The 72,089-nt window shown below is 35.6% G+C and overlaps 1 long non-coding RNA gene across 1 annotated transcript; it reads right to left on the bottom strand.

Moving 5' to 3' along the window:
* Nucleotides 1-700: 700 nt before the first annotated feature.
* LOC109248539 (uncharacterized) lies at nt 701-55,482 on the bottom strand. Its single transcript, XR_002072106.2, has 4 exons — nt 55,247-55,482; nt 34,681-34,759; nt 2,286-2,404; nt 701-826 (listed from the first exon to the last, which is right to left on the bottom strand). It is a non-coding gene; the product is annotated as an uncharacterized LOC109248539 (long non-coding RNA).
* Nucleotides 55,483-72,089: the final 16,607 nt, after the last annotated feature.

A 72,089-nucleotide genomic window follows, 5' to 3' on the forward strand; every position in this document is an offset into this window, starting at 1 on the left:
ACTCAGTCTAGGGTTTGCCATATACATCTTAATTTTTCATAATTTACCTTCAGATAGAGTTTTTTCTGTGCGTCTGTTTTACCTTTTATGTTATCCTTGGCATACATTTTGCTTCTATGTATAATATAAATCCTACAGGGGCGCCTGAGTGGCTCAGTCAGTTAAGTGTCTGACTCTTGATTTCAGCTCAGGTCATGATCTCACAGTGGTGGAATCTAGCCCCGCATCTGGTCTGCACTCTCTCTCTCAGATCTCTCTCTCTCTCTCTCTCTCTCTCTCTCTCTCTCCGCCCCTCCTGCCCTCTCTCTCAAAATAAATAAATAAACAAAAAAATCCCATAATACATTATTACTATTTTTGGTTTGGACAGTCCTGTATTATTTATTTATATATTTATATTTGAGAGAGAGGGTGCAAGTGAGCAAAAGGCAGAGAGAGAAGAGAGAGAGGTGGTGCTCACTGGAAGCAGGGCTTGTGTTCATCTAAAGTGGGACTCCTGCTCATCTGAAGCAGGACTCAAGCTCACCTGAAGTGTGGCATGAGCTCACTGATGTGGGGCTTGAACTCACGAACCATGAGATCATGACCTGAGCACACGTTAGATGCTTAACTGACTAAGCCACACAAGTGCCCAGCAGTCTTTTATCTTTTAAAGTCATCACAGGTAAGAAAAAAATCTTTATGCTTACCTTTATTTCATTTTTTCTGGCACTTTTCATTTCTTTGTATAAATTCAAATTTCCATCTGGTCTCATGTTCCTGCTGAATGAAGAATTTCCTTTAACATTTCTTGAAGTGAAGGTCTGCTGGCAATGATTTTTTTTTCCTGAAAAAATTTTTATCTTAAATCTTAAAAAGTATATATTTTTTATTAGGTATACTGTTTTACAGCTGTGTCCAGTAGGTTAATAAACATGTCAAAGAAATTCTCCATATCTGATATTATGCTTGTAATATTTATGGCATTTCTTTTGACTCTTATTTTATAGTTTCAGTATCACTACTGAAATTTCCCATTTGTTTTTATATATAGTTCACCTTTTTCTAGAAGATCTGCTAACATATTAATTGTACTTAAAACGATGCTGTTTGATAGTACCACCATATGGAACATCTCTGAGTCTAATTTTATTGATGGGCTTATCAATGACAATGAAATTTTTCCTTTGCTTTTTTGCATATCTCATAACTTTTGACCAAACGCCAGACATTGTGTACTGAAGAACAGTAAAGACTGAAGTAATAATTATTTTATCTCAGAAATGAGGACATTTCTTCTGTCAGGTTGTTAGTATGGAGGGATGAGTCAATTTTGTCAGTACTTGACTTAGGTTTGGGTTTAGTTGTTGGTGTTTTAATCTTTATTGTACCACAGGCTTTGAATTCCTATAGTGGTGAGCTGTTGTTATCTTGTGGTAGGAGTGGAGTATGGAGTGCTGGGGGGTTTCTTTCAATGTTCCTCCTCCACCTTCAGCTTTCAGCAGTCCTTTCATGTCTGTACTATAGACGATCTCTGCATGTTCTTACCCCTCTCCTACAAATAGATTGCTGTTGATTGCTGCTCATGTGAGGAAAGGAGGGTACTCTATTATCCTGGTCTAGATTCATTTTTAGGTGAATTCTATGGTCCTGGGCTTTGGGGGTGAAGTTCTCATAGACCTGGCTTTCTTTCTCATGTCAGCCAAACCCAGCCTTTTATATATTGAGAATCTTGGGTAGGAGAGTATTTCCTGCTTTTTCACCAGTAGCAGCCCTCTGCTTTGTATCAGTGTAAGATCTTGAGTCCAAGAGATTTATCTGCTCCTCTTTAGGAGCAGAAAATTATGCTTCCTCCCTTTCTCCTCATCCCTCAGGAATAGTAGATATGTCCATGTCTTGGAGACAGGAGGAATTCCTATTTATTTCCCAGAAGCAGATGGGATTATGCCTCTACCACACCCCCAGAAACAGGATTTTTACCTGAATCTTACGAGCAGTGGCACTTCATGTCTTTAATCAGCAACCTAGTGGTTTCTCCTTTGACAAGAGAAGGAACTGAGAAAGCACATAGATGTTTTATATATGTTCCTCTGGAGTAACTGATCACCCACATATCTGTGTTACTGAGGGAGGTTCTCTCTGGTTTCCTGCCCTGCCCTGAAATTTTCATGAGATAGGCTCATGGAAAAAAGCTTGTAGAGTACAAAATATACTTCTCTCTAGGGATTTCAGTTTTTCCAAACTTATATACCAGTCAATCCTCAGACTTTAAGAATTTGTTAAAATTTAATGTGATTTATTCTTACTTTTATGGTGATCACCTCATCCTCATATGCTTTGTGAAAGGTGATATTTTCTCTTCAGACTTTGTCACTCTTTCGAATTCAGTGCATTTACTTGCTTTGCAACCCATCTCTCCTGTGGACTAGAGAAAAATGTTTGATAGCAACATTCTCTTGTGGTTTTCTGATCCTAAGCAGACGCAAAACTTCCTTTACTTTATACTTGTTTTAAAGCCACCAGTCAGAACAAATATATTAATTTAGTAGAATTAATCTTGATAGGAAAACAATATGGTCCACTTAAAAGCAATATGATCCACTTAATTTGAAATTTAAAGAGCACAGTAGGCATGATTTTAAAATAATTACAATATTGAAACATGATCAGTGAAGCTATTGATAAGTTGGACATGAGGCAACTTGATATTGGTGTCTGGAATTGTGAATGCAAATAACAAATTATATGATTTTTCATAGACTTCTATGATTATATTCATGACAAAAATATTAGTTTACCATATGTTGGTCAGATAAGTTTCTTGGAGGAAGTGAAATGTGAATTTTGTGTTAAAGGATATGTGGCTCAAATTAGCGAAGAAAGAGAGACAGTCAATCCAGATGACAGAAACAGCAAATTCAAAGGCATGAAAATAGAAAATAAGTAGACATTATGGTATATTGGAAAATAGTAAAGATACTAGCTTTGTTTTGTTTATCTATATCAGAGGTTGGCAAAGATAGCTATGAGCCTCATCTAAACTGCTGCTGTTTTTGTATGACCAGTCAGCTAAGAATGGTTTTTACATTTTAAAGGGTTGCTAAAAAAGAAAAACAAGAAGGAGGAGGAATAGGAGAACTGGGAGGAAAAAGAGGAGCAAGAAAAGGGAGAAGAGAAAAAGGAGGAGAAGAAAAGGAGATAAAGGAAGCAGAAAAGGAGTAGGAGACAGAGCTCATATGTGGCTTGCAAAACCCAAATTATTTACTATCTAAACTTTCACAGAAAAATTTTTTCCAATCCATGAACTGTAGCTTTCTTATTGTTATTCTATTACAGGGAAATAGACCCTTCCCCCAATTTTCCAAAATGTGTACTAAGATAAATATAATTGTCATATTACTTAATTTCTCTTTCATTTGCTTTCAATTGATCTATCAAGTTAAACTGCTTATAATTATACTTGGACCTATATATATATTTTAAACAATCTATGATAAATTTTTTCAGTTATGATCCATTAAATGTACACTTATACTTTACATATTGCCCCACCTGGGTTTTACATTGCCCTTTCCTTTGTAGTGATAAGCTAGATACAACCATAATTTTGTTTTTCAAATTGCCGTAAATCTATCACATAAAGAAACTGTGGTGAGTTTGAGGATTTGGGGGCTGATCAAGGAATAGACAGAACCGTGAGATAACAATAATATATAACAAACTTGGACGCAGAAGACCTTCCAGAGACAGTAGCACAGGGCCACCATCTGGAAGGGGAAGAGGACAAGGTAACTCTTTGGGGAGAGGGGGATCACAGAGGGAAATTAATGTTTAGGTGATGGTGTCTAGGTGATGTTGCTTGGCAACACAGTGAGCAGAGTGGGAGTCTCTGGGTCAGAGAACTCAGAAGGACAATAATAATTTGGGGTGTTTCATAGCCATGAAACCTATGGCTGTCAGATGTTGAGTGTTTTGTGGAGTATGCAAAGCAGCCAGGCTCTGTATTGCTAAAAATACACTTATTTCGGCTATGTTTAAAACAATTGGATGGATGTGTAAGGATTTGAGTTCGGAGCTGGTGGTCTTGGTTCAATGATCTGAACCTGCTGTTAAGAAATAAACATAGGCGCTAAATACACAGAGACTATCTTTAACCTACTTAGATACCAGAAACAAAATAAAACCAGCTAAAAAGGGGCACCTGGGGGGCTCAGTCAGTTAAGTGAGCGACTTCGGCTCAGGCCGTGAACTCACAGTTTGTGGGTTTGAGCCCCGCATCGGGGTCTGTGCTGGCAACTCAGAGCCTGGAGCCTGCTTCAGATTCCGTGTCCCTCTCTCTCTCTGCCCCTCCCCTGCTCATACTCTGTCTCTGTCTCTCAAAAATGAATAAACATTTAAAAAAATAATAAAAAACAAACAACCAGCTAAAGAGATCTCAAGGAATAAATACTCACCCCATCAATGGTGAAACAGCAGGTTGACATTAGATTCTTTTCACAGGAAGATAGCTTTGACTTTCTGATCTCTTTTGTGCCTTTCCCTTTTTACTATTCCTATTTGCCATGTTTTGTCAGATGGCTGAGACAGCCACATGAGTTAGAGAGAACTGATTATCTAAACCCCTTTTGTTCTCTTTCTGTTTGACACTGACAGCACTTGGTATATCCTCTGAAGATGAGTGGCTACAGGAAAATAAAAAAACTAAATCTGATATTCTGGCTTTTTATCTTCAGATTTTAAAATATAGGTTAGGGGCACCTGGCTGGCTCAGTCAGAGGAACATGTGATTCTTGGTCTTGGGATTGTGAGTTCGAGCCCCACATGGGGTTAAAAACAAAATCTTTAAAAACAAATTAAAAATATGGTATAGATTAAAACATAAGAGTGCACTCATCTTGATAAGCACTGAGAAATATATGGAATTGTTGAATCACTACATTGTACCCCGGAAACTAATATAAACTGTATGCTAACTACACTGGAATTAAAATTAAAAAATTAAAAAATTGAAAAAAAATTGAAAAAAGGATCAACAAAAACCAAAATAAAAGAATGCCGTTTAGATAGCTAACTGTGGGATTTGATTTAAGCATTTTATACTTGTTTTCCATTTTTATAGACGATCAATAGCATCATTTACAAAAGCAAATGGTGTTTTCATAAACACTGCTTACAATTTAACTTCTATCTGGTCAGATCCTCTATTAAAAAAGTGTTGTTAACTGGTAAAATATTTGAGGTCCTTCAGTGTGCTTTTAACTTTTTCATCTGCATCTTCAAATATGCAAAGGAAATAATTTATTTTCATGGGGAAATTTAGTTCGTTATATAAATTTGTTCAGGACTTGGAATGCAGAAGGCAGAAAGCCTAGGTGCATTACTTTCTGACATCTTTTGCTCTCAGCAAATAGATACTAAACCACAAGAGGAAGATATCTGCTTTTTGTTTCAGATATTTTAGAAAATAGTTTATAAGTCTTACAGTCAAATCTGATATTGTTCAGTCATAGATATAAGGATCAAAAGAATGTAAAAGTCAAAGTAAGAATAAGGGAAAAAATAAACATGAATTCATTTTTATTGGTCTTGTTTTATTAGTGGATTTGACAGAAGAATTTCATAACATGCTTTCTTCCAGTTCATTGCCTGACTCTGGCTTTGATGATCACTGGCTCCTCCATAAACCCAGTGGACTTTATGGTGAGGAAAACTGACTCCTATTGTTAAGTAAAATGTCAAGATAAACTCAGAGTTTTTAGGGTAGATATTTAAACCTTGGGTTACAAACACAGCAGAAGTAAAGAAAACACATATTTGGACATTCAACTTTCAGAGGTGAAGACCTGATAATTATACTAGCAGTGACCTGTTAAATAATGATCTCAAATCATGGTCTCAAACATTTGGTAATAAATCCCTCCAGCTTAGAAAATTACTAACATTTGCTTCTCAACCTTGGGGTCAACAAGACTTCATAATTCTGGGCTTCATCATTTTTTTTAAGTTTATTTATTTTTGACACAGAGAGAGAGTGAGCGTGAGCAGGGAAGGGACAGAGAGAGAGGGAGACACAGAATCTGAAGCAGGCTCCAGGCTCTGAGCTGTCAGTGCAGAGCCTGACGCGGGGCTTGAACTCACAAACTGTGAGATCATCATCTGGGCTGAAGTCAGACGCTTAACTGACTGAGCCACCCAGGCACCCCTGGCCTTCATCATTTTCAATCAAGACACTAATTTATTTATGTAATTTTTACTAGGGTCAAGAAGTATCAGTAGAAAATAGTATTATATAATCCAAAAGATTATTTCTAAGAAACTTGTTGATTAATGTTATCAACTAAATTGTGTCTCTTCATCAAGATTTGTATGTGGAAACCCTAATTCCTAATGTGATTTATCTAGAAGTGTATTCTTTAGGGGATAATTAATGTTAAATGTGTTAATAAGGATGGCCCTAATTTGATAGGACTGTGGCCTTAGAAGAAGGAGATTCTCTCTTTCTTACTCTATCCATCTCTCTGTCTCTTTCTCTGATTCTCTCCTGCCATGTGAGAACATAGTGAGAAGGCAGCCATCTGAAAACTGGAGAGAATTCTCACTAGAAATTGAATCCTGCTGGACTTTGATCTTGGAATTTCCAGCTTCTAGAGCTGTAAAAGAACACATGTCAGCTGTTTAAGCCATTCAGTCTATGATATTTTGTAAAGCCAGCCTTAGCTAACTAAGGTAATTAATTTGCATTACGTAGCTATCTTAATTTTATGCAGTATATATGAAAATAAATAACCTCCTTGAAATACTTAAAAGTCTTTCCCCAAAGGAAAAACAAAAAAGCAGCAAACAAAATAACAGACTAGAGATGTTGATAATGGATCCTGAAGTCACCTTTCAGTTGCCTTTTATGGTTAGGGATGAGCATAGCATGGCTTTCCTTCTTTCAACAGACCAGAATTTCTTAGGAAACATTTTCCATTATTCAGAGGTTAAGGCTTTCTTTCAAATTGTGTACTGTAGATGTTTAATTAGATAAATACTCAATATTATGCCTGGTAAGATTATGTTAAGATATAAGCTCATAACTATCTGAAGTTTTATTTCTTTTTGCTCATTGCCTTTCACCCATGCAAGTCTTCCTTTGCTTCAAATAAAGTTTCCAATAGTTTATCTGGTCTTTGTTCTATTTGTATGATTTGACTTTATGATAAAAGTTTGACTTTCCATTTATGTTTTGCCTTCCTTTTTGACTCTGAGAAGCCTCACCATATTACCTGTGAAATAATAGTTACTGTTTGGCCAGTGAATTTATGTTCAGGAAAAAGGACATTAGAAGAGATGGAATTTAAGGACATGAAAATAGTACTGCTTTAGGCATATTGAGCCTTCCTCTAACTCAATTTGAGTCTGTAAGGATCTCTGCATATAATCAAATGTTTTAGTTTTTAATTATTAATTATGGAGCTAATGAAGAAAATATAATGGTATATATTTTATGTTTAAAATATATGACAGGACACATGGGTATCTTAGTTGTTTAAGCGTCTGACTTTGGCTCAGGTCATGATCTCACGGTTGGTGGTTTCGAGCCCTGTGTCGGGCTCTGTGCTGACAGCTCAGAGCCTGGAGCCTGCTTCAGATTCGGTGTCTCCCTCTCTCTCTGCCTATCCCCAGCTTGCACTCTGTCTCTCTCTCTCAAAAATAAATAAACATTAAAAAATTAAAAAAATATATATGACAAAACCTACCAAGTGAAACGTATTTGTATAAAAAGAACATATGGAAGCTTCAAGCTGCAGCAGAGTCAACTTGGGAGCAAAGATTTTGATACTGTTTAATCATTTTATCCTGGAGAGTGAAAGGAGGAATGTCTCCCATGCAGGTGCCTGTCACACATGATCATGTTCTATGTGCCAGAATGGAATGACAGTAGGGGTGGGGTGATCTGCCTCTCCTCTTGTTTGTTTGCTCAGTTAGATTTTATTTAACTTTGACTGAACTGAAAATTTATGCATGCATAAGAAAACTCCAAATAACCCAAAAAGGGTGGAAAAGTTGTCTTTTGAGAGTAGCTCTGGCAGAATGTGGTCTATCTCATTCCTGGACTCTGCCTAGCTAGGAGACATACTCAAATGTTTATATGTCTGTAATGGACACATTAGATTTTTTATACCTCCATTAGGTTCTCCTTTATTGGGTTTTTCCCCTTTGTTGGGTCCTGAGGTTGAATCGTGAATCTGTAATCTGAGGAGGGATGTGAGAAGGAAGTCCTGGCCAAACAAAACAAGACAAAACAAAACAAAACAAAAGAAAACAATAGGGGAATAAAGGAGAGGTCCCCTTCTTTAGGCCCTAGTGGATTGAGGGGAGAGAGGGATGCCGAGCTGGCAGAGAGACTGGATGGCAGTGTTCTGTTGTGTTCCACTCCTGACTACTAGCCTTGCACTCTGCAGATCCACGCTCAAGGGTGGGATAAGGGCTTATAGAAACATCCAGGCAGATATATGGGTCTCTAAGAAGACCAGGAGGAACTGCAGACCCATAGGAGAACCACCAAAAGGCAGACCACAGTCACCCATGCAGGCAGCAGACTTGAGTGGCCTTAACCCAGCAGAAACCAGGTAGGAGTACAAGGTCTCTCCTTGCGACATCAGAGCCCATCCCAACCTTTGTGGGAATGGGGCACATTCCCTCACCTAGTCAGATGCCATTTGAAGGGAAGAGCGTGAGGGAACTCTTAAAGACTGAGTATTTCCCTAGGAACGCTAAACATTCCAAAAGCACTCTTTAAATGAGAACAAATACAGAGCTAAATTTTATTTTATTTATTTTTTAATTTAATTTTTTATTTTTTAAAATTTATATCCAAATTAGCATATAGTGCAACAGTGATTTCAGGAGTAGATTCCTTAGTGCCCCCTATCCATTTAGCCCATCCCTCTCCCACAACCCCTCCAGTAACCCTTAGTTTGTTCTCCATATGTATGTCTGTTCTGTTTTGACTCCCTCTCTGTTTTTATATTATTTTTGTTTCCCTTCCCTTATGTTCATGTGTTTTGTCTCTTAAAGTACTCATATGAGTGAAGTCGTATGATTTTTGTCTTTCTCTGACTAATTTCACTTAGCATAATACTCTTCAGTTCCATCCACGTAGTTGCAAATGGCAAGATTTCATTCTTTTTGATTGCTGAGTAATACTCCATTGTGTGTGTGTGTGTGTGTGTGTGTGTGTGTGTGTGTGTGTGTATATATATATATATATATACACACACACATACCACATCTTCTTTATCCATTCATCTTTCGATGGACATTTGGGTTCTTTCTATACTTTGGCTATTGTTGATAGTGCTGCTATAAACATGGGGGTGCAGGTGTCCCTTAGAAACAGCACACCTGTATCCCTTGGATAAATGCCTAGTAGTGCAATTGCTGGGTTGTAGGGTAGTTCTATTTTTAGTTTTTTGAGGAACCTCCATACTGTTTTCCAGAGTGGCTACACCAGCTTGTATCCCCACAGAGCTAAATTTTAAATAGATGGGAGTATTTGAACTGAAGTAGACTATTTAAAGTAGAAGAGGCAGATTTTGTTAATCAACAATTCCAATTTCCTTGTTACATAGAGGAGTTAGGAAGATTGTTAGCTCTAGAAATTGAGGCAGTATATTTATTTGCATATGTGAATACAATGTTAGTACAATTGCACTTCTGATATACATGATTTCATTTTCATAAAATTATGAATGCTGCATGGTGGTGACATAGGGCATTTTTCTTGGTTGTGTTTCATTTGTATTTGTTAAACACATGGTTGACCTACCTTTGTGTATATATTGGTCTCTGAAGCTCTCTGAAATAGAGATATTCGTATTGACCGAATACATTTCTCATATTTTCTTAACTCTAAACTTTAATGCACTTATATATTTGAGGTGACCCTGAAAAATCCCATTATTTGGTCAGACATTAAGAAATAATATAGTGGAGAGAAGACTGGACAATGAGTGAAAGTACATGTGTTCTGTCTTTGACTTTGTCACTCACAGCAATGAGGCTCAGGGGAAGTGGTCTGGCCTCTCTGATCATTACTGCTATATTTACCTGCACAACAGACACTATAGTCTTGCATACTGTACTTGTGAGATGGATGTATGAGCAAGGCAGAGAATGTGTATGAATGCATTCTGAAAAGTGAAAATGATTTAAACTAGGAATATGAAAGTATTTTTAATGAACAGCTATTTGATTTATCTTTTAAATATTTTAAAAACCTTTTTATCTTTAAATAATTTCAGACTTACAGAAAAGTTGCAAGCATATCACAAAGAAGTAGAAACTCTTTACTCAAATATATATTTTTTAAATTTACATCTAAGTTAGTTAGCATATAGTGCAATAATGATTTCAGGAGAAGAATCCAGTGATACATCCCTTACATATAGCACTCAGTGCTCATCCCATCAAGTGTCCTTCTTAATGCCCTTTGCCCGTTTAGCGTATCCTTCCACCAACAATCCCTCCAGCAACCCTCAGTTTGTTCTCTGTATTTAAGAGTGTCTTATGGTTTGTCCCCCTTCCTGTTTTTATATTATTTTTGCTTCCCTTCCCTTCTGTTCACCTATTTTGTATCTTAAATTCCACATGTGAGTGAAATCATATGATATTTGTCTTTCTCTGATGAATTTCACTTAGCATAATACCCTCTAGTTCCATCCACATTGTTGCAAATGGTAAGATTTCATTCTTTTTGATTGCCAAGTAATACTCCATTACATATATATATACCACATCTTCTTTATCAATTCATCTGTCAATAGACATTTGGGCTCTTTCTGTACTTTGGCTATTGTCGATAGTGCTGCATAAACATTGGGGTGCGTGTGCCCTTATGAAACAGCACACCTATATCCTTTTGATAAATACCTAGTAGTTCAATTGCTGGATCATAGGGTAGTTCTATTTTTAATTTTTTGAGGAACCTCCATATTGTTTTCCAGAGTGGCTACACCAATTTGCATTCCCACCAGCAATGCAAAAGAGTTTCTTTTTCTCTGCATCCTCACCAGCATCTGCTGTTGCCTGAGTTGTTAATTTTAGCCATTCTGACTGGTGTGAGGTGGTATCTCATTGTGGTTTTGATTTGTATTTCTCTGATGATGAGTGATATTAAACATTTTTTCATGTGTCTGTTAGCCATCTGGGTGTCTTCTTTAGAAAAGTGTCTCATCATGTCTTCTGTCCATTTCTTCACTGGATTATTTGTTTTTTGGGTGTTGAGTTTGATAAGTCCTTTATAGATTTTGGATACTAGCCCTTTATCTGATATGTCATTTGCAAATATCTTCTCCCATTCTGCTGGTTCCCTTTTAGTTTTGCTTATTGTTGCCTTCACTCTGCAGAAGCTTTCTATCTTGATGAGGTCCCAATAGTTCATTTTTGCTTTTTTTTCCCTTGCCTCTGGAGACGTGTTGAGTAAGAAGTTGCTGCAGGCAAGGTCAAAGAGAATTTTGTCTGCTTTCTCCTCTAGGATTTTGATGGTTTCCTTTCTTGACATTTAGGTCTTTGATCCACTTTGAGTTTATTTTTGTGTATGGTGTAAGAAAGTGGTCCAGGTTCATTCTTCCGCATGTCGCTGTCCAGTTTTCCCAGCACCACTTGCTGAAGAGACTGTCTTTATTCCATTGGATATTCTTTCCTGCTTTGTCAAGGAGTGGCCATACATTTGTGGATCCATTTCTGGGTTCTTTATTCTGTTCCATTGATCTATGTGTCTGTTTTTGTGCCAGTACCATAATGTCTTGATGATTACAGCTTTGTAGTACATCTTGAAGCCTGGAATTGTGATGCTTCCTGATTTGGTTTTCTTTTTCAAGATTGCTTTTGGCTATTCCAGGTCTTTTCTGGTTCCATACAAATTTTAGGATTGTTTGTTCTAGCTCTGTGAAGAATGCTGGTGTTATTTTGATAGGGATTGCACTGAATATGTGGATTGCTTTGGGTAATATCAACATTTTAACAATGTTTGTTCTTCCAATCCATGAACATGGAATATTTTTCCATTTTTTTGTGCCTTCTTCAGTTTCTTTCATAAGCTTTCTATAGTTTTCAGTGTATACACTTTTCACCTCTTTGGTTAGGTTTATTCCTTGGTATTTTATGGTTTTTGTTGCAATTGTAAATGGGATCGATTCCTTGATTTCCCTCTCTGCTACTTCATTATTGGTGTATAGAAAGCGACCGATTTCTGTGCATTGATTTTATGTCCTGTGACTTTGCTGACTTCATGGATCAGTTCTAGCAGTTTTTTGGTGGAATCTTTTGGGTTTTCCATATAGAGTATCATGTCATCTGCGAAGAGTGAAAGTTTGACTTCCTCCTTGCGTATTTGGATGCATTTTATTTCTTTGTGTTGTCTGATTGCTAAGGCTAGGACTTCCAATATTATGTTGAATAACAGTGTTGAGAGTGGACATCTGTCATGTTCCTGACCTTGGGGGGAAAGCTCTCAGTTTTTCCCCATTGAAGATGATATTAGTGGTGGGTCTTTCATATATGGTTTTTATAATTTTTTGGTATGATTCTTTTATCCCTTTCTTCCTGAGGTTTTTTATAAAGAAAAGATGCTGTATTTTGTCAAATGCTTTCTCTGTGTCTATTGAGAGGATCATGTGAATCTTGTCCTTTCTTTTATTAATGTGATGTATCACATTGATTGATTGCTAATATCAAACCAGCCCTGCATCCCACGTATAAATCCCACTTCATCATGGTGAATAATTCTTTTAATGCATTGTTGGATCCAGTTGGCTAGTATCTTGTTGAGAATTTTTGTGTCCACGGTCATCAAGGAAATTGGTCTATAGTTCTCCTTTTTAGTGGGGTCTTCTCTGGTTTTGGGATCAAAGTAATGCTGGCCTCTTGGAATGAGTTTGGACGTTTTCCTTCCATTTCTATTTTTTGGAACAGCTTCAAAAGAATAGGAGTTAACTCTTCTTTAAATATTTGGTAGAATTCCCCTGTAAAGTCATCCGGCCCTGGACTTTTGATTTTGGGGAGGTTTTTAATTACTAATTCAATTTCTTTATTGGCTATCAGTCTGTTCAAATTCTCTATTTCTTCCTGTTTCAGTTTTGGTAGCTTATATGTTTCTAGGAATTTGTCCATTTCTTCCAGATTGCCCTATTTATTGGCATATATTTGCTCATAATATTCTCTTATTATTGTTTGTATTTCTGCAGTGTTGGCTGTGATCTCTTCTCTTTCATTTTTTATTTTATTTATTTGAGTCCTGTCCTTTTTCTTTTTGATCAAACTGGCTGGGGGTTTATCAATTCTGTATCAATTCTTTCAAAGAAGCAGCTCCTGGTTTCATTGATCTGTTCTACTGTTTTGTTTTGTTTTGTTTTGTTTTTGGTTTTGATAGCATTGATTTCCACTCTAACCTTTATTATTTCCCATCCTCTGCTGGTTTGGGGTTTTATTTCCTGTTCTTTTTCCAGTTCTTTAGGGTGTAATGTTAGATTATGTATCTGAGACCTTTCTTCCTTCTAAAGGAAGGCCTGTATTGCTATATATATCCCTTTTATTACCACCTTTGCTGCATCTCAGAGGTGTGGGGCTGTCATGTTATCATTTTCATTGGCTTCCCTGTACTTTTTAATGTCCTCCTTAATTTCTTGGTAGCCCATTCATTGTTTAGTAGGATGTTCTTTTTTTTTTTTTTTTTTTTTTTGTAGGTTGTTCTTTAATCTCCAAGTATTTGTTGTCTTTCCAAATTTTTTCTTATGGTTGATTTTGAGTTTCATTGTGCTGTGGTCTGAAAATATGCACAGTATGATCTCAATCTTTTTGAACTTGTTGAGGGCTGATTTGTGTCCCAGCCGGATAGATCTGGCTGATATATCCTGGAGAATGTTCCATGTGCACTCAAGAAGAATGTGTATTCTGCTGTGTTAAGATGAATGTTCTGAAAATATCTGTTAAGTCCATCTGGTCCAGTGTTTCATTCAAAGCCATTGTTTCTGTGTTGATTTTCTGTTTAGATGATCTGTCCATTGCTATAATGTGGTGTTGAAGTACCTTACTATTTTTAAAAATTTTTTTCATGTTTATTTATTTTTGAGAGACAGAGAGAGACAGAGTGTGAGTGGGGGAGGGGCAGAGAGAGAGAGAAAGACACAGAATCTGAAGAGGTTCCAGGCTCTGATCTATCAGCACAGAGCCCGATGCAGTACAGAGCCCGCACAAGCCATGAGATCATGACCTGAGCCAAAGTTGGACGCTTAACTGACTGAGCCACCCAGGCGCCCCTGAAGTCCCTTACTATTATGGTATTACTATCAATGAATTTCTGTATGTTTGTAAAAATTGATTTATATATTTGAATTCTTTCACATCGGGGACATAAATGTTTAAAATTGTTAGATCTTGGTGGATAGACCCTTTTATTTTGATATGATGCCCTTTTTCAAGTCTTGGTACAGTCTTTATTTTGAAATCTAGATTGTCTGATATAAGTATGGCTACTATGGCATTCTTTTGGCGATCTTTACTCAAATTTACCAATTTTTAATATATTTCCACATTTCCTTCTCTCTTTCATTCACACATACATAATTTTTTGAAAAAAATATTTTAAATAACTTGAAAGTAGATTTTACCTTTATCTTTTAACACTCTAATGACCATTTGTTAACAATAATGATATTTTCTCTTATGACCACAGTATTTTCATCAAATTCAGGAAATTTAACATTAATACATTAGCTTAATCTGTAGTGTCAATTCCAATTTTAACAGTTATCCCAATAACATCCTTGATGGGAGTATTTCCTAGTCTAGAAGGAACCGCCTGTTGCCTTTAGATGTCATATATATTTAGCCTTATTTAATGTAGTATAGGTTGTCAGCCATTTTTTTTTTTGTCTTCCATGACATGGGTTTATAAGAACACAGGCCAATTATGTTGTAGCATTTTTCTCAATTTGGATTCATCTTTTGTTTCCTCATTATTAGATTTGGGTTATGAATTTTGGCTAGAATGTCACAGAAGTGATATGTTTTGCTCAGCATACTATATCCTAAGGTACATGAATGAACGTTTGCTCCCCATAGCGGATACTAGTTTTTCCTTTTTCTCCACTGTATAATGTTTTTTATGTTATAATTAATCAAGTGATTTGTGGGGGTATATTTTGAGACAATGTAAATATCCTATTCCTTATGATATTCATCCCCTTCCCCCATTGAGTTTAGCATTCATTGGTGATTTTTGCCTGAACAAATATTTACTCTGATGGTTGCAAAATGGTGATTTTTCTGATACCCATGTTCCTTCTACATTTGTGAGTTGACATTTTATGTAAGGAAGACCTTTACCTTCTCCTTTATCTACCTATACATTTATTATCAACAAATTAAAATTCTTATTTTATTCAATGAGCTATAATCCATATTATCATTACTGTTATTTTCATTACTATATTATTATGTTGATGCTCAAATATCCATCTATTTGATATTTCAAGAATTTAGCAGATCAAGTTTTTTTATTAGCTGTACAAATTTAAATTCTTTTATGTTCCATTAATCATGAAGGCCTTAAAAACTATATTCCTGACTATATATTTTCATGTTATTAATCTAAGTATTTTGTGAAAATAAATGCATAAAAATCCTTTTCTTCATCCATGATCCAAACTAATTCAAACAAACATCAGGTAGAGAACAAAAAAAAAAAAAGTAATTTAAATCTGTTAGCCAAGGGGGCTTTCTCAGATTTCCTCCCTGATTACAGTTACCCAGTCATAGATTCACTGAAAAATGGGAGCTTTTCCCCATGAGGGCTTGCACTTCACATTTATGGCATGGAAGAGTAGATGAAGGTTTGCTTTCAGCAAGCAGGCAAATCCCAAAGAGAGAGAAGAATTATGTGGATCTGAGCTTGCCCAATTTCTTGTATTAAGTATACTGATAAGATAACCTCTTTTCTTGCTGTGGAGAGGAGTATGTAGGGTGGTTGACAGAGGCCAAGACTATTACTCTAACAGAGTTCTTTCCACAAGGAAGCATCTGAATTGGGGAAGAAGTGTTTTGCTGAATATTTGAACAAATAACTGTACTTCTCGGAGCCTCATTGTTTTTATCTGTAAAAAAATTAATTCCTCCATCCCATTTACTATTAGAAATTTATTATTATAAAGGACAAAGTAATTCCCTCTGTGGACTTAAAGAATAAGAGGGCTAAGACCTCTTAAAGAACTCCAGTAGTGAAAGCCTGGTCAAAAAAAAGAATGACTTGTTGATGGAGGGTCTTGAAAAGCAGAGTGCAGGGAGGTGGGAGCAAAACCAAGAGCATTCAGTTCACAAAAGCCAAAGGAAAAGCATTTCAAGGAGTGGTGAACTCTTTTGGCTTTTACTGCTAAAGCTTAAGCACAATGAGAGCTGAAAGTAACTGCTGTGGTTAGCAATGTGGAGTACACTGATGACTAGTCAAAGTGTGATATGAGGGAGTGGTTGGGAATAGAACACAGACCGCAGAAAGCTAAGAAAGTGGTGAGGAAAGGGAAGTCATAAATATAAAGCCACACTCCTCAGAAGTTTTGCTGTGAAGGGAAATAGGACAGTAGCTAGAGGGGAATTGAGGGAAAGTTTTAAAGGCAAGAGATATTTGAGACTGTTTATCATACTGATGGAAAAGTAGGGCAAGTGGAGAATACAATAAGTAAGTAAGAGTTTCTGGTAAAGGAGCAGGGGATGGGCATTGGTGCCCATGTTAGGTATTGGCCTTAGAAGAAAAGAGAGGCACCTTCCTTAGATCGGTAGTCCAGGAGGAAAGGGTGGGTAAGGTACGAGCAGGTATATAGATTCCTTGTGGGGAATGGGAGTCCCTGTCCAATGGTGTGCATTTTCTTTGCTATATAAGAGACATAATTATTTGCTGATAATGAAATGAGGGATCTGGGATAGGTTATGGGGAAGATTGAAGATTCAATTAGAGGTAATTAAAAAATTGTTGTGAATATTAGTTGACTAGAAAAACACCTTGGCAGGCCAGGATAAAGGTTAAGGTTGTTGGTTCATCCTTTATATAAAATTCTGTCCTTCTTATTCAAATACTAAGGTTTTGGAAGTTAAAAAAAATGTTTGTTTTACACTTTTATTTTTCAAGCACTAAATAAACATATTATATTTAGCAATATTGCTCTTAGTTAATAAAATATAACATTTTGCTTATCACTGGTAAGCGTTTCCAGTCTCATAGTTTATTTATTTATTTTTTTATTAAAAAATTTTCTTTAATGTGTATTTATTTTTGTGACAGAGTGCGAGCAGGGGAGGGACAGAAAGAGGGAGGCACAGAATCTGAAGCAGGCTCCAGGCTCTGAGCTGCCAGCACAGAGCCCGACGAGGGGCTTGAACCCACAAAGCACAAGATCATGACCTGAGCTGAAGTCCGTAATACCACTGAGCCACCCAGGCGCCCCTCCAGTCTCATAGTTTAAACTGCTGAAACTATGTCCTGTTTTACATTTTGTAGTAAAACAATTTAAGTACTAAAAATTGAGCTCTTAACTTTCAATTGATGGGATAGTTTCAAAATTATTTTTACCTTTTTAAATTTAAATTCAAGTTAGTTAACATACAATATAGTATTGGTTTCAGGAGTAGAATTTAGTGACTCATCATTTACTTATAACAACCAGTGCTCATCACAATAAGTGCCCTCCTTAATGTCTATCACCCACTTAGCCTATTCCCCCCATACCTCCCTCCAGCAACCCTCAATTTGTTCTCTGTCTTTAAGAGTCTCATAGTTTGCGTCTCTCTCTGTTTTCATCTTGTTTTTGCTTCCTTTCTCCTATGTTCATCTGCTTTGTTTCTTAAATTTCATATATGAGTGAAATATGGTATTTGTCTTTCTCTGACTTGTTTCACTTAGCATAATACACGTAGTTCCATCCACGTTGTTGCAAATGGCAAGATTTCATATAATATTCTGAGTAATATTCCATTGTATATATGTGTGTGTGTGTGTGTGTGTGTATATATATATATATATATATATATATCACCACATCTTCTTTATCCATTCATCAATCAAAGGACATTTGGACTCTTTCCATAATTTAGCTATTGTTGATAGTGCTGCTATAAACATTGGGGTGCATGTGCCCCTTCAAACCAGCATCAAAATTATCTTCAGAACCTTTAAAGCTAAGTAAGAAAAACATCCTGCTCCCCAGACTTTAATATTTTAAGCAACTCAAATGATACAAATCCTTTATTGCTTTCAAGATCCAATCTTATTTTACACAATTATTTTCATTCCTTATAAAATTTGCTAAAATTATTGCAGCTTGAAACTTAATCCTTAAATTTATCTTTGTAAAATGAGAAAGTAATGCAATTTTCTATACCTAGATTGAGGGTTAGCTCAATTAGTTGGATAATTTTAGATGTTACTCAGTATTTATATATGTAAGGCAAGCACTAATGATTTCAATTTTCTTCTGTAATCACAGGGGATACTTAAAGACAATTAGGATCATAACTATTTTAAGGATTCTGTCTTTTTTCACTTATTTCAGATGAAGCTTTCCATGTTTTATTGCCCAGGAAGTAGGAGTAGGTTTCTCTTTTTCTTGCTTGTAACAGATTTTAGAGACAATTGCATGTCTTTTTAGTGGGTTTCTGTTGGGCCTGCTAATCTCTTTCTGCTCTATTTCAATTTTTTATTAAAGGAATTCATGTTCACTGGTTTATATAACCAAGTTATTATAAAATCCTCCCCATCATCATCTTTTGCTCTCTTTTTCTCTCACCATCTTTTTAACCAATTTTGAGTATCTTTAAATCATCATACTCTTAGGCTCCTATTACACTGTTGCTGGGCAAGATTTTTTTCAGCATGAACTAATGATTAGGCTGCTCAAATTTAGGTTTGATTTTTGATATGTATGTATGTATGTATGTATGTATGTATTATTTTAGAAAGTGAAAGAGCATTTGTGCAAGCAGGGGAGGGGCAGAGGGAGAGGAAGAGAGAGAATCTCAAGCCTGATGTGGGGCTCTATGTCACAAACTGCAAGATCATGACCTGAGCTGAAATCAAGAGTCGGACGCTCAACTAACTGAGTCACGCAGGCACCCCCAGGTTTAATTTTTTTTTTAAAGGATTTTTGTCATTTGGTAAAGATCATTTCAAGAGCTAGATCTTAACTTTAATCATTTTTTGAATTCTTTTCTTTTTTTTTTTATCTCCTTTCACTTGGTTTTCAAGATCCCAAGAATTTGACAATAGTGGCTCTTTTAGAGACATGCCTTGCTTTCTAGCTTAGCTGATTGTACTTTGAAGTTTAAAAGTGTTTTTTTAAGAACTTGGGGTTCCCTCAAGCCCCAAATGTGGCTTACATGTACCTTCTCTTTTGTTTTTATAAAGACACTTGTAATATGAGAGAAATGGGATATCTTAGAATGTTTACCCTCAAATAATTTAATAAGAAAACATGTTGGCTTCCTTTAATAATACATATTTTCAAAATCCTTCGTGTGTTTTAGCCCACAATAGTATGCTATTTGCAATGGGATCAGAAGATGGATGCTTTTGGAATCAGACAGCTAATTCTCTCTCTTTCTCTCTTTTTCTCATTCATTGGTTTTGGGCTTCTTTTCACTTTTAAAGTAATTATGCAGAGCTGTTGGCATTGTTTGTAATGAATCAGTTTCAATTAAGCACAGAAAATAAGCATGTGAGCATGTGTGTGTGTGCATGTGTACATGAATGTGAGTGTGTGTGTAACAGCATTCTCACAATCATTAGTCACATGTCACCAGGCTTTGTTGTCTGGGCTCATATTCTTCAACATGTGCCCAGATATTAGAGCCCCATCTTATTATGTGGTTTTTCTCTTGTTTTGAAAACTGGAGAAATTAGTTCTTTTATTTCTCTAAATGGTAAAGAAAGAAAGATCAAAATTTATTATTCTACAGATTCTCCATTTGATGTGAGCTTATTTGTATTTATGTTTTTTTAAATCCTGCATCCTTTCTAAAATGGCTTGAAGATCTATTAATTGAGTATAAAGAAATCTAAGAAAACAGAGTTTTGATAGCAATATGTAGAATGTAAATTTATTGCATTAAATAGAACCCCTACAGTGATAAAAGGTTTATTTGAATGTTTCTTCCCCTCTTTAATCTGATCTGGGAGAGGGTTATAAAAAATTCAGCTTGCCTGAAGTCATTCAGTAATATTTTTATACTGATCAAGTAATATAATGCAGAATATAACTACAGAATTTAGGGCAAAAAACAATGATTGAATGACATGCCTCATCATTGTATAGATTGAAAAAAGTCAGATTCATCTCTTAAGAGATAAAGACTAGTTGATAAAACACAACTTGTCACTGGGAGACCATCAGTTCATCATAAGAAGAGCAAAACATTAACAGCTTTTCGAATCTAGAGAGTAATACCTCTCTAAAATCAATGGGGAAATTTTATATGACACTTGATTTTTAGCCTCAAATAAAAATTCACTTAAATCCTACTAAGTGAACTTAAATTCCTACTTTGTTGTGTTATTATTTATTATTTTCCATTTCATATCTATTAGTCTCAACTGTTTGGTTAGGTCTCTGAAGGCAGGAACCCTATTGCATGCATCTTTGTATTTCCTAAATATTTCGGAGAAACTAGCTAGAAGTTAATATTTAAAAAGTAAATTTATTTAATGGGTAAAATAAATTGAGAATGAATGACTGTCTATAGTTAGTTGTTTTTGTGTTCTGAAGGCAAGATTTTGCCTGTGATTCAGAGTGTACACTCAGAACCTAGAAGCCTGTGTTTTGAGCTGGATAAAAACGTAAGCAATCAAGTAGTTAAGCAAAAGCTCTGTGATGCCATAGAAGACCTCAGATAAATGTAGGCGGTTTCAATTACCATAAGGAGATTTAGACTTTCCATCTAACAAATGTTTCTTTACTTCTTATCAAAATGCTCCCCACTGGATACTCCTAACAAATAATGGTCTGATTCTTATACTTACTGAAAATGGCTTGACACATTTGCATTTAGTTTGTTGACTAACAGGGAGGAAGTAGAAACATGTAACTTACCAGTGTGTTGTATTCCTTGTCATAACACAAGCCACTTAGCTATAATAGGAAAAATTCATTGAAGCTTTGTATTATTTTTTCATTTGTGTTTCTTTTTCTTGTATGTACATATTTCAGCATATCACACCTATTTTCTTTGTATTTATGTATAATAAACATTAACACAGGACAAGTTTAGGTAAAGAATGACAGTACTGCAAAATTTAAACTTTACAATTAAGATGAGATGTTTAAGGGTGCCTGGGTGGCTCAGTTGGTTAAGTGTCCAACTCTTGGTCATGATCTCATGGCTCAGGTCATGACCTCATGGTTCCTGAGTTGGAGCCCTGCTCAGGCTCTGCACTGAGAATGAGGAGCCTGCTGAGGATTCTCTGTCTCCCAGCCTCTCTGCCCCTCCCCCAAACATGCTCTCTCTTTGTCTTTCAAAATACATAAATAAACTTAAAAAAAAAAAACCAAGATGAAAGGGGCGCCTGGGTGGCTCAGTCAGTTAAGTGTCTGACTTTGGCTCAGGTCATGATCTCGCGGTTCCTGAGTTCACATCGGGCTCTGTGCTGACAGCTCAAAGCCTGGAGCCTGCTTCAGATTCTGTGTCTCCCTCTCTCGCCCCTTCCCTGCTCACACTGCCTCTCTCTCAAAAAAAAAAAAAAAATAAAATAAAATAAAATAAAATAAAATAAAATAAACATTAAAAAAGATGAAATGTTTAGAAATTAAGGTACATTCATTATTTCATATTGTATAATATTGTACACTGCAACATAATATATTTTAAAAACATTTAATGACAGGGGAGCCTGGGTGGCTGACTTGGTTGGGCCTATGACTTTGGCTCAGGTCATGATCTTGCAGTTCATGAGTTTCAGCCCCACATGCGGCTCTGTGCATACAGTTCAGAGCCTGGAACCTGCTTCGAATTCTGTGTCTCCCTCTCTCTCTCTGCCCCACCCCCCACTTGTGCTCTGTGTTTCTCTTCTCTGAAAATTAAAATAAAACATTAAAAAACTTTTATGACAATTCACATGCTTATTTGATACCTTTGTTTTCCTTCAAATATTTATAGAGAAGATAAAACTTATCCTTAGATGAGACTATCAAGGTTTCTTTCCTCAGGTAGGAGTCATTCTTAAGTCCTGATCTCCTTTCTCATCCTACTACCTGCACCCTTCCTTAAGACCTTATTCCAATATTAATGATTTATGACCATTTTGTGATGGTGGGACTGTCTTGCTTAATAGCAATTTACAGATCATCACTGGTCATAAAATTTGAAAGCCATTATCTTGATGTAACTGTGTGTTTATAATTTCAAAAGACATAGCTAGTAAGTTGAGAGACAATATTTTAGTAGTGGAAAAGTGAAAATTTGAGTGAGTTCTTCATGGTAAAGAAACTGTCTTCAAGAAAACAGTCTGAAATATATTATGTTACCACCCCCACAACACCTCATATAAAGTTATAAACGTCCATAAGACTGTTCCCTTCAAAGCCAGAGAACATTTTCCCTCACTTTGATTATAGAAATGAGTGAAATATTTTCATTTTCAATAATAAGTGTCTTCTCTGAATTTTCAACATTCATATATTTATAGAATAAAAATGAGGGAAAGATATAGAGCATTGGAAATTTGGTTTGTGGGGCTTGTGTAATTTTAACTACCAAACTTTGAGGTTTTTAACAGAGAAGCTAGAGAAAAGCCTTTATTTAGAATATTAATTTTGTTATCAAGAAGTATTAAGATCATTACATATTGGAATAGAATGTTGCTGAGTTCTGGAACAATGAAAGAATGTGATATGGATGAGGACAAGATATTTCACTCTATTTCTGGGGCTAAAGTTTTTAGGAGAAATACTATTAGTTAATATCAGAATATTTTCATTGATTCTATATATTATTTCTAGTTTGTGGTATATATAATGACTATAAATTAACTGTTCATTATAAATATGGGTTCAGTAAGCAGCATATACTTTTGCTATCTTTAAAATGTCTCAAACCAAAGGAGCCCATTAAGTATTTTGAAAAAGAAGAAATTGAACAGGTGACCTTCGTGGATATTTATAGCTACTATTCTACTGCCAAAAAGGTACACCACATAGGTAATTTCCCTGTAAAATATGCTGAATAGGAACATTTTAATGCTTACAAATGGGTATAAAGACAAGTGCCTCACCTATTCATTTTTAAAACAGATTTTTCTTGTTTCAGAAAATATATCTATTACATTTTCTAATAGTTACTTTTTTAAGAAGTAAAATGCAAGACCCATAGACAGCTATCATGCAGTCTCTTTGCCAAGTTACAAGGCGGTAAAATACTATTATCCTTATTCAAGTAGCTTTAGTGATTATTTTTATTAATATTTATTATACCTTACATTTCTTTGTTGAAAATTGCAAATATTCTTCTATTTCCTAGTCCTTAAAATAAGAAACATTTAGTTCATAAATTTTCAAGAAAAAAATAACCATCTCTTGCATTGAAACATTTTTAAAAGAATTGACAAGGGGGGCACCTGGTTGGCTTAGTTGGTTAAGCATCTGACTCTTGATTTCAGCCCAGGTCATGATGTCACCATTTGTGAGTTTGAGCCCTGTGTCAGGCTCTGTGCTAATGAATGGGGCCTTCTTGGGATTCTCTCTCTCTCTCTTTCTCTCTGCCTCTCCCTGCTCATGCTTTCTGTCTCTCAAAATAGATAAGCTTTAAATAATTGACAAGAAATGTTCTATTGCAAGTAGCTTCACACAAAAGAATATATAAAAAAACATTTTCACTGTTAATGCTCTTACCCTTTTATTTTTTTTTCTGAGTAAAGAATTATAGACATAATTTTTTTCCCTTTTAGTATTTTAGTGATGTTCCACCAGCTTTTAGCTTGTATTGCTTCCAAACAGAGTCTGCTATCATTTCTGACCTTTGTTCTTTTTATGTTAATTGTGTTTTTCTCTGGCTGTTTTAACATTTTCCTCTTAATCATTTAAAGCAATTTGATGCTCTGAATTAGTGTAATTTTTTTTTTGTCTTTTCTTGTGTTGGTTTACTGTGCTTCTCGGACGTGTACGTTAACAGTTTTCATCACATTTTAAGTTTCCACCTTTATTTCTTTAACTCTTTTTTTTCTGTACACTCCCACTTATTCTCCTTCAAAGACTTCAGTTACAGGGGAGCCTGGGTGGCTCAGTCGATTAAGCGTCCAATTCTTGATTTTGGCTCAGGTCATGATCTCATGGTTCTTGACTTTGAGCCCTGAATCAGCCTTCATGCAGACAGTATGGATTCTCTCTCTCCCTCTCTCGCTGCCCTTCCCTCACTTGTGCTCTATCTCTCGCAAAACAATAAATAAATTTTTAAAAGTCTTCAATTACAAATAGAATAAGGCACTAAAAATTATTTCATAGATAATTGTTGCTCTTTTTATTTTTTTCAGCCCTCTTTTCTATCTGTATATCATTGTGAATATTTTCTATTGCTATGTCTTCAAGTTTACTATTTCTTCTGCAATTTCTTATCTGTTGTTTATCCTACCCAATCTGTTTTTCATTTTAGATATTATAATTTTCACCTTTCAGAAGTTCATCTTGTGGTTTTTGAAAATAGCTTCTATGTCTACATATTATGCTTAATCTTTCTTTAGTTTTCTAAAAATGTGGAATATGAGTATAATAATTTCTATTGTCCTATCTGCTAATTTTCGCATCTGATGGTTTCTGGGTTGGTTTTGAGTCATTGATTTTTCTCCTCACTGTGAGTTATGAAACATCACTTCTTTGCATGCCTGCTGATTTGTTATTGGATGCCAGACATTATGAATTTTATCTTGTTGTGCTCTTGGATACTTTTATATTCCCTAAAATATTCTTTTTAAAAAAATATTTATTTTTGAGAGAGGGATAGAGAGCATGTACAAGTTGGGGAGGGGCAGAGTGAGAGGGACACAGAGAATCCCAAGCAGTCTCTGCATTGTCAGTGCAGAGCCCATGTGGGGCTTGAACCCATGACTGGGAGATCATGACCTAAGCCGATATCAAGAGTTGGACATTCAGGCACCTGGGTGGCTCAGTCAGTTAAGCATCCAACTCAGGTCATGATCTCACAGTCCGTGAGATCGAGCCCCGCATTGGGTTATGTGCTGACAGCACAGAGCCTGGAGCCTACTTCAGGTTCTGTGTCTCCTTCTCACTCTGCCCTTCACCCACTCATGCTCTGTCTCTCAATCTCTCTCTCAAAAATAAATAAACGCTAAAAAAATTTTTAAAGAGTCAGGCAATTAACCTACTGAACCACCCAGGCACCCCCACAAAAATATTCCTGAACTTTGTTCTGGGATGTAGTTGTTCTACTTAGAAGTATTTTGACTCTTTTTTATTTTGTTTTAAAGCTGTTTTTAGGCAGGAGCAGAATAGGGTTTACTCTAGGGTTAAACCCACTACAGATGCAGAACCTTTCTGAGTACTCTACCCAATATCGTATAAATTATGAGAGTTTCTTTTTTCTTTCTTCCTATTTTTCCACTCTAGCTGATATGAACAGGAACTATTCCTGGCCCTGTGTGAGCTTCAGGAATTTCCCCTCTAATCTTCTTAATGGTTGTTTCTTGGCCTCAGGTTGGTTTCTTAGATTGTATGTGCTGGCCTTACCTTCTGTCAAGGTGGCTTTCCTACAGGTTGTTGGAGGTCTTTTTCAGTGCAGCTCTCTCCCCTCTGGTACACTTCTCTGTGAATTCTAGTTGTCTAAGCTTCCCTTGACTCTCAGGTCCAGGTAGACTCTATGTGGATCCCTTTCTTGTACCACAGGTGGAAATTTCTTTGGACAGTCAGCTGGGAATTCAGAAAGTTTACCTGATTTGTTTTCTTTCTGTTTGTTTTCTCATGAATGACTGTCCTTCACTGCTTGAGTTCAATGTCTTTGCAAGTATTCTTTCATAGATTTTATCCATTTAGGGGATGTTATTCCATTTGGTATAAGTGGAAGTCCTATCCTTTTACCTTTAATCTAGCTGGGTCTTTATTTGTTGTGGATAGTAGGGTCTTTTTTTTTTTTTTTTAATTCAGCCCAATTATTTGTGCCTTTTAGTTTGAAAGTTTATACCTGTGCTGTCAAGTACTGCATTCATTGGCCACATGGGACTATTCACTTGAAATGTATCTGGTCAGACCTGATACATACTGACATTATGAAATGCAGACTAGGTCTTGATTTCATAATACAAAAAAATGTAATGTATCTCATCAATACATTTTTCTATTCATTACACATTGATATTTTGAAAATTTTGAGTTAAATAAATATGTTATTAAATTTACTTTCACCTGTTTTTACTTTTGGAAATGTGGCTGTTCGAAAATTTAAAAGTATGTGTGTGGGTTACATTATACTTCTGTTAGCACTTTTTAAGCTCTCCAACTTGAGGAGATTCTAGGTCTTCTCTTCTGTTCTCCTCACCCTCAAGACCTGCCAAATTTATGCTCAAGTTTATTTAGCTCTTAAATGTCCTTAAAGCAAAAGTGGCTCTGTTTCTTTAGTACCATGGTTTCATGACTTCCCTTATACTTCGGCTTAGTATTTTCTTAACTTATTAGCTCTTTGATGCTTTTAATAAGTACAAATATTTTAGCCAGAATTTTCAGTTGGTTCTATTTTTTTAGAAAAGTTTTTCTGATTTATTTAGCCTCTGTGTATCAGAGATGAAAGGGTGGCAGAGAACAGCAAGATGCTCACTGTGTTAATTTCCAAGTGCTGCAATAACAAAGTGCCACAAACTGGGTGGTATAGAACAAACAGAAATTTATTGTCTCATGGTTCTGGAGGTAGGAGGCCTGAAATCAAAGTGTCAGCAGGGCTGTGCTTTCTCTGAAGGTGCCAGAGAAGGATCTGTGCCAGGCCTGTCCTGGCTTCTAGTTGCCTCAGGTGTTTCTTGGCTGGTAGATGGTTGTCTTCTCCCTGTGTTTCTTCATGTAATGTTCTCCTTTGTCTGTGTCTGCCTCTGTGTTCAATTTTGCCCTTTCTGTGTAGACACATCAAATTGGGTTAAGGCCCATCATCATGATCTTATTTGAAATTGATATCTCTGTAAAGACCTTGTTTCCAAATAAGGTCATGTTCTAAAGTACCAGGAATTAGAGCACTAACATATCCTTTTTGGGAGATGGGGTACAAACCATAGTGCTCACTAACTTCATGTCCTCTTTATGGGCACCCTAAAGGCTAGATTTCCTGATCCCTCTTGCAGTTAGGTCAGGCCATCTGCCTGGTTCTGGCCAAATGAATGTGGGTGGAAGTGATATATACCATTACTAAGTCTAGTCATAAAGCATCTGATGGGGTATCTTCACTTATGATCTTTGCTGATTGGCTGACTAAATGTAGAGGACACAAGGAGGCCCTGGAAGATGTCAGCAACACAAGATGGAGAAGCCAGATCCCAAATCATCAAGGAAGGCCAGTTGGCAAAACCCATCTGGCCTGTGATGTGAGTGAAAAATGTACCTGTTGACTGAAGGAGTAATCAATGGTATGTCCATTAATTGCTCATAGCAGCTTAGCTGTGCTATGCACAACCATAGCTTCTGTTGTGCCTCTTGCTTCTACTCACTTCTCTTTGATCTCAGGGCCAAAATATCCCATTTGAAAAACTCTCCTTTCCCCCGACACCCTGCTTTGTCAAGTTATTGCATAGCAGGTTTTTATAGCAAATAAATCACTTCAGTGAAAAATTATCCTCTATTTTCCTAACAGTTAATATTGTCAAAATAGTTTCACAATAAAGATAGTTCCATTTACTTTATATAAAGCATAAAAGCAGTAATTATGGTGTGATGGTGCTGATGATTATTCACTAATGGACACTATCAAATATAAATTAGATTTAGTCTTAAAAGATCAATTTAGAAGATATTATACCTTACCAAATTTATTGTAAACATTCTGTCTTGGAAATGTGACAACTATAACTTCCCTAAGTTTTAGATAAAATGAGGAGTACACACACACGCACACACACATACATGCACACACATCCTTCTTTACATATTTCTGGATTCTGTCCTAATATAAAATATATTAACTTCAATATTTGCATTTGTACAATGTACTAAGTCAATTCTAGGTCACAGAAGAAATATGTTCATTGAGTCTGGTGCCAAATAGTGAGTAAAATGAATGGAGAACAAGAACAAAGGGGGAAAAAACCCAAAAATGAACGGCATCAGAAAATAAATGATAGCTTGATATTCTTGAGAATCTATTTTTGTAAAAATATTTCCATATAGATCACATTTACCCTCATGTAATACAACCCAAAGCCAGTTGCCATCTTTTAAACTTGTGATTTTACTTTTAAAAATCATTTTGCTTCATCTTTTGTATCTTTAAGGAGGGAATGATTTCTACTGGGTGTGGTAATGAATTATTATCCCTTTTTGGATAGCTAGTCATCTCATTACTCACATACATAAAATATTATCAGATAAGGTAATTTTCCTGTTGTGGAGGGTATATATTCTTATTTTAGGATATAATGTTCTATTATATCATAATAAAAAAAGTTCAACAAGTAAAACTTCCACTGTGAGAAAGAATTTACATGGGTGTTTTAAACATTGAATATGGCATTAAAGATTGGAGGAGAATTTATCTTCCAAGAAGCATAGTGGAAACATATTTCTTTGTAATATTTAAAAACCAGGCAAGGCAGAACATTACAAAATCAGTGTTAGAAGATAATCTGGTACACTCAGGGATATGGAACGTAAAACCTAAGCTACGTATTTCAGCCTTCACCAGGTTTTACTGCTTATTATGCTTGTCGAAAAAAAGATGAGGATGAACTATATCTCTTATTAAAATATTTCTGAGTATGAAAGTTTGCCTCTTACAGTGGAGCTAGGGTATCTAGAACCACTTTCTTATTGTATGGGAATACATTTCTGATAATCATCAATGACATATGCTTATACAACACATTTTCTGGAATAGCTACATCACTTTAGACTATCACTTATAAATACGTATTCAGTAGAAAATCCTGCTGGTGAACCATCCTAGTTTAAACCCACAATAAACTGCTATGCCCCAGTACTTATGTTTCTTTGAGTCAAATTAAGACAGCTCATTCTGTAAACTGATCAGGAGGTCAATCAAGTAGTAATGCCAAGAATTTCTATTGCTTGAGAGACTGTAAGTGGCCAGGGAAGAATTTGTAGTTAAGCAGCTGCTCAGGTCTTGCTGATTTCAGTTTTATGATGAAATCTGTACATTAATTCGTTGGTAAATTGAGATAGATATTAAACAGTGATATCAAAAGAGGTTGTTTGGATGCAACATTTTGGGATGTGGGGTAAAAATGATTATTTGTAACATTATAGTTGTAGTCTTGAATTACTGGTTTTTACCAGAAGGTACAAACTCTGTCATCAGACAGGTTCCGGAAGTAGGAAATTACTGTTTGTGGTCCACACTGCCAAGTACTGCAGTGATAGCTGATCCAGCCAAACACAGTGATTGTAGCCACAGAATGGAATATAAAATAGGGGCATAAAACTCAGTGTATCTGATAGAATTTCAAAAGTAGATGAAGAACTGCCCACTTTAATAAAGTTCTAAAACATTAAAAAAGTTGGAATTATAATAGATTTCATAGTTTTAACATCAGTACTCAAGGGGGACAAAGGTTTATTCTATAAAGCTTTTAGCTTATGGAAACTGAAGTAATCTTTTCTGCAGTGTTTGGGATGTCACTAGAACTAATTAAGGTAAATAAACAACACTGTTGCTAGGTATGCCTGAAAGCTTGAAAATCGTTAAACAGTTGCCTGAGAGTTTGAGAAGCTCTGCTGCCAGTCCAACCTTATTGAACTCCATCTGCAAAAATATTAAATTCAGAGATCTCACTCTCTTCAACATTTTGGATCCTTCATGTTATTTTTTCTTCTCAACCTGCCGCTGGTTCTTAGGGCCACAATCTACCACCTTTCTCTGAGTTTAACAGCTCCTTCCTGGCTCTACCTTTTCCCTCTACCCCTTATGCTTCCACCATCCTTACCTAACCAGTTAATTCCCTACCACAATCGAAGGCAGCCACTATCTGTTTCTAATGTGGGTTCAAACATTGCCTTGTGTTGGTGTGGAGCATTGCTTACCTATGCAGATTGATGCTATGCGGCAGTTACGATTTTCATTGTAGACCGTGCCCTCAATACCTCACAGCATTGCCTCTACTTGCCCTTAGTGGTCTCTTTCTATTCTTTACTGAGGCAGTGTGGCAGAGTCAAAGAGCACGGACATGAACATTGGTGGTAGACCTCAATTCGTATCCCAACTTCTATACTTGTTAATTGGGCGATCTTGAGCAAATTCCTAACCTCTTTGATCTTCAGGTGCCATGAATGTAAATGGGAATAATAATTCTTGTAAAGTTTCCTGTAAGCATTTAAGATAATGTGGAGAAGATGATTTAGTGAACAGAGGTTGATGGCTAATGGTCAGAATTGTTCTTAAGCTGTCTGGTCTGGTATCCCTAAGAGTTTACTACGTTTCTCAGACTTTTTACCCTTTTCCCAAATGCCTAATCATTAACAGATGATGTTTGCCTTATACATTATAGGGAAAATACAAGCTATCAAGTAAGTATTTAATCAGCTTGTCTCCCCTCCACTTTTTTTTTTCTCCACTTCACTTCTCTACATACCTTTGATGTCACCCATCCGTTCCTTCTTTTCTATTTTATAAGAATCTGTATTTCAGGTTCTTTCCAAAGGCCTCAGAAACAGTAGAGCACAGTGGTTAAGAGAACAGTTTTTGATTCCCAGCTTCCTGGCCTCTTGTTTTCCCTCCCTCACTTAGGCCAGTTCAGTATTTAAGTTTTTCCATCTCTAAGATGGATACAATGAAGATACATAGCTCATAAAGTTCTGAAGTCGATTGCAATAATTAAAACATTAACAACGTGAAGGGCAGTGCCTGGTACATAGTATGAAAATTACTATTACTATCACTTCCTGATTCATCAGGGTCACAGTTAAGAAATTGTTCCTTTTGTCCTAAGACTTTGGTCACTTTTCCTCCACTGGTCCTCCTTCTTCGATTTCCGAAGCACTCATAACCCAGGAGAACATTCCTTCAATCTGCTCTGTTATACTTTTACCATCTTTTCTTTCACTGCCAAATGTTATGAAATCATAGACTCATTCAGTTCCCTGATTCTACTTCTCCAACTATTCTTCATTTTTCAATCTGATACAACCTGAGCTCTATTCCCACTGTTATACAAGTGCTTTCATTCAGGTCCACCCTGACCTCCTGATTTGCAACATTTCTAGACATTATCCTATGTAATCCTTCTATGGTATTTGACACTGTTAACCATTGTAGAACTACTTTGATGTTCTTTTTCAGTGTCTATGATATTACTCTTTCTTGTTCACTTCATTTGTACATTACTCTTCAGTACTTTCTGAGTCTTCCAGTTTACACCCATAGGTCAGGATAATCTCCAGCATTTGATTGTATGAATTTCTCTTACATCCTTTGCTACCAAAATATATCTTCAAGTACATACTGCATATGTCTCCATGTCTATATCCTAACTGGACTTGCTTTAAGTTAGGCCATATAAATTTTCAATAATCTTCATTCTAAGTTCTTTACAGTTGTCATCTAATTATTGGCCTTTCAACCTCTACTCCCTTAAATCTATCCTCCACTCTATTTCTAGATATTTTTTCATTCTACAATCTCAATCTAATTATCTCTCTCTCCTTTGTGAATACAAGATTCCATCATATATTACAAGGTAAAACTCAAATGTCCTATATTAATTGGGTTCTGTATTAATTATTCGACAAACTTTTACTTGTACCCTAAGAGTCAGCACCAATTTTGTGTCTTCTAACATTTATTTAATTCTCTACGTAGACAGTACTTATTTGCTTTCATAGAAATGTTTATTCTTATAGTCTTTTAAAGACAATGTAATTTATTCATTTACATATCTGTCTTTTGCCTAAATGATACACCATCTTTGTAGGATCCCTGGAATCTAACATCTCTAGAATATAACATAAACCTAAGTATATTTTCTGAATAACTAGCTTTCCGTAAAAGTAGGTAGTACTTTTGGAATGTGGGGGATTTCGTGTGGGAGACCAAAGATATCTAAAGAATAGAATAGAATATATATATATAAAATATATATATATATATATATACACACTATGTATAGAATATCTATATTATATATAAAAGTGTGTGTGAAGTGTGTGTGTGTGTGTGTATACACACACATGTGGTATAGGTATAAATATATCTTATTTAGACTTTCTTCCATATTAAATAAGTGATATTATGTAACCTAAAAATATTCTGAGTTTTTTTTTCCATTTTGTATGGTCTCATAAGTCAGTCCTCAAAACATAAAACCAAAATATATGTAAATTACTCATGTGTGTACCAAAAACTTTAGGAAATGGCCTAATTTATAAGATTCAGTGAATTTACTGTCTTCTTGGTTACTGTCTGGTGTAAACATACTGTGTGCATTTAGTTTCATCCATTGTGTAGGTAGCATTGATTCTAGTATCTGACTTACTATTGAAAAGTTTTATTTCTATAATAACTAATGCAAGCATATCCATTATTTTTAAAAGACCTAGTAGTAGTATATACACAATAAAATTTTAATTAAATGATAAAATCTTAAGCTTTGCATATAAAATATTAATATTGAATCAAGATGTTTTAACAGTAGGAATACTATTGAATTATCACCAAAGAAACTGTAAGTTTCTTAAAATATAATGAAAAAAGTCATTTCACACAGTTGGTAAGATACAAACGAAGATAAAATCAATCCATGACTCCTGGTAAATTCTGAACTCTGAATTGAGAACTCTGTTAATGCACTCTTGAATTATGAGCCAAAAGCATGTAGAACATTTCTGATATAGGCAAGGAGGGATAGATTTCAGAAATTTAAGACATTATTTTTCCATTATTAAGATTCTCCTCTGATTATTTTCATCTATTACAATGCTGCCTAAGTAGATATATACTCATGCATTAAATATTACATTCCATTTTGAGTTAAAACTGCATGCCCATTGAAAGCTCTCCCTCAGTGACTGAAATATACATTTCTGAGTTACTATCTCAGTAGGGATATTGAAGTTTCCACTAACATGGAATATGAGGACTTTAAAATATGATGACTTTAAAAAACTTTTGATGCTGCTATCAGAGGATTACCCTATCCATATAAAAAAGTAATAATATATTATTTGGTTGTATATTATAAAATTTCTGAGAATCAGAAAGAGATAATATTGCTGTAATGTCCACCTGATCATATTTGAGTTACAAACTTTATTTGAAATGGAGACCTACATTAGCCAATATTAGTAAAGTTACTGCACCAATATTGGTGCAACAAGAGATGAAATGCCACTTTCTATTCCGCAAAGGTGCTATTGCTAAATACAAAGCTCCTTTGACCTCTACTTAACAGTTTATATGACTGGTAGCATTACTTATGAATGAATTGTCTTTCTAGTCATCAAAATTAACCATAAATGTTATATACTTTAGGATGAAAGGTTACAATAGTATTTTTTTTAAAAAAATATCTCTGTCAAAATAATGAAACCATCCAATAATCTGAACCAAAAAATCTTAGAAAAAGCTTGTTTGGAGATGAGCTGTGGGAGTTCAATATTCTGAGACACAAATGGAAGGGGGAAATGAATAAATTTGATTGCATTTAAGAATCTTTTCATATAGAAAGTAGACACTGCTCTTCTTAATACGGAAACAAGTCAAGTGTTCATGCAGCAATGGAAAGAGCTTAGGAGTTAGATCTCCATTCATATTCTGTGCTGTTGTTGAGAGCTGATGCAGAGCATGAATTCTTTTTCTTAGAACATCAGCTGGCAAATAATATATTCCATAAAAATAATAATTATTAATAAAAATTCAAGCACATTGTTATACATCCAACTTATTTTACATTACAATTTAAGAAGTAAGCAAAAACAGTTAATAACTGAAATGCATTTGCGTTTTGTCTAGGCTTTTACTACACCAATAATTTCATGGACGTTATCTAATCACAATATGCAACAACAATAAAATGTTTATTAGAATCATACATATATGTGTTAAGAAAAGGAAACACCACAGATAAGGTGTGTCGCTTTAGAGTAAAACTGAGGAGATAATTGAGGGTAACTAGTGAAGTCAAAAAAAAAAAAAGAAAGAAAGAAAAAAACAAAACTCCAAACAAAGCAAGGCATGGGCCATTTGCCAAAATGGATTCAAGATCCAACTTTTTCATAAAATAATTTTGTGAACTTGAATTGCTTGGTATGTCAGTGTTCCACTTATCCTATTCTTTAATCAAAAGAGTAGATTAGAAGAAAGGGCCTCAAAATTTTTGTGGAAAAGAGTTATTTTTTTATTTTCCTATAGCTTGAGTTGGTGGTATTTTTTGTGGATATTGGGAGGTAAGGAGACAGAAATCTATGGAAAATAGAAATCTATGGATCTAAGAAAAGAGCCAATATTAGGTTTTGTCAAGTACAATCTATTTACCTTGGAGATGGTGGTAGGTGGGTGGAGATATCCTGTGGATAAGAATGGTGGAAGAAATTTCTTCTGTAAGAGCACTGGCCTAGGGCCATAATACAAAATAAAGAACAACTTTAAAATAAAGCTCAATGTAAGATGAGCTCACCAAAATAATTAGCATCTAAATTTATTATTTTAAAATGCCTTTGTTCAATATTGTAATATTATATTTTAAAATTGAATATGAGGGCACCTGGGTGGCTCAGTCGGTTAAGCGTCCGACTTCAGCTCAGGTCACGATCTCGCGGTCCGTGAGTTCGAGCCCCGCGTCGCGCTCTGGGCAGATGGCTCAGAGCCTGGAGCCTGCTTCCGATTCTGTGTCTCCCTCTCTCTCTGACCCTCCCCCGTTCATGCTCTGTCTCTCTCTGTCTCAAAAATAAATAAACGTTAAAAAAAAATTAAAAAATAAAATAAAATTGAATATGGAACTCTTCATGGAAAATATATTTAAAAACTTTTATTTATAAAATTACATTTTATAATTAAAAACTGGTGGGGAAAATATATTATAATTTTATTAATGACCAAGTATCAAATGACACTATTTAGTGAAAAATTATTTTTGAAATTTATATTTAGTGAACTATTTAGTGAAAAACAATTAACTAAGTGGTCAAGTAAAGCAATTACAATTTATTGTATACATTTGGACAATATTATTCTTTATTGATGGTGAATATGAATCATCACAAAAGTTTTGTTTTATTTTGCTTAAATTTTATTATTTCCTTTCAGGTTTATAAAAATAATTTTCTGGAGTATAGTTGACATACAATGTTACATGGTTACAGGTGCCTAACATAGTGATCTAACAACTCTATACATTATGCTATGCTCACCACAAGTGTAACTACCATCTGTCACCATAAAATGCCGTTACAATACTATTGGCTATATTCCCTATGCTGTACCTATTATTCCTGTGGTTTATTTATTCCATAACTGAAAGTCTGTGTCTCCCACTTGTTTTCATCCATTTTGCCCATCCCCACACTCCCAGTCCTCTAGCAACCATCAGTTTGTTTTCTGTATTTATAGGTCTGATTCTGCTTTTTGTTTGTTTATGCATCTGTTTTTTAAGATTCCAATAAAAGTACAATCATGGTATTTATCCTCTGTCTGACTTATTTCACTTAGTGTAGGTAATCCTCTCTAAGTTCATCCATGTTTTCACAAATAGCAAGATCTCATCCTTTTTTATAAAAATGATTTTCAATGCTAAGTACCATTATATCCTTTTTATAATGAGGAAACTGGGGTTCAGAGAAATTACTTCTCCAAGGTAAATTGCTTATTTAGTAAGAGGCAGAACAAGGATTCATATGTAGATCTCCCTGACTCTGAAACCTGTGCTTTTTAACTACCATAGACTCTACTCCTTCCTTATATAATTATGTTACAAATATTTATTGAGCAACTGTTATCTTTGAAACAGCTCCCTGGGTACTGGGTTTATGGGCATGAAAGAAACACAAAAAGCCCTGCCCTCTTGGAATTTGCCAGGTGGGGATTGGGAGACAGAAATGAAGCTACGTAAGTAAATTATACAGTGTTTTAAGTTATCATGATGCCAAAGAGGAATAAACCAAGGGAAGAGGTAAGAAGGTATACTGAAGGATGATTGCAGTTTTAAGTAGGATGCTCAGGGAAGAACATGCCGAGAAAGTAATATATGAGTCAAAACCTGAAGGAGCTGAAAGAAATTTGCCATGGTTGTACTTAGAAGATGAAGATTCCAGGAAAGAAAATAGCAATTGTGAAGGTCCTGAAGTGGGAGAATGCCTAACAAATTCAAGGCGATCAAAGAGGCCGTTGTGACTAGAGCAGAGTAAATAAGTGGGATTGTAGAAGATAAGATCACAAAGGCACATGGAGCCAGCCTGCATAGGACCTTGTAGTTGTTGCAATTACTTAGACTTTTCTCTGGTTAGGATAAGGGCTACTGAAGGATTTGATCCACTTACATGTTTTTAGTGTTGAGCAGAAACTGAAGGGGAGAAAAGGTGGAAGCAGAGTACTAAGGAGGCTATTGACAATAATTCAGGGGGACTTAAAATAGTGATTAATGGAGGGAATGCTAGAAAGTGGTTAGTTTCTACATATATTTGGAAGATAAAGCTAATGATATGTGCTGTGGATTAAATGTGAGTTGGGAGAGAAAACTGTATAAAGGGTTTTTCTCTGAGCACCTGTAGATAAAGATGAGGAACTTAGTTTTGGACATGGTAAATTGAAATATCTATTAAACATCCATGTGGAGATATAATATGTAAGTCAGCTTGGGGTTTAGGGGAGAAGGTCAGGCTATAATTGGAGACATTAGTTATAGCAGAGGTTGGATGAAAGGGAGTTAGTGGGAGCATAAAAGATATGCATGGATTGAGCCTTTGGGTATTTCAACATTTAAAGGTTGTTGGAAAGATGAAGAGGAAACATCAAAGGAGAATGAAAAGTATGGCCAGTAAAGAAGGAGCATAACTGCGACTGCAGTAGCTAGGTGAAGAAAATGTTTACAGACTGAGGGAGTGACCAGTTGTGTCACAAGCTGCTGAGGGATCAAGTAACATAAGAACTGAAAAGCGGCCATTGGGTTTATCAACGTGAAGGTCATTGGTGACCTCCACAAGCGCAGTTCCAGTGGTGTGGTGGGAGATAATCTTGTGAGAGGTTTTAAGAGAGAATTTGCACGAACAGTCTTTTAAGGCATTTTCCTCTAAAGGGAAGGAGATGTTTGGACTATTTACTAGAGTAGAGGAAACGAGAAATGAGACAATTAGAGGTTGTTTTTCTTGGGTGGGAGAATAACATTTTACCTGTTGATGGAACATTTCAGAGGAGGTAGAAAACTTGATGTAGGAAAGAGAAGTGAGAATTGTGGAAACAATGTTCTTGTATTGGAGAAAGGAGATGAGATCAGAATATAAGTGGGGAGGCTGGCCTTTGCGAAGAGTTCACACATTTTAACCAGAGGGAAGACAGAGCAGGTGGGAATAGATCCAAGTAAAAAGAGATGTAGGGGCGAAGGCTTGTGAATGTTATTTTCTGCAATTCTCAGTCATTGACTTCTGGTGAGATGTTGGTATACAAGGTTACATTGAAATATACAATATCCAAATTAGGTAGCTAATCTCAGGTTTCTTGAATTGAAATTTACTTAATTCAAAATTAAATGCTAGAGTGTGATATAAATTGAGGATAAAACCTTTGAAAATTGTAACAGATTCATACCGTGGTTGTTAAATAGCTGCTTTTTCATTGCTATCATAAAAATTTATGCTTATTCATGGAAAGGGCTATTGTTCTCTTTTCTTCAGAAACAAGGAGATGGTAATTGTCAGTATCAACCCTACCGTTGAAGATCTAGGACAGCAATAAATATAACATTCCTTAAGTGAGGGTTAAAATCATCATAGGGTGAATGAGTATTTTTTATTTTATGATAAAATAAGTGACTTTTCCAGTGACACAAGTCTGTGGGAGAAAGAATAAAATGCATATTTGTGCATTAAAATTCTGGATTCCAACCATCTGATAGCATTTCTTGTCAAACTATTCTAACAGCTCTTATTGCTTCTGAGAATATTTTTAAAAAATCTTAACAAAAATAAACTTTCCCTTTTCTCTATCCTTTGTGCCAAAAAGAAAAAGGGGCTGTATTTTACCTTTCTCTTAACAGGTACCAAAATAACTTATAATGTGGGATTTATCCAAGAGGAATATTCCCAAAGTTTCCTAAAAAACAAAAAAAGTAACTTAAAAATAGTGTGTATTTAAGCTACATTTAGAATGTTCTGCAAGCTTAAAAGGATGTTTGGAGTTAAGTTTTAAAAACAGTGGGGTTTAGTGTAATAGGTTTGGCAACAAAATCAGGGTGGTTCATACAACTGATGAATTAATGCAGACCCAGCTGACTAACACATACCATGTGTTTGCTTTGGCAGAGAAGTTGGAAAAATAATTTGGAGAAAAAAACACATATTCGACAGATTTCACTTTTGTTGTTGTTTTGTGGGATTAAAAAAATTCTAATCAAACTTGCAAAGGTAGAGTTAACAAAGATCTTCCCATTGATTGGAATGATATTTGGAAGTTTCATAAGAAAATCAAGATGGAAGAGGATAATTTCACTTATTTCATATGTTTCTCTTAATTACTCACTGCTTAGAAATAGATTCATGACTAGTCATTTATCAATTGATACCATGTTTATGAATTTACTCTGTCTAAAAACAATAGTATAAAATGCCCCTTATCAACATTTCTAATACAATCATTGCATATAGAATCTTCTATTTAAACTTTGATGGCCAAGAACAGCATTCTCTTTTGCAATAATGATTAAATATGCTATTCTAAGACTTTCTTGCTAATTCATAGATTTGCTTTTCTTGTTGTTGTTCAGACACAAGATTAAAGCTTGTTTCTTTTATAAAGTAGATTATTTCATTGTTCCTACAAGATTTGAAAAGAATTTGTTGGCCTTTATTAAAGTCTTGGAATTCCCACTGTTTACTAAAATTCAGACATATTAATGATGTGATGGACCCAAGGCTGGAATGAGCACTGATTCCATTTTATGGGGTTGAAAATTGCTTCATAGTCTATTTTTACCATTATAAGAGGTATGTTGAATGTACTCCTAAATTGGTTTCAGGAATGAGATACACTATTTTCCACTATGGAGTAGCTTGATTTTATGTGCTGTGTTGCTAAACCATGAAATTCAGGAGATAATGGGATACTTTCCTTAGTGAAGTCTGAAAAATTCTTAAAGCTGGAGGCAATTCAGTACAGCATATATAAATATGCAACGCTATTACATAGGAAAGCCCTGCAGACTGATGAAATAGGAAATGGATTTTCAAAAGTAACCATAAAATTATTTGAAAATAATTCAAGGGGCGCCTGGGTGGCTCAGTCGGTTGAGCGTCCGACTTCAACTCAGGTCACGATCTCACGGTCCGTGAGTTCGAGCCCCGTGTCAGGCTCTGGGCTGATGGCTCAGAGCCTGGAGCCTGCTTCGGATTCTGTGTCTCCCTCTCTCTCTGCCCCTCCCCCGTTCATGCTCTGTCTCTCCCTGTCTCAAAAAAAAATAAATAAATGTTAAAAAAAAAATTAAAAAAAAAAAGAAAATAATTCAAATCTACTTTTTTGGTGTCCTTAGACAAGTTATTAACTACTGTAAGGCTCAGTCGGATTTGTATCTTAAATGGGGATAACCAATAAATATTTAATTTCTGAGGTTGCTATAAATATAAAATAAATTATGTACTATGTATTGCACTTGGTACATGGGATCATTCCTTTTCTCCCACTATACTATAACCTTAAGAGTAAGATTTTGACCCATTTTGAGTTTATTTTTGTGTATGGTAAAAGAAAGTAGTCCAGTTTCTTTCTTTTGCATGTAGCTGGTCAGTTTTCCCATTGCCATTCCCATTGTTGAAGAGACTGTCTTTCCTATTGTATATTCATTTCTCCTTTGTCTAAGATTAATTGACCATATAATTGTGGGTTTATTTGTGGGTTTTCTATCCTATTCTATCGAAACACGTAGGTGTTTATTTTTATGCCAGTACCATACTGTTTTAATTACTACTACTTTGTAATATAACTTGAAGTGTAGAGTTGTGATACCTATGGTTTTGTTTTTCTTTTTCAAGATTGCTTTGACTATTCAAGATGTGGTTCTATAAAATTTTAGGGTTGTTTTTTCTAGTTCTTTGAAAAATGCTGTTGGTATTTTATAGGTGCTGCATTAAATCTGTAGATTGCTTTCAGTAGTATAGACATTTTAACAATATTTATTCTTCTAACCCATGAACATGGAATGTCTTTCCATTTCTTTCCGTTGTCTTGAATTTCTTTCATCAGTGTTTCATAGTTTTTGGGGTGCAGATCTTTCATCTCTTTGTTAAAGTTTATTCTCATATTACAGTTTTTGGTGCAGTTGTAAATGGATCGTTTTCTTTTCTTTTTTTTTATTTTTTTTTTCCAACGTTTTTTATTTATTTTTGGGACAGAAAGAGACAGAGCATGAACGGGGGAGGGGCAGAGAGAGAGGGAGACACAGAATCGGAAACAGGCTCCAGGCTCCGAGCCATCAGCCCAGAGCCTGACGCGGGGCTCGAACTCACAAACCGCGAGATCGTGACCTGAGCTGAAGTCAGACGCTTAACCGACTGCGCCACCCAGGCGCTCCTCGTTTTCTTTTTTAAAGAAATGTTTTACTTATTTTCGGAAAGAAAGGGCGCTAGTGGGGGTAGGGGCAGAGAGAGAGACAGAGAGAGGCAATAGAGAATATATAGCAGGTTCAGTGCCATCAGCACGGAGCCCAACATGGGGTTTGATCTCACAACTGTGAAATCATGACCTTAGCTGAAATCCAGAGTCAGACACTTAACCAACTGAGTCATCCAGGCACCCCAGGAATTATTTTCTTAATTTCACTTTCTGCTGCCTTTACCCAAAAAATAGAAAAACACTCATTCAAAGAGATACATTCCCTCCTATGTTTATTGTGACATTATTTACAATAGCCAAGCTATGGGAACAGCCCAAGTGTCCATCAATAGATGAATGGGTAAAGAAGATGTGGTATACATATACAATGGAATTCTCTTTGCTATTCGCAACAACATGAATAGAGTTAGAGAGTATAACGCTAAGAAAAATAAGTCCATCAGAAAAAAACAAATACCATGTAACCTCACTCATATGTGGAATTTAAGAAACAAAACAAATGAGCAAAGGAAAAGGAGAGAGACACAAGCCAAAAAGCAGACAGATAACTGTAGAGAAGAAACTGATGGTTATCAGAGGGAAGTAGGTGGGCAGGTGGGTGAAATAGGTGATGAGGATTAAAGAGTATATGTACCATGATGAAAAGAAAAAAAAAAAGTAGGATTTTGAGAATCTTTTAAGTAATAGTTCCATATTATGTCCTTAATAAATGTTCAAAAGACTGACTTAGCCATCCTCTTTAGTATTAATGTAATGTATATTAATTTTGTCTTTTAGCAAGTGCTAAGAAGAGTCATGGAGTGAAACTCACCAGTTTTCTTTCTATTTTTAATTTGACTTTTAGGAAAACAGTGGATGTTAACAATCCCTAAAGTAAAGGAAAGAAGTCAGAAATAGCTCATGACTGCCCAGAAATGAAAGGTGATGAGTGTGAGTTAAAGATGGTGACACAAATACCGGTAGTGAAGAGGTTGGTCAGGCTTCGATATAGAGGTTAAGCGAAGTTGTCAGCGTATTCACATAGGTGTTGAGAGAATATTCAGGGGAGGAGAACCTAAAAGTGCTGGACAATGGGAGAGGTGCATTTTATCTGATTAATACAACTTTCTAGATTGGATTTATTACTTTTATTTTATTAATGAGAAACAGAAGACTAGAGAATTGAGCCCATAGCTGTGTAGCTAGTAGTGTATGAAGAAGCTGAAATTCACACTAGGATAATCTGCCTTGAAAAGAAGTCCCCCCTACCTTTTGTTTGCCTTTGAAAAATGCCTTTTTCTAGAACTTTCTCATAGTAGTAGAAGGGAAGAACTAGCTTCTTTAAAAAATCATTAATGTTTGCCATATATTTTCAAGAGGTATTCTCTCATCTAATTTTCAGAACAACACTACGAGAAAGGCATTATTTTTTTTTCATTTTCCATAGAAAGAAACAGACCCAGAGATTAAATAGCCTTTTTAAGGTCACACAGCTTCTAATTTAGCAAGCGGTGATTCAAATCCAATTCTGTCTAGTTCCAAACTTATACTTATACTAGTACAACATGCTGCCTGAAAGAACGAGATCAATAAGAATGAGAAGTCACACTCAGGTATAAATAAAGATTTGGGGAATTAAAAAAAAATTTTTTTTAATGTTTATTTGTTTTTGAGAGATAGAGATAGAGATAAACGGGGGGGGGGGTGGGGGGGAGAGAGAGAGAGGGAGGGAGGGAGGGAGGGAGGGAGGGCGAATGAGTGGGGGAGGGACAGAGAGAGAGGGAGATACAGAATCTAAAGTAGGTTCCAGGCTCTGAGCTGTCAGCACAGAACCTGATGTGGGGCTTGAACCCACAAACCATGAGATTATGACCTGAGCCCAATTGGATGCTTAACCTACTGAGCCACCCAGGTGCCCCTGGGGAATGTGTTTGTAATGTACGTTGAGGAGGGGAGAGTGGAAACAGAGATGAGAATCCAAGATTGAGCTTTTGGTGTAGAGGGCAAGGAGCTTGACTTGTTTCAACTTCTCCCAAACTTCTAGACTCCTACTGTATTGCAAAATTACTTTCTATTCTCTGAACTTTCCATGCTATTCCGTGCTTCTGTACCTTTGGGCATGTAATTTCCTCTGTCTAAATATCTATTTACTACTCTTCTTTTTCTTAGAAAACATCTTTTTAGTCTTGAAAATGTCCAAAATTTATTTTTTTTGCAAATCTTTTGTTAATTCAACCAATGTTGAATGGGATGTTCTTTTGGGATTCTTAGTCCAGTATTGCCTCAAATAATTACCTCAGAAACATCTTTCAGTGACTCTGGAAGCACAAAATAGGGCTGCTGAGAACTGATTGTCCTGAAGATTTTCCAATCTTATATATAACTGTGGATTTGATAATCTTGCAAGATTATGCTTAATGAATAAACTCGTTAGATCTCAAGGTGAAAGAATTGAAAATTTAGACACACACAGACACAGACACACACACTCACACACATTTGTTTGTTAGCTGAAAATATTTTTAAAACGATTAAGGGATCATTCAATCCCTCTGTACTTCATGCACAAACACGAATACACACATATGTGCATATACACACATATGTGCATGTACACACACATATGTGCATGCACATACACACACATGCACACACGCATAGGCACTATTCTCAATTTGAAACATTGCATAGGATTCCCAGAGATCCCTACCACTGTCTCCACACCACATGGTCTCTACCCTCAACATACTTACCTGATGTCTCTCATTATGCTTTGTACATAATAATAATGTACAGATGCTTTGTTCATAATAAGCAACTGGATTTCAGAGGAAATAGCACAATTGTATGAATTAAAAGAGAAGTATGATGAAGATTAGAATCAATTAGACCCTTCTGGTATGTGCACCCTTGTTGAGGAAGAGAGATTCTGTTACACTGATTTTCAAGTCCAACATCTAATTTCCAATGCATATCTAATCAGAATCTTACCATTATCTTTTCTTAAAGAATTACTGTTGTATCATAAATATTTTGCCTGTAAAATTTGACTCACAGTAAAGTTAGATTACTGATGCAGAGAGCAAGGACTGTTTACTTTTTTCTCTGCTCTGTGCCAAGTCTATAGTGTGTGGTAGTGTAGAGCATTATATATATATATAAACTATATATATATATAGTTTTTTTTGAAAACCAGTATTTTTCTAGTCACACATTCATTGAGAATCATGAATTTTAAAGTAGATTTTATCACTAGTACAAAATATAGTGATATGTTCATTAATGATTATTTTATTTTCTTTTCCATTCACTGAATTTCCCATATGTATAATCAGGGTCAGTTAAAAAAAAAGAGAAGAAAGACTTATTAGGGTCAGAAAAGAAAAACATGAAATTCAGGGTTAGCAATTAATTGGTGAATCTAGAATATTCCAGCAAAAATAAGTCTTGTTTGGCTATGTTCATTACCCATGCTCTCAGTTATTTACTGCCCCCTTCCTTTTCTTTGGGCTGTATTGATCAAGGATAAAAGTGAACCAGAGATCTATGGTTTGATTTGATCATTGGAAATAAAAATGTTTGTCTTTGAATATAACTTGGGTCATGGTCTCCTAGATTTTGTGGATTGCTGTTAATGGTGAAAATTCAAGACCATTGCTTTTGTAATTCTTGGTCAATGGTCAATGCTTGGCTTGGGCACTGAAGCCCTAAAAAGTGGGCTCATTAAGTAACAAATACCTCTAAGTTGGATGAACAGAACTGTTTTAAAATGTGTATTTGGTCTGGCATTTCTGCATTATTTGTTAAACCCACAAAATGTAGATTTTTATCTCTAACTTCTATTCACTCAGTTGTGGCTACTTTAGGAAGTAGTTTTTTCTTTTCTTTCCTTCCACAATGAGAACTGTAAGATTGTTGTTGGTACAGCTTGACCACTGCTTAACAGAAGCAGCTTGTTTATATTACTTCCTGTATTTTTTAAAGACCAGCATTTATTATCCCTTAAGAAGTCTTTAACAGCTTTCTTTCCTAGGGATTTTTTTTTTCTTGAGGAATAAGTCATGAACTCAATTAGGTTAATAATTTCTTACCCATAATGCCATAATGAATTTATTCTCCACTCAATAGCCTTTGGAGAAAATTACTCAGTATTTAGAAGGGGAAAAATAAGGTTATAAGAAATCTTTTCTGGGAGGGTATATTTCCCAGATTCTTGCCTTAAAAAACCTATTTGGGTACTTTTAAATAATCCTCCATGTGATAAGTTGAGGTTCTATATCTATCTAGTCTTTTGGAAATGGAAGGTACTGAAAATTCTGTTTTGGCTGAGTAAAGAAAAGTTAATGACCTGTCTAGTAGTTGAATTTAAGCATACTAGCTTGCGACTGTGTTGCCAAAACAAATGAAAATTCATTGCCTGCTATTGGAACAAATTTAGTTAGGTAACACTTCATTTTTTGGGCATCATCTGGGGAGTGAGTTATTCTACGTAAGCGAATTTTCCACATAAATGCCTCAGAGTTATCTTTTGAAAACAGAAATCAGGGTCCCTTGATCTCTTGCTGAAAACCTTCAGTGACTTCCCATTGTCTGTCTAAAGAACAATATATTGCTTTATAATCTACCATTCCAGTTTCATCTCCATCCACAGATGATCCACCTCAGTTTACTTGCCATTCTCTAAACCTACCATGCTCTTTTAACTGTTTGATTCCCAAATGCCATTCCATGGGGTTACAATTCCACATGAGTTTAGTAGATATCTTCTCTGTGTTTCTTTAGCCCCAGTGCATATTTCCAACATAGAAACCATACTGTATGGTGATTTTTAAAAAATTTTTATGTCTCCTTCACTACATTGAGAACTAATAGTGGTCAGGGACCATGCCTGTCTGTACTTTTATTTTCTTAATCTTCATGTCTTTAGAGACGCATATGGTGCCTGACACATGGCAATGTTATATTTGTTTCCTATGGGTGTTGAAACAAATTGCCAAAAACTGGGTGGCTTAAAATGATAGAAATTTATTTTCTCATGGTTTCAGTTCCAGAAACCTGTAATTGAGGGGTTAGTAGAGCTACAGTCTCCTCTGAGACTCCGGGGGTGAATCTGTTCCATGCCTCTTCTAGCTACTGGGTGCCTGCCAACAGTCTTTGGCATTCTTTGATTTGTAGCCACATCACTCAATCTTCACCATCATCTTTACATTGCCTTCTCTTATTTCTGTTTCAAAACTCCATCTACTTTTCCCTAATAAGGATACATGTGATTACAGTTATGGCCCACATGGATAATATAGGATAAGTTTCTGTTCTCAGGATCCTTACCTGAATCATGTATTTTGCCATATAAGGTAACATGCACAGGTTCTGGGAATTAGACCATGGAAATATCTTTGGGAACCATTATCAGTCTATCACAGATACTTAATGTATTTTTAAACAGAATTACCTATTCAAATACTAAAAGTTTCAAAATATTAAAGCATATTTGAAGAAAATATTACTAAAGTATATCTCATACTTTCTTGATTCCTTAATTATAGTGTGGTATTCAGATCATAATTTCATCTTATGTACCAGTATTTTCTGATTATGAAAAGTAAACTGTACTTTCAGTCATAGATTAATTTTAGGCTCATAGAGAGTGTAAGAGAGCTCTTTCACTGCTCTCCAAATATTTTTAGACTGCAGTAGTTATTGAGCTATCTACAGAACTATACATACAAATAAGATTCAGTTCCTTTTTCAAAGAAATTACTGATTAGTGTGGAAAATAGATATGGAAGCAGAACTATATCAATAAAACATGAAACTTTTGTATGGCTACAGGGTTAACCAAACCTTCAGTTTTATGTAGGGGAAATTAACATTTGGTTAACTTTCTCTCTCTGTCCCCCTCGAAACCTGGCAAAAATGACATATCAACTGTATTTTTGACATTAGTTGTGGCAGAAATGTCCCTTAATTAACAAATTGCATCTAGATTTGGAAGAAGTATGAATGAGCTATATTAAGAATAAGTGAACTATGAATAACTGATGGGGAAGTCATAGCAGGATTGCTACACAGTGCTAAGAGCTTAGCTGGGGTTGGAAATGAGAATTTATGGTAGATCCAAGCTTTAGAGTCATGTGATTTCTCTCTAGCAGAGTCTAGTCACCCAAGGTATAGGAACAGACAAGATGGGTTTGTGGTATTCCTCCAGGTTAGAGTTTTTCCTGGTTAGTTTCAGTGGAATTATGTGGGTACTAGGGACTTGAAGATGCTGGCTAGAGTGGTTCTGGTGACAAACCATGGGCTCTTGGGGATGAAAAGTGGGTAGAAAGGGATCAATAGGTTGGAAGGGAATGGATAATTCAAGGGCCTTTATCCTTCTTTGTGGCAGAAGAGATGTTGTCAGTAAGGGCATGAGATATGGAAAGGAAAGGAAATAATGGTTGAAGTAGAAAAGTTTGCATGAAAGAAAACAAACATGGGCCAATTCCTTGGGTGACAAGAACTTGCTCTGGGAGGGGGTGATTGATACAGAGAGTAGGTTGAAGGTAGCCGACACTAAAAAGGTTCGGAAATCATGCTACCATGTGGGATAGATCATCTGTCTAGATGACTCAAGATGACAAAAGCACTTGGGAGAGGAGACAAGACCCTGAGTCAAATAGGAAATCCCCAAAGAATTGGAGGAGTTACTCAGAGGTCAGGAGATGATAGCGGCAAGGGGAGAAACGAGACTAAAAGGGACAATGAGTTGTTGCATAGGTTAGAAGATGGTGGGGAGACTGGAGGCAGGGGCAATGTGGGAGAGGCAGGTTAGTTTATAACAGTAGAGAAAGCACTTTCAGAAGGGGATGATGAGTGTTTGCTGTGGAATGGAGATTCCAGAAGGCCCTGGGCATGAATTTGGGTTGCAAGAAGAGAACAGTGTGGAAAGAGGCAATTGATTGTGCAGAAGTTGTGAAGAAAGCATAAGGTAGTTAGGTGATGAAAGTGAAGGAGAAAAAGTCTAAATTCAGGAAAAGGCAGTAACAAAGAATGAGAGGTAAGATGCATGGACAGAATTGATAGCCTGAAATATCCTAACTCTGAAGTCAGTCATTCCAGGTTAGGGTCCTCAGAGGTAACTAGCTTGGTTTCAGCAGAGAGGTTGAAAAGCGTTGCAAGGTGGTGAAGCACCCAGCTTCAGCTCAGGGTCAGTGGCAGGGATTGGCCACAGCTCTCCCTTCTTACTGCTGTCCAGGGTAAAAGGTGTTTTCTTTTTGTGAATTATGTCAGCTTCAAACATACTGCTTTTAATCTATTTTTGAGATTAGAATTGGAGTTTATTTTTTTTCTATAATTGAAGACCTTCTGTTCAGTAAAATTCATTTAAAAATAGTCCTTCCCTTGTTCTGGTTTTCTACCTATAATTTTAGAGTATTGGATAGATAGGATATTTTCATATGAAGATTTTAAAAAGTAAAGCCTAGCTTCCTTTGTAACATGCTGTATAACTTTATTCTTCTATATTGAGCATAAATCCTTTCTTTATTAAATTGGTAGATGAAATTGTTTAATAATTTTTAAAAATACTAAAAATTCGTGGTTACCTGCTCAAGGTAGCTTTTAGTTTGTCAGAGGAGGTAGTGAGTTAAGCACTTGTTAGTTTTATAGCTAAAATCTAATTACCCATGTTTATTAACAATAAAGTAGTAAGTTTGAGTTTGAGGTTTTCCTTTCTTTCTTTTTTCCCTCCTACCTTTCTAATCTTTTCAGCTAGGAGAAGTCAAGCCCAGGAATCATATATCTGCAACTTGGGCTGTTGTATCCTAATGTTCTAACTCAGAGACCCACAAGCACTTGTCTCCCCTTGACATGTTTATGTTCTCACAATTTGGAAGAGCAGTAATAACTTCTAGGTCCAACACTTCCAGCATTTTGAGATTTGATGGTTTAGAACATTTGGCTTAGACTGAAGGACCTCTCCATACTTGCAGAGAAATTCTCTTTCTTATAGATCATTAAATATATTTTTCTTTGACCTGAGTTAATTTTCTCAGGTAATCTCATTACATTCTTGGCACCATAAATTCATAACTTAAATTGTGCTAAACTGAAAATGTAGCATATTAATATTTTCGGTAGACTTGCTTGGCTTCTGTATCCCTCACTTAACTTTCTCACTTCAGTTAAGAATAAATAATAAATATAATACTGAAATTATAAAATACTTTTTCATCTATAAAGATTTTTTAAAAAACCAATCTTGAAAATAAAGATCACATTCCTTTTTTTTTTTTTAATTGAGAGAGAGAGGGTGCAAATGAGTGAGGGCAGAGAGAGAGAGAGAATCCCATGAGGGGCAGAGAGAGAGAGAAAGAGAGAGAGAAGCAGGCCTCATCCGAAGCAGGACTTGTGCTGACCTGAAGCGGGGCTCATGCTCACAAACCATGAGATCATGACGTGAGCTTAAGTCAGATGCTTAACCTATCGAACCACCCAGGCACCCAAGATCACATTACTTTTACGAATTCCCCCCCGCCCCCGAACTTTATTAAGGAATAATTGACAAATATAATTAATTGTATACATTTAGAGTATACAATGTGATGATTTTTATACACACACACACACACATACACACACACACACACACACACACACACACACACACACACACACACATTGTAGAGTGGTTATGAAGACCAAGATAACACACCATCATCTCACACAGATAACTAATTTTTTTTTTTTCTGGTGAGAATGCTTAAGGCCTACTCTCAGCAACTTTCAAGTATATAACATTAACTACATTATTGTAGATGACATATGATCTATTAACTGCAATGTTATTAACTATAGTCATCATGTTGTACACTATACATTATATTTTGTAAGAAATATTTTTAATTCCACTGAAATTTTGGAAACGAAATATGTTTAAGTTTTAGATTCCTTTCCAAACTATGTTAATATATTTAATTAAAATATTTTCAGTTTTTAGGCAATAAATCGTAACTGAGAAAATGAACCAGATTTCTCATCATTTTACATTTTTAATAAATGTTTTTCTATGCAAGCATGATCATTATACTGAAGAAGTTAAAGTTACTTGAATAAAAAATTATCTTTTGTCATTTCCTTTATCAATTTTTTAAAGTTAATTGAGAATTATTCTTTGTTCCACAGAAAGTTTGAAGATAAATGATTATTGCTCTTGCTCTCTCAGACCTAGGAAAAGTTTATTATGATCAAAACTTTAAATTAAACCAAGAGAATACAATGATTCTTAAGTAGATAGATAAAAATTATGTCCCTTAGCTTATTCTCAGTTATTCTTAGATATTTGCTATATATATATATATATATGACTTTCTTTTAATTAGTGATATTATCAGCATTAACTATAACTTTTATTATGGAAATGACTGAAATATAATACAGGAGATGATATTACCTTTTTATAAGAAATGAATGCAGGATTCAAATATAACGGACTCTGAGACTGCTTACCAGAGTGAAAACTATGCAAAAAGATCATATTCTCCCAATGCAGTGCTTAAAGGAGCATTCCTAAAACCTTGCAAGTGTTTAGTTACCTAGTGACTAGGGATTACATGAAAAAAGTAATATGTTGGATTTCAAACCAGTTTGGACCTAATTTAACTGAGCTCTCAATAATGTTTTCTTTAAATAACTAGGAGAGAACATTTTCTCTGCAAATTCTAATTCTGATTCTTTGGCTCTGCTATCAGGTAGGCTCTTGCTCTGAATTGGCTTGACATTTCACTTCTAATTCCTGGGCAAAGATTGCTGTAGTTTAGCTTGTGTAGAAAGGCATGTGTATTTTTTTTTTTTTCTGTTGACATTTCACTTGGTCATTTTCTTTTTGAAAAAGTGACCTCCAACTTTGCTCTTTATCTCTTCTCTCTGTCAATTTCTGCCTCCCCGGATCTCTATTCCCTGGAAGTGCTTTTATCAACAAGCACAGCCCTGCCCAGCTAGCAAGCCAATTGTTATCTAGGTGAGAAGAGTATTAAAGCTTTTAAGTCCACCAAGTCTAGAATTATTCTAGCTATTATCCGTGTATCAAGCTAAACTGCACAATATTTGCCCCAGAGGGAGACATTATCTTTATTATTCTGGTCAGAAAACAAATTGCCCCTGCCCTGGAGTGAGATACTAACTTCCTGAGTGCTCAGTAAATTGAATGGAGCTTGTCCTTACAGATGGACTTAATTTATACAACTGATTTTCTGCTTAGATTTTCCTGTGTAGGATGAATTTCTGCCTTAAGCATAGTGTCCGTGTCTGAAGCCCGTATATCTTACTTGATTTTACTAATTTCTATCACCAAGATACATGTCTTTTCCTTGCTCACAACCATCTCTGCCTTGTGTCCCTTTGTGAATGAGCTGATGGCATAGACCCCAGGCCTAAAGGACCTGAATTTGAATCACATTTAGATATTAATATATGTGAACATGAACCACACACAACTTGATCACACCTCTCTGGGCCTTTGTCAGACTGCCTGATGGACCTCACAATCTACTTCACTTAGATGTTTCCTTAGATACTGTTTGAAGTGTGGGTGAAAATTCTTCATGGCTTTTTTCTATGACTTGTGGCAGCTTTTGCCCCTGGCTATGTTTTAAAGGATGTTTGTATATCATACAGTCTTGGTCTCCATACCCCCTATAGAGGTAAAGGGCAGATTTTATTCCTGACCAGGACAGTGAAAGTATTATCTTCCTCTTGGACAAAGAATGACAATGTTAGTTAGCTTTACTCTTTAAAGATTGAGGGGTTTCCTAAACTCAGGCTTTATAAAATGTGACCAAACCCACTGTGTGCTCAGCCCACTGGGGCCTTCCTACTGCCCCATGGGGTTTACTAGTTGGGGGGAGAAGAGATTTAAATATGAAGCTCATGCTGCTTCTGTGCTATGAGTAATAAAGCCCTTTGTCTCTGACCCAGGAATTTCATGTCTTCTGCTAACACTTATGAAAGTATGATAGGCTAAAATCTGAGGTCCTTCACAGTTCTTGCAACTATTCCACTTCATTTTCATGAAGCAGAAAGAATACAGACTTTAGAGTAACCTGTATCAGAATTCTGATTCACTCACCTGCTTTGTTATCTCATACAAATTAATATCCTCTGTCTCAGTCTCTTCATTCATAACACGGGCTAATGTTGAAGATTAGACGGTGAATGTATATTTGGGGCACCTGAGTGGCTCAGTCGGTTGAGCTTCCCATTTAGGTTTCAGGTCGTGATCTCGCGGTTTGTGAGTTCGAGTCCGGCGACAGGCTCTGTGCTGACAGCTCGGAGCCTGGAGCCTGCTTCTGATTCTGTGTCTCCTCTCTCTGCCCCTCCCCCACTTGTGCTCTGTCTCGCTCTATCAAAAATAAATAAATGTAAAAAGAAAGAAAATGAATGTATATAGACTGGGTTTCCATATTTCAACGGATCATAGAGATAATGTTTTGAGCCAGGACATTTGGTCCTCAAAGCCATGTTCTCTATACTGCACCACATAAATCTGATAGGAAATGCCATTTGATATATTGTCTAGCCTGTTCTTTCTCTTGCTTCACTAATTTCAGCCATAGTTATCATAAATACACTTTCAATGTCTCTAGTTAATTTTTCACTAGATTTTTTTAGGAAAAAAACCCCAAGTATCCTAATTAGAAGTATTGGTTGGATTGAGGATCTTACCTCTTACAAAATGACACTTTGTATATTTTACACATTTCCCTTCAAAATATAAAGAACTACATCCCTTTAAAGACTTCACCCCTTCCTTTTTTTTTTTATTACATAAGATATCTGAACAGATTTTGCATTTAACTTTCACTGGCTGAAAATCTCATAGTACTGTTCAGCTACTGCCAAAATATTCCCATTCTGCAATCATTCACTTAGCCCTAAAACCTTCCTCAAAGCTCAGATCAAACTACCACATACATTGTATGCCTAACTGAACCTCTTAAAACTTAGTATTGCTGTCAGAGAAAACTGTTTTGTACCTTTAGGAAGCCATGTGATCCATATGGTTGCATATTATTAGTATGATGCTATTTTGGAGATGTGAAAAAATTAAATTTTCATTCAACATTAAGGCACATTGTGTTGATCACATTGAAAATACAATGAAGATTGTATTTTTTACAATGAAGATCGAATTGCAAAATATTTATATCATCTACTTTATTTAGCTTGGATATTCTTAGAGTCCTGTTGTTATTATCCTCCCAGCCTCCGAGTCTTCTCTCCTAATGAAAATGATGAAGGCAACACTTGCCTTTCCTTAAATTATTAAACTTTCTCTATTCAAGGAATTTTAAAATCTCATTTCTTTGTCTGGCTATGATTTGGGAAAATAAGTATATTTCTTTAGCTTTGCCTCTGACCGAATGTGCAATTTCCATGATTTCTGTTACTGTTCCACTATATCATTTATATGTAAATAATAGTGATATTTGTCAATCAATTCATATAACGATTCTGGTTTAACAGTTGTATAATGCTTAGCTCCATCATAACACTACTCTGTTGTATTTAATTATTCTTAAGTGGCTAAAATAATGTTCATTTAATTTCATCTTTTCATTTATTTATTTGCAAACTGCCTGTTTCAAAAAAGGATTAATGTTATTTATAAAGATACATATGCTCTAATTAAATATGAAATAAGAAATGAGGAAATTGGGACAAAGAAAAAAGAGCCACATATTTGCCTAGAAGATTTCAAGCAAGCGAAGCAAATTGAACATAAAGATTCGTATTCAATTTATTGTCCATGAGATAATAAAATTATTTTCTCATTGCAAAATGAAATTTTTTTCATTAGCATGAACTTTACAATGTAATTAACAATGTTCTCAGCCAAATCTTTATGGAAACTATATTAGTCTGCTTTGACTACCATAATAAAGTACCACATACTGGGTGGCTTAAACAACAGTATTTCTTACAATTTCTTCCCAGCCCTCACTAGGAAGTCCAAGATAAAGCACTGGCCAGTTTGGTTCCTGATGAGGTTTCTCTTTTTGGCTTGCAGAGGTCTGCCTTGTCTTGTGGCAGAGAGAAAGAGCACCCTGGTAACTCTTCCTCTTTTTATAGGGGCACCAGCCCTACTGGAGTAGAGCCTTGCCCTTAGACCTCATATAACCCTTATCACCTCCTTACAGGCTCTATCTTCGAATATATCCACACTGGGAGTTAGAACTTTAACATATGAATTTGCAGAGTGGGGCACATTCAGTATTTATGACAATATTTTATAAGACTATTTTTTTTGTAGAATCCTTCAGTAGAGGTCAATGGCGCTATCCCAAGTATATTTGGGTAAAGGCACAACTGGTGTTCATTTTCATAATAGCTATATCTAAGTTTGGAAACAATGTAAATATTTACTAGCAAGATATTTATTAACGAAATTTTTGTGTTTTCATATGATAAATTTTATGTCATAATTAAAACTGTCTTCAGAGGATCCTTAATTAGTGGATAGTTATGAAATAAATTTTAGCGAAAGAGTGAGGATACAAACTCCCGCATTCCAGTTGTAATCATGTTTCTGTCGAGGAAATGTAAGAAGAAAAGATTAACAGTGATTAACTCTGGGAAGAGGAATTTAAAATGATTTTATTTTCTCATATTTTAAAAAGTTTCCACTTACAGTGATTACACATAATGTCTATAATCACTGATGGAAAACTCAGTGGATGTTAAAAATAAAATCCATCTGACTTACTTCTGACCATGAAAGAAATCCAAGTACTAGCACAACTTTTGGGACTACATGACATATTTCTAATCCTCCTTTCTGGCTTTCCTTTCTCTTCATAAAGCCCACACCCTGGTCAAACCAAGCTTCTTGTTGTTAGGTGAATAGTTATTCATGCTTCTTTCTTTACCTTTGTGCTTGTGCTGTTAGCTTTGGTTCCTCCAGTAACTCTGCCCCTCTGACTCTAATTGCCAAATTCTGTCTAGTGATGTGTTCCTTGTTCTCCACCAACTTAATGTAGTTGTCTTTACTTCCCAAATTCTTGTTGAATGCATCCCTCCTATAGACTCCTAAATTACTTTTGGCTTTTTTCTAGCAGTAATGACCTTACAAGAAAACATTATTCATGGGAATGATTTTTTTTTCTCCCTTTAAACTCATAGTCCCTTAAGACCGATCTTTTCCTACTCACTTTGTGTCCTTACAGTGCCTACCATAGATAAAGCAGATGTTACAATTACCTATTGCTGCCAAAACCACCAGAACCTGGTGACTTAACAGCAACTATTTCATTATTTCTCTGGGACTTACCTGGGCAGTTCTTCTATTCCATATGATGATGGTTGGGACTGTAGTCGCCTGAGGATTCAAATGAGCTGGAACAGACAAGATGGCTCACTGAAAACTGGTCATTCAACCTAGCTGTCAGCTGGAAACTCAGCTGGGCTGGTCTACCAGAGTAGTCTGGACTCTTCACAGCCTGGTGGCTGGGTTGCAAGAGAAAGCATGCCAAGAACAAGAGTTCTCAGAATCAGAAAATAAAAACTACCGGTCTTCTTAAAGCCTGGGCCTGGAATTGTCATGGCACATTTCTGTTACATTCTATTGGTTGAGGTGGTCAGAGAGCCAGCCTAGATTCAAAGAAAGGGGAAATAAGTGTCACCTGTCAATGAGGAGAGTGAACAAGAATTTGCAGCCACGTTGAATAATCACAGCAGGTAAACATGTTCATTTATTCAACCAATATTATGGAGCTCACTGGGGTTATAGCCATGAGGAAAAAAAAAAACAAGCAAAACTCCTGCTCATTGTGAAGCTTTCATTTTATTGGGAAAAGAAAAAAAAATAAAAAGTAAAATGTGTAGTACATTAGAATATGATAGGTGTTATGAGTGAGATGACCTTGCCACAGTGTTCCCATTGCCTGTTTGTCCCAGTTTAAATACTCACACATCCCTTTTCACTCTCAAAAATGTCTTGGTTTGGACAAAAATTTATTTGGCCATCCTAACTGGTGGAAAATGAAGCAGAGAAGGGCTTAGAGAGTATAGGGTGTTGAGGGCTGTGAATATAAGTAAGATGATTAGTAAAAATATCACTGAGAAAGTGACACATGAGTAGAGACCTAAAAGAAGTAGGGAAGCAAAGATGTATGGTTATGTTTATGTGCTTCAGCTCAGTGACATTTTTAAATTTAAACATAAAAAGGAAGAAAAAAATTAGTGGTATACATTATATATAAAATTCACAGGCTTCTGCTTCTTCTAAACTATCATGCTTCACAACTAAATTGGTTAATTCAAAATACCCAGGTCCCCCTTTTTCTTATTTGTTTCTATATGTAGAATTTACATGTTATATAACGCTCACTTTGGTGTTAGAAAAGCTTCTGAGATGAAGTGAATCAATTTGGGCATATTCTTCCTTACAAAAAGAAACAAACAAAAAACAGAGAGCTACTTCTAAAAGCCACTCTATGTTATTATTTATATTATTTTGGAGAAAATTGTGAAATACATGTGCTATTCACCAGAGGGTGCTATAGCCATCTGAAACAAAGTACAGTGGCATAGCCAATCTTCAGGTATTCTCAAGAGCTTAGACTTTTGCCTGGAAAACATTTGTTAAAATGTTCTCTCTTCTCTGTTTTTTCCTTTTTATTTTCCATTCTCCTCATATTACCTTCAACAACTCTACCAAACTTTAATCATATCTTATGTCAACTAATATTAAATCATTTGAGATCGCTTGAGCCTTAACTGCTGATATAACCATGAATCACAAACACATAGGTAGTTCACAAAAATGATGCAGGTGTATGTAAGCCAAGGTTGATATACTGAAACACATTTCCTGCCTAAAAGTGACTTTCATGTTTTGTCATGGAAAACACTAACATCTGGTTATTATACAATGTCATCTGAAGGAATAAATGCATGATTGTATAAATAATCAACATATTTATAATGTTAGTTTGCTTTTTGCCCATGGGATTAAAAGCTTATGTTTAAATAAGAGAATAAAAATATTTTGGCACCATAAGTTATGGTAAAGTATGAACCAACGAGCTACATTTCCCCATAAGCCTGGATGAGATGGTTTTACTATTTATAAATATAGGTAACAGTAGTACCTGTTTCAAGAGGTTGATGTGTAGATTATATAGGTAATTCATGCAAGAGCCCCTAACACAGTGCAGGGCACATAGTAAGCCCTTATTAGTGTTATTTTTTGGAAATCTGGAGTTGGACTATCTGGGTTGAAATCCTGGCAATATCACTTACTATCTGAGTAATATTGGCTAGGTTATTTAATCACTCTGTGCCTTGGTTTTCTCATATTTAAGTTGGTGATAACCATATCATTTACCTCATACATTTGTTAAACCAATGAATTTAAATGAACTAATACACACAGAGCAATTATCACAGGGCCTTTCTCAGTCAACGCCCCATGATTGTTATTACCAAACGACTCTAGCTTTCCAAGATATTGCTGCTTTCCTTTAACATACCCAGCATGTTTTGTTTGATTTCTATGATGCCTACTTTTCTTTCCTGGGGTCTAAATTGTTTTTTCTTTGCTTGACCACTTTTGGGCTCCCTTTCCAACCAAATGATATGTTATCCACCACTTGAACTATAGGCCTGGTTGTTTCCCAAGTGCCATTGGACAGCTTCTGCATGGTACTAAACCATGTAGGTACTAAAATATCTTCCTTACAGTGATGGGCTGCTATTTTTCCTAATTGTCAAAGTAACTATTTCCATTAGAGAATGATTTGGAAAGCTCACTGATGGGCAAGGGAGTAGAAAAAAAAGGCAACCATTGTTTTAAAAGTGTAGATGTTGCTCTGCCACTTGCTCACTATAGGACCTTGGTCACATGCTCTTTTTCAAGCCTGGAGCCCTTCCCAAACCTTGCGGCCACTTCAGGCACCAGCTTACTGTCCCTAGCAAATTCTCATTTGAAGTTCTCTATATCTATCCAAGCATGTACCCAAAGATGAAATCAGCATCTGTCTTTGAATTCCTCCCAAATACCCTTCTCTCACAAAGACTTTGCTTGTAACATACACCAAGTGGGGGTCTTAGAGGGTCAAAAAGAGTTTACTTTGGCAAATGCAGTTTTAAAATTGAGTATTGGGAATTCTTATTCTTTAAAGATCTTGCGTGATTTCCTCATGTTATTTGGTTATCTCTCCTACTCTCCTTCCTCCCTTGTCTCCTCAACCCCATTTCTCCCAGGAGAGAAGAAAAACAAATACCCCCACCTTCTCTGGCAGATTCGTCAAATATGTTCTTTTTTCTATTTCACATCACTTTTTCTATTTAACTTTATGTTATGGGTATTTCCCCATGTAAATAAAAACTTTGTGAACAACAGTTTTAATGTATACATATCCTCTTATATTGGAATACATAATTTTCTTAATTAGCAGTGCTTTGGACATTAAAATGTTTCTTGTTTTTTACTATTATAAATTTGATCTGAAGTTAGCACTTGTTTTGAATACATTTTTGTTCACATCTCAGATTATTTCAAGAAGACTTAGTCTAGTGGTTCCTTAAAAGCTTGATAAAAATAAAGTTTTATTGAAGAAATATTCTTTATGTAGTCATATAAAATAGTCATTGAAAACTTGGAGAATGTTTGCGTTTGGAGGATTTAATTCTTTTTTTCCACCTTTTATTTCAAAATCAGGTTCCATCTGTGTTGGTATTTCCTCAAAAATCGGCTCAGGTTATATCTTACCTGTAGAAGTTCATACTACCTGTGGTGATCATAAACCAGCAGGTACTACTAGCATATACAAAACACTGTATTTGCATTGTTTCCTTCCCCTCCTTGTATATTACTAACCATCCTCTTTTGAAGTGAAATGAACATGTTGAAACCCACATGTTGAAAAAATGCCCTCAACCCATTTAGTCTCCTTTCAAGCATTCCCCACCCCTCAACTCTGTCTCCAGGCAGGAGAAAGCCTTTCTCAGTATCCTCTACCAAAAGCTGCAGCTGCAGTGGATTTTCTGGAAAGGATGTTTCACTTTCCTTTCCACAGGAGCAGTAAAGAACAGCAGCTATACTCAGGGGGAGTCATGGTTCACCATGGCCTGGCTGGTGAGTGAGTAGGCTGGGAGTGGAAGACGTGGATGGGCCTCCTACCTGCTCATGCTGCATTCCTGTTAATGCTCAAGGGGACTGAGTATCATGGCAGATTCTACTCAAAGTGACTGGAAAGATACTTATGCTAGTGTGCAAGGGTTAGCAGAGTTAAATAATTTTGCACTTTCTTTGAGGAATTATTACTCCTGGTTCATGACAGCTTGGTGCCTGGATGATGATTCTTTTCGATCGTCACACTGTAGGGTAAAAATGGCACTGAAATGGCAAGAAGTAAATTATACTAATAGTTCAAGTGTGATGCAAGTGGGTAATTTCTGTCTGTTGGCAAATCACTTATTTGGCTTCTAGTGCCCTTTCTTTCTACTTCACATTGCATTCAAGGAAGTAAATAAGGAGATAGAAAATAATTCTCATTTCCAATTCAAATTCAGTACCACATAAGGGCTGATAGGAATAAATGTTTTTTGCATTCTCCTTTAGGACACAGAAAGGAAGAATCGTTCTTCCTTGTACTCCATTTAGTCTATGTGGCACATAAAATGTTAAAAAGAACCGGACATTGAGATCCCTGAAGACCTCCTACATTAAAACGAATGCGTAGACAGGAATGGACATGTGAGAAGAATAACGTGATTTTTCAGACCTTTCGCAGCGTATGTGTAGATGGATGGTGTTAAATTTAATAGGCAATACTGCTAACTTCTCAACAACTCCCCTAAGGGTCTCTTCTGTGTTGGCCTTTGCCATCTATCAGAATCAATATGTTGCTAGACAAAGAACCATGGTTCATTTAGTGTATACTGGTCACCCGTTATACTGGCAGTGGAAGCTCTGGCTACAAAGTTTATTAAATTTAGAGATTGATGGTTGTTCAAAGTGGGAGTCTCAGCTTTGTGAAGGCTTCGTAGGTCTCAGCTTTAATGACTAGCAAGGGAAGTATTCCTTAGGCCCCTGCTGCTAGATGACACAGCATCAAAAAGACACTCCTAATTAAAACAAACAAAAAACATTTTGCTCTGTGTTCTGGGGATTGCTTCAAACAGTTTGGGAATGGGCAGACTATTTGTTTGAATCAAATCCAATAATTTTGCTTAGAAATGGAAGAGCCCTCTGAATTTCTCTTTCAATACTTCATGGGCACGTTAGAAACACTAGTGACATTTATTAGAGGGAGGCTTTCCCACTAGCTTATGTGTGGGTAGTGTTGGGAGCTAACATTCGGCCAATCACAGGGACTTTCTGGTGAAGGTCAGTACTTGTCTGCCAACTAGCAGTGGCTGGCATTGTTAACTGCTAAATGCTAATGATCAGAATCACATCTCCAACACTTGTCTGAAAGCTTCCTATGCGCTATCCTATTTCTAAGAGTAACAAAGATTCTAGAACGATGAATAGCTATTCTGCACCAAGCAATGCTCAGTTCTTTACATATATGATGTGACTTAATCTTCACGACATTCCAAAAGATAACTAATAATATTGTTCTTATTTTTTTTTATAGAAGTAGAAACAGATTTAGAGAGGTTGAATGATTATCTCAAGTTACTAATAAGAGGCAGGGTGAGGATTCCATTTCAAGTCTCTGATTCCAAAGCCAATGCTATTACCCCTGTGTTAATCTCAAATTTGCCTCAGTTGGTTATATGATGAACTATGGTAACTGAAAGATTGAAATTCCTAAAACTTCACATTAATTATAGATTTAAATGTTTGCCACCATGTGAACTTTTAAAACCATTAAAACATTTGCCTGAATGTCAGTTTCTCTGGTTTTCCACATGTTACAAAGGCCCAAATCTGAGCAGAGGGAAATAGCACAAGGTCGGTGAGATGCACAATCTGGATAAATCTTGTTGGTCTCTGGCTATAGGCTTGACAGAATAACAGTATTGATAATTCTTATTTTGTAATGAGTGAAATTATATTTTTAATAAAGTATAAATGACAAAAATCTCTTTCCTAGTACTCACAGTATCCTTTAAAGTCTTTTTTTTTTTACTGTAAAGTAGCATCTGTTGCTTTCAAATGATGTCTTTTTGTTTATTATCCTTACTGCTTTTATGGTCACAGAAAGGTACATTAACATAGTGTCTTTTAAAGACAGAAGATGTCAGAAGGGTTGATTTTGGCATTGATGCCAATTTAACCAAATCATTCTGAATATTCAGTCTATAAATGTGTAAATATAAACTGAGAAGTATATAGTGTATTGTGAAACTGTAGAGGTACATCTAGCTTTTTTGCATTTGCTTTTGATGTACCTAATTAACAAAGTAAGAGACTTACTCTTGGCAGCCTCTGAAGATGTCATTGAATTCCACTTTTGGATATTTAACAAAAATGTAGGGAAAAGATTGTCTTAAAGAAATGATGGATTCTTGTTGGATTGCATTGTAGCATTGCTTATCTTTTGCTGTCAGTGACATTGTAAAGTTTAGAACTCTCCATTGCTTGGGTACAGATATTTTATTAGTGAGGTTAGCTAACGAGCTTTCAGAAATTTAAATTGAAGAGAGTCAGTTCCTAGGATATGAAAGAGGAAAATCTTTATCACCCTCTTCTTTTTCCACCTACAGTTTTGTTCTCTTTAGAGGTTGCTATGTATACTATTTTGCAAGGAACAGACCATGCCAAATGTTGTCTTATATCAATTAAAGTCAACAAATCAATATAGATTATTGACCTGGTGCCAGACATCAAATTAGGTACAATGTCTTTGTTGGCTCCTGTCTCCATACCCTTTATCCTGGATTTAATAATCCTTTTCTACTATTTTAGCCCCATTTCAGATTTATGTCTTGAAACAGGGAAGAATTAAGAGTTTGGTTTTGTTTTTTCTGCAACTAGTACATTAGTACATGTGTTTTGGTCCTACCCTCAGTTTCCAGGTGCCAGGCTTCTTTCTCATGAATTCCCTTTTTCTATGTGGGTTGTCATTTATTCATGCCTCTACCCACTTCAGTTTGGTATCATGCACAAATCATCACCCACATATGTGGGTCCTTGAGAAAGTAGCTCATGTTCCTCTGGCTCCTTCTGCCCTGTGCCTACCTTTTGGTTATTGGCTGTACCTTCTGGGCTTATACTCTATAAAAATGCCCATATTTGGTACTGAGTCTTTAGCTAGCAGCACAGAATACCTGGGGTCCTAAGGTTAGCTGTCCAAAGTCTAAATTATATGTCTCCTATGCCTTTGTTATTTTACTATGCATTTATAAAGGTTTCTATTTTTTTAAAAAATCTGGACAAAACAGTATAATTTGTCTTTGGTTAGATTATAGATGTTTTTTGGTGGGCTTCATTTTTTAGTTATTTTTTTTGCCACTTCTTGATGAAAGTTAAATGGAACACTGACTGTAAGCTATGCATTTATGTGTAATCATGATAAAATCCTTTGGTTTGGGTTATAATTATTTTACAGCAGTCTTCCTCGACATGAGGTAAAATGAGGACTTTGTATTTCTAATTAGGACTTTTGAAAAATTCTGTGCAAGAACATATGAATTATTTTGAATCTTAGTCTTCTGCTTTCTAATCATCTTTCTCTTAATCATACTGTTGCTTCTGTGTTATTTTCCTATTGCTTTCAATTTTCTGGAAAAACAAAAGTCACTTATGTAAAAGTATAACTAAAGGAAAGTTTGTTCTAAGGATCCAATGACCATTTTTGGAAGGCATTGATGGCTTATATCTTTCTGTGTGGTACAGAAAGAGCAAAGGCCTGAGAGAAGATGTGAATTTGAACTCAAGCTAAATGAATTTTGGTGAATTATATGCCCCTTTAGCTTCAGGATTTCAGTTTTCTCACCTGTAAAATGAGAGAAATTGAGCTAGAAACTCTTCTAGTTTAATTTTCTATCACTCTAAGTAGGTATTTGAACTCATAATATTCTTCTGCAAATGGTGGATGATGAGTCTCATGAGAATGATGTACATTTAGGTTGAAATATAAATGTATTGGTCTAGCATTGATGTAAAAGTCAAGTGTTGTTTAGGTTTTAAATTGTGATCTTTTTCTCAAATCACTAATTTGCCTGCTCCACACTCAGTATGTTGTAAAACCAACAATCATCCATAAATTTAGAGGGAAGCAGACATTATTTTTGTAACCGTTTCTCCTCTTCAGTAATGAAAAACAAGATTGTTCCTAGTATCTTCAGGGTATTCTATAAGAAATAAATATTCTCTGAAGAAAACTTTGAAGGTGGAAAGCACTATGCAATGAAAAATTTTATTATTATTCCCTTATTGTCAACAAGGCTTTTCCCAAGTGTTTTGCTGGACTCAAAAAAAAAAAAAATATTGCACTTCTGTTGTCCAGTTCCCTCTCTGAAAACTCATTATTTTTAGCTGGCTAAAAGCTTTTTATTCTTTAGGATAAAATTGTTTAGCTCAACAAAGTCTCAGCCAAGAAAACTGTGAAATAGCAAAATATTTCCAAGTGTGTGTGTGACTTGTCACTATCTTAGCCATTAATTCTTCACTAATTTTAGGGGAAAATGATTTTCTTATTGATATAATAATGATATGTGAAGATGGAATCAAAATAGAGAACAACAAAGAAAAAAAGCAAAGTATCACCACAAATTTTATAATCTCAAAAAAAAATCATTAGCTTTAAGTAAATATTATTACAGACAATTTGCTATGCTTCAGGTCCCAGACAAAGATGTATACTCCTCAACACACATACACACAGATAGCAATGATTTTCATAAAATGAGTTATGTAATAATTCTAGTTTAGCCATATTAACTAATGTTTTAACACAAAGAAAAATTAAACAGATTTTTTAGTTTGGAAAATAATTTTTACCACAAATGTTCACAAATATCCCCTTAAAATTAAGAAAAAAGATTATAAAAGCATCAATATGATGTTAAAAATTCCAAATCTAATGGTTTTTTGTTTTTGTTTTTGTTTGTTTGTTTTTGAGAGACAGAGTGAGCAGGGGAGGGGCAGAGAGGGAGGGAGAAAGAGAATCCCAAGCAGGCTTTGCACTACCTGCGTGGAGCCCCATGCAGGGCTTGAACTCACAAACTGTGAGATCATGACTTGAGCTGAAACCAAGAGTCAGACACATAACCGACTGAGCCACCCAGGCACCCCTAAATTTAATTTTTATGGAGTATTATGTGACTTCTTATTTATGTGAAAGTAAGAAAGTGAGTCCTTATATTGCTTTCAACTTCCTTACTTGACCTTCAGTGTTTTTATTATTTATACTATTCCCTTTACTTTGTCAAATGTTAGAATAGCATTCTTTTTCTAGAACGTAAATGTCACTGATGTTTTAGTTTTATTTTTTTTCTGCATGTAGGTGGATTCAGTGCCCATCAGGCAGCATAATCCTTTTTTAACATTGTTTCTATTGAGATCTTCTTTTGGTTTATCTTCTGATAGATTGGACCCTTTGGTTCTCTGGAAAGCCACATAGGTTTTATATTTCAGGACATCTTAAATCTTTCAATCTGCCATTTTAGTTCTTTCATTACTTTAGAAAACTTCAATATTATGTCTTGGACATATTTTCTGTGTCATTTGTTGCATGTGCCACACCACATATACTTCTTTTCTTGTCCTGGATCAGCTTTTCCTTCTACACATAGCATGTTCTCTCTACTTGATTAAACTCTTAGTTCATGTCCTTTACATGCACTTAATAATCTCATACTTTTTGGGGCTCCTGGGTGGCTCAGTCAGTTAAGTGTCCAACTTCAACTCAGGTCATGATCTCGCGATCTGTGAGTTCGAGCCCCGCCTTGGGCTCTGTGCTGACAGCTCAGAGCCTGGAGCCTGTTTCAGATTCTGTGTCTCCCTCTTTCTGACCCTCCCCCGTTCATGCTCTGTCTCTGTCTGTTTCAAAAATAAATAAACATTAAATTTTTTTTTAAATAAAAAAAATCTCATACTTTTTTGTATGTCTGTGGCTTGATGTTTATAATTTATTTATTGCTTTACAAGTGGTGTTTGAGATCTCTGTTTCTGTAGCTCTGGAGTTTGTCTTTTTATTTCATTTGGTTTTTTATCTTTGCTTTGAGCTTTTATATTTTTAAATTTATGCCCTTATTAAGTTCTTTTATAGCATGATGTGCTTGTAGGGAATATCTTCTTTTCATTGAGTTTGGTTATTTTTTTCCCCAAATAAATTCTTCATCTGGCTTTTGCATGCCATAATCTCCTGTGATTATTTTATTTTATTTTATTTTGGTGTAATGTGTATGAGTGTATGTGTAGTTACTTTTCATTTATTTTTTAAGGGTTCTTTTTGAAGTCTCCATCTGAAGTAAGAGTATTTTTATCTATTTATTTATTTTTATTTATTTATTTTTTAAAGTATGCTCCATGCCCCGTGGGGCGCTTGAACTCACAACCCTTAGATCAAGAGTCACATGTGCCACCAACTGAGGCCCCAGGCTCCCTTAGTTACTTTTCATTTAGCTTATGATAAATAGGAGCAGCTGTAAACAAAATTGAAACTGATTCAGAGAGTGGGTGGTTACAATTTGCCTTTACCATACTTGAGAACTATTCCTCCCTGTGAGCTTAGATCTAGAGCTGTGTTATGTGAGTTCTAGCAACTTTTTCAGAGCCTGCTGATGGGGTAAGACTGAACTTTTTCAAGCCTGCTGCTGATGGGGATAGGACTGGAAAGAGGTGATCTTATTAAGGCCTGAACGCAGCGTATGTTGGATGACCTAGCCTCTGTTTTCTGTTTGTAGATTTTATCCATATCTAGTTGGAGTTGGACCCTTAGTCTTGTGTATAATCTGGGGTCTCACGTCATTTTCTCAATTCAGAGGACAGCCCTGTAAAATAGAAAGTCTTAAAGTTTCTTCTGCATTTGCTGAGGGCCCAAGACCCTGTCTTAATAATTTGGGCACCTACTCTTGAGGATTTTACCATGATTTTTTTCTAATTACATAGAAATTATGTAGTATTGGTGACATTTGTCAGAATTTGATAGATTCTTCTTCTTTCTTCCAGTATAGCTTCTGAGGCCCTAGTTAGGAATTCTGCTCTTCTGGCCAGAATCCTATTTCTTTCCTGGCTATCATTTTTCAAAGTTCATAGAAGGAAGTTGGATTTCTTTCTTTGTATGGCTGCTACTGGTGAATTTCAGAGCTTTTCCTCCCCCCCCCCCCCCCATTGTTCATTTATCACCTTCTGGCAGATGGTCTGTCTGTAATCTGATTTCATTTTCCCATCTCTACCTCAGAGTCTCCATGTTTTTAATTTCATTCATCAGTTAGATTTCTGAACACTTTGAGAAAAGCAATTACACATTTGACTATTTCTAGAGACAAAAACTAGCTGCAGACCTTTACATAAACCTCCCAAAATTCGTTAATTCTTTGTCTTTACCTGCCCTAATACAGCTTCTGTTCTCTGGGATCTGCTGTTTTTTTGTTTGGGTTATGAAGTCTGGTCTTCTAGTTTGAAAACAATTATATCAAATATCAGATGAATATACTCACTGACTTTTCATAAACATATATTCAATTAATTTGGTTAATATTATAACAAATTTCAATAATTAGAACTTTATGGACACAATCCATTCAATATCTATATATCTGTTGCATAAGAAAGTTGTTTCTATCATTGGTATGGATATCACTTAATTGAATTCAGAATTAAAATTGAGATATGATTTGCTGTTTCAGCAATATCCTTATTAATGTGGTAATTACTTATTTTAATATTTAAGAATGAGGATATTGTTTTTATTTCTACAAATCAATTTAAGACAATGGCAATAATGTCCTTTTCTTAGATGATATTTGGTTTTTATGGTCTAGCAAGTATAGAGGAGAAGGATTTTTAGATTAAAATAAGTTCTACTCCATTTAATAGTAGAATGAGTGATCCAAAATTATTATTGTTTAACTGGTGAGTTCTGGTTTGAGCTGAATCTGAGCTTGAGAGTATGAAGTTCTGTCATACTCAGATTGCAGAGGGAAACAGTTATATCGTTAATATATTTTGTACTTTTTGTTTGTTTACCTGAAAAACAGAGAGCTTCCAGGGATTACAGATACTAAAAAACCATTCATATAAAAACAAAACTAAACTAAACAAAGAAACACATTCCAAAGGCAGGTACAAGTTTGGGTCTAGCCAGTGGTATTTTAGAGAAACTGAGATTTATGATACAATATAATAAAATAACAACTTTGGGGAAAAGTATATGTACCTGTATAATTTCTCCCTTTGTATACATAATAGATTATGAAGGGACAAATAGCGTGTAAGATGTCTTTATTTCATGATTTACACACTCCATTAAAGTGTACATAGCCCTCCTCCTTACTTCTGCCCTCATAGAACCTATGTGTAAGGAACCTGACAAGACTGACACTGCATTCCCACCCAATTCTACCTGCCTTCTACTAACACAGGTACCTCTTCCATGTTTTCTTTTTAATTAAAATCACTCACCCTCTGTTTGACACCTTTCTAAATAACCCCATTTCTCTACTTGCTCACATTATGTTTAAGAGCCCATTTTCTCTTCTGATTATTATACATACCATTTCCCCCCACCGTCAGTATTTTTACACAGCAGTTGGATTCTTTCAAGTTCAGCTCTAAAAATGGGAAAAGTCAGTATTTGCTGAGTTTACGTATATCCTATATGGTTTGCCACAGTTAATATATAATTACTGATTTTTTATTTTCTTCCACGGTATCTTTGAAAGCTTGAACAAATAAAAATGTTCCTTCTTTCAGCCCTGTTGGGTCTGGATAAGATATGTCCAAATATTTATAGTTAAAAATCTTGCAGTGAAGCCACAGTTTCTTTTTTTTCAACATCTTTCCACTACCTAGTAGTGCCATTTCAATAGTGAAGTCATTCCCTGAGTGTTCTTTCTCTAACTTTTATGTTTCTTTGCACTCTTATGCAATACGACAGAAAGGAAAGTAGAAGCAGTTAGTGAGATAAAAAAAAAAACCTTATGGATGAAGGAATTAAAGTAGTGTTTATATTTTCTCTTCCTAGTTTAAAAGTAAGTAAGGTATTGGCACAATTTTAAATATTCAAATGTCAACAAAGTCTGTTCTTTTCAAGTTTAGTGGAAGCCCTTCCTAATGCAGGATGGGTACAGTTACCACCTCATAGGCTGGATTATACCTGCAAGTTGATATTTATATTTGACTTTGACATCTCATAGATATTATGAGACATAGGTACGTTAGTAATGAGAATTGTTTTAGGGTTCTGAAATTCTTTATATCAAATTAAAGACACTGGCCTCTCCTGATGAGAAAAGATGCAATAGGAAAGAAATGGTCAGTCTTCTCATGAAATTCTAAGTGTGGAGATGCTTAATAGAACATGGTGTTTCTAGCAGTTAAATAGATGGATAACCAACAATTTACTATTTAATCTCTACAAAGAATTCAAGAATCAATGATCAGAAGCTTGAGAGCAGTTGCCTTACTTAAAAGTCTTGATCCTTGGTCCTCAAGCAGTTTCACAGTAGGATTCCATTGACTGAAAGAGAGGCCAAATGCCAGATCCCCTAGAGGAAGAACCCTGCAACACCATGGCAATGTACTTAGCAATGTGTCCCCAGCTGTTTCTCCAAAGGTACTTATGGGCATTTAGTAAGGTAACTCTAGAATGTGGAAAGAAGAATGCCCAAACCTTTTGAGAACTATTAGGTATGGGGTCCAGGTTGCTATCAGAATGCCATGTTAGAGTGGGGACATAATGGGAGCCAGGCAATAAAATGCAGTAAACTTAGGCCTGGCTCCAAAGTCATCATTTCCCCAGTTTCTGATTGTATAATTGGAATAGACATGCTTTATATTTGGCACATTCCCTAGTCTTTGGTCTTTGGGATAAGGGCTATTGTAGTAGGAAAAATCAAATAGAATATCTAACTCTGCCTGGTAGACCCTGACCAAATAGAAAATCACAATATTTTATCTGAGGAAGAATGGCAGTGATCAGCACCAACGTTAAAGTTGTAAAAAATCTAAGATAGTGGTTGCCATTCTATTTCTATTTACTAGTCTGGCACCTGCATAAACCTGGTGGATCCTGGAAGATGATCGCAGATTACTACAAACTCAACCACGTAGTGATGAAGTTTAGCTTCTGTGTCAGATGTGATATTGGTGCTAGAATAGATTAACACAACCTTGGGTGCATTGTTTCTGATTATTAATGTGAGAATACAAAATAGTTTGTGTTCACATGAAACAGATTACAGAATGGTTTTACACTTTTGTCCAAGGATATGTAAACTCTCCTGGTGTCTGCTAACCACACTTCACCTGCTCAGCACTTCTCATTGCCCATGACCAGCCACTTTAACTTTTTCTCAACTCTTTAGCATCTCAACTGCTGTTACTTATTGGCACTGTGACCTTCTGTGTGTGAGATATATAACTTCTCTAAGCTTCATTTCTTTACTTATAAATGGGAATAATAATTATTCCTCAGCATTAGTATGAGGACTAAATATGATACATTTTTTATGAAAAGTTAGGTGAACATGAATAAGACCAAGTGACTCAGACTTTGTGAAATAGTGTCAGTATCTGTTTCAACTTGGGCTGCTGTAACAAAATGTTCATACACTAAGTGGCTTATCAACATCAGAGATTTATTTTTCATAATTCTGGAGGCTAGAAGTTTGAGATCATGGTCCCAGCATGGTTGGGTTTTGGTGAGAGCCCTCTTTTGAGTTGCACATTGCTAACTTCTTGTATCCTCATATAACAGAAAAAGGAACAAGCTAGCTCTCTTGCCTCTTCTCATTAAAGCACTAGTTCCATTCTTGAAGGTTCTACCCTCATGATTTACCTCCCAAAGGCCAACCTCCAACTACCATCACATTGGGATTAGGGTTTCAACATATGTATTTGGGGGATCGTAAACATCCAGCCAACAGCAGAATCTATCAAGAAAAGCAGAATACACTTCAAGTAGCCTACAGCAAGGAAATGTAATGCAGAGAATTGGTTATGTAGATGATGGTAGAGATGAAAACAAAACAAAGATCATTAAGGATCCAGAAATTGGCAGCAACAAAAGTCTTTGCTAGGCTTGAAAGACAAAGGAATGAGATAAATTGATGTTATTAGAGCCCAGGGGTTGTGTTGACCTGATGGAAAATGGAACCACGGTGGACTTGAGAGCTGAAGCCAAAGAGGAAATGCAGACTTTTTCAAAAGAGCTGACAAAAGCAAGGCATGGAGAGATAAACACTAGAATTATTCCACTTTTCCTACTCTCCAGTATCTTCCCTCTCATTGGCCAGAAGTCAGTTGAAATTAAGCCAAGGAAACACCACCTGCAGTCAATCCAGAAAGCATTTGAAACCAATAGTGTTTTTATCTATCGGAGATTATGATATCAGACCACATCATTGTAGGTAGGAATAGGGTTTCCCATAGCTGGGCTACTCTTCCCACTACCAGCTCTCCTGGAATTAGGTTAACCCAGATTTAGGAACTGAGGAACTGGAAAGGAAAACTGGTAGAATACTAATCAGCAATGGGAACAGCTCCGGATACTTGTAGAAACATGGATGAATCTCACATGTATTATGCTGAATGAAAGATGGTAGACACAAATACTATATACCGTTTGATTTAATTTGTATAAAATTCTAGAGAAGACAAAACAATGGTGATAGAAAGTGGCTCAATGATTTCTAGAGGCAGAGTCTGGGGTAGTGGGAGAGAGGATTACTGCAGAGGAGTACAAGGAAAATTTTCTAGGGTGATGAAAATATTCTATATCACAATCATGGTGGTGGTTACATAACTGCATATATTCTCAAATTTTACCTAATAGTACATTTAAAATTGGAGAATTATAGTTTATGTAAATTATTACTTAATAATGCTGACCAAAGCAAATCAAATAGTTATACATATATATTTATATATATTTTTAAATGGGGGTTGATTGATTAGTCAAATATGAAAACTTCTCCAAATTTACTATCATTTTCTGGTTTTACAAATTAAGCAAATGGATTGCTATTATGTGGGAGACTAATTCTCTAACTCATCATTGGATTATGTTAGAGAAATCAAAGCTCAACTTTTCTAAAATGACATTTAAAACTTTGATTCCAACAATAGACAACCATCTAAATGATTTAGTAGATTTTCCACTTTTCATTCAGCTTTCTATCATGGAAGCACAGTTAAATATGTGTTTCATATGAGCCACACGTTTAGCTTGACATCAGGTGCATTAATGATTAATTTTCTATAATATCTAAACAATAAGGCAAGTTACAGGGAAAATGACTCTGTCAAGAACTCTGGATTCCACATGAAAGGCTTGTTTGGGAAATTATTTCCAGAATCAAGAAACTATATAACTCCATGACCTCCCTGGGGTTGGGGGGTGGGGGGCGGAGAACTTGAAGTACTCTTGCCTAAAATAGCAAAGTTGGATTTCTAAATTATGGAAAATGACAAACACATTGAAAATCTGGAAGAAACTTCTTGGGAGATTAAAACAAACATCACAAAATACAGTACATAGAAGAGAGTTGATTAAATTCAGTATCATTATGAAAAAGATGGGTGGTACAATTTGAAAGCCTAATAATGTCATGGACTGACTGGAATTTTTGGAAACACGACTTGATGGAATTTTGGCAAGACTGATGGAGGAGTTGATTACAATTTAATGTCATATGGAATTTACTTTCAAATACCAGTACTATAGATAAGATCTATAACACAGGACTAAAAAAACTCTGTGACTAGAGAAAATCATTGTAGGGAGAGATTTGAACTCCTGGTGTGGGAGAGGCTCTCTTGTCAGAAGGAAAATTCTTGTCTCTTTGGAGCTAAGCCTGGAGATGTAGTCTAGGAGGGGGAGCTGCCTGAAATACCAAACAGGGCATAGTTATTGCTTCCTGTCTAATTGTCAGTAACATAAGATCTACTTATCTCCTTTGACATATTGAAGGCACACAAAGACTGCTGGGGAGGAGGCCTGTTGACATCACAAGGACTCTAATCTTGCCTCTGAAATAAATTCAAA

The sequence above is a fragment of the Panthera pardus genome, unplaced genomic scaffold, assembly GCF_024362965.1.
Source record: "Panthera pardus isolate Hobbes unplaced genomic scaffold, ASM2436296v1 HiC_scaffold_17, whole genome shotgun sequence".
NCBI classification, from domain to species: Eukaryota; Metazoa; Chordata; class Mammalia; order Carnivora; family Felidae; genus Panthera; species Panthera pardus.